Below are 72,089 nucleotides of genomic sequence, written 5' to 3' on the forward strand. Positions count from 1 at the left end.
GAATTGTAATTTTGTATCCTCTACACACACATTATATTTCTTAAATCAGCTATCAAAGGCAGATTTGTCTTTTCTCCAAGTTCAGTAGTTAGCCTTTTTCTTAAAGCTGAACGCTGGCTATGGAAAGGCTTTTTATCCATGGAGAACTTGAATTTAGCAGGATGTGTTACAGACTGTATGAAGCAACCCTTGTGCCACTGTTGGCCCTTCCTCCTGCTGGGGCAGTGAAACATGATATATGTTGGAAGAAGTTCATTAATGGCATACAAATGATGGAGTAATTGCTAGTGAGAATAATTCTAATGCTATGTAGAATGAAAATAAAAAAGGTTAAGTCATTTTGAAAAGAATAAAGAAGTAAATTAAATAAGAATGCATTGCAAATGCAGTAGATTCTAATCTTTCATATCTAACATTATTGTTTTAGGAAATCATTTTCTTTCACCAAGAATACAATACTAATTGCATAAAAATCATGTACATATAAATAGTAGTATCTGGTTTTTCCAGGAAAAAAATCCAAGTGTGAATTCTATAGTAGTCAAGTTTCTTATTTTAATTGTAATTAAAGTCTTGGTCATCTCATTTATTAGCTCTCTAATTTACATATGAAAATCAAAGAAACAATTTCAGAAAACCATTACAGTTTATAAATGTAAGGTGCCATTATTGAGCAAATATATTCCTCTATGAGTGGATTTGTCCCATCTCCCATCAACTAATGATGCAGATATATACACTTGTTGAATTTTATTAGTAAGTAATACACTCTTACAAACACTAATTCTCTTCTCCATGTCCATGTTGATTTTGTGTATACATGTGAGTTGGTTAGAATGTGTCTGCCTTATCTCTCACATTCAACAGAAAGATGAGCTAGAGGTCACATTTATATGAATGATTGACTCAGACAATTAGCAGATCATTTTAAGTAACTTGTTAAAATCACAAATATTTTACTACCTAAAATTAAGTTCTATGGTCACACATTTCTGTAATGAAAGTGTTTTTTGTATTATTAATATATACCTTCAGGAGAAAATAAATTTTACCATTTACTCTTCCTTCTCTGACCACCTCTGTACTTTCTTTTTCTCAGCCTAGCCTGACAATATCTAAGATGCTGGGATAATTTTAGTAGAGTAGGAGCATATATTATACAAACATAAACACAATATTTATTTATTTATTTATTTATTTATTTTTTACCTAAAGTATAATAATAATAATAATAATAATAATAATAATAATTAAAGAAAAAAATTAAAAATAAAAAATAAAAAAAAAAAAGAAAAGGTGAGGTTTATGCTGACACCCTAATGAAGAGAAGTTATCTAGCTGAAGAGTGGCAAAGGAAAATGGATCCATGTGTTTGGTTTCAGATTTCATAAAGACATCAGAGAAAAAAATATATATATTTATTTTAAATGTAAAAGTATCTAACTTAAGAACTCACAAAAACTTTGTTTTGCACAATTTAACTTCAGATTTTAGTTGCTCATACAAAACATATGGTCGGTTTATGATATAACCTAAGTTTAATTTTAATTGCCAAGGTTCAGTATACATTTATACATCTTGAGGCATTTAGGTAGTGTGTTTTAGGTTTTAGGAATTCTTGCATTTGAGAAAACTGAGTCAACACATTTGCATCACTTTGTGTACCATTACCTGTAAGGTTCTCGAAAGTACTCAAGAATCAATCTTGCTAATGTCTCTAAGAAGAGAAATGGATATTCTCTTTAAGGGTGAAGGATACATGAATGCAGACTGAAATAGCTTCCCTCAATTAAGTCTTTATTGCATCAGAAATTGAGCTACATACCAATCTTATTTTAAAAACTCTTGCATAATTGAGGTTTTTCAATTTCAGATAAAGTATTTTGAATCTGTCTTAATTATGATATTGAAAATACAGTACTGAATAAACAGCTCAGGTGGGATACAAAGCATCATAACAAAAAAATACAATACAAAGAGATTTGCCTATTATAGGGTGTATGTGACTTAGATTTGGAGAGTAAAAAGCATCTTGCAGTTGAAAAGGGTTGCTTTGTTAAGTTCATTTTTTTAAGTATACAGTGGGTACAGACTTATTATTGACATAACTTGGCTTTTTAGCAATGTGAGATACTCAGTGTGACTTGATAAACCATCAGAGGACAACAAAGGGCATATATTAGTAACACCTCACTGGCTATAGCATAGAAAATTTCACAGTAGACCACAGTAAGGAAGTATTCAAAATTATCTGTAGAAAATAATTGTGGGTGCTCTATATTAGAAAAGCTGGCAATGTAGAACATACGTGTGGACAGATTTATGAGCTCGTAATGAGTTAGAATAGGCAGTTGTTAGCAATTGGATATTTGAGAAAGTGGGGTAGGATAGAGATGTTAACACCTATGTCCTGGGTGTGATTTGATAAGCTGAGAGAATAGTAATGCAATTTACTGATAGAAAAAGTGAACCTCGTTGAGTGGATTGCATTTTGGAAACATATGGGACACCAAATAAAAAATTGTAATGGGAAGTTGGATACATATGTCCAGAATTTGGAATCATCTAAAAGCATACATATGTTACTACGGAAGTAACAATGAAAAACAGTCATAGAAAGTAATGTCCTAGAATGGAAACATTTTTGGAAAAGTTAATGTTATCATGGCAGACAACATTAATTTATCCAAAAGCAATCTGTAGCCTCTAAGTAGTTAGACTATCAGGATGTAAGAAAAAGAGCTTTTTTTCTTTTTTATTTTTTATTACTATCATTTGTGTGTGTGTGTGTGTGTGCATGTATGTGTAAAAGGAATTCTCGCTGTCTCACCCAGGCAGGAGTGCAGGAGCGGAATCTCAGCTCACTGAAACCTCTGCCTCCTGGGTTCAAGCAATTCTCTGCATCAGCCTCCTGAGTAGCTGGGATTACAAGTGCTTGCCACCATGCCTGGCTAATTTTTGTGTTTTTAGAAGAGATGGGGTTTCACAATCGTGGCCAGACTGGTTTCGAGAAAAATTATAATTTTAAAGAACTATGTTAATGCTAAACACAAATCTTTAGCATTCTTCTAGAATTCTTAGTTGTGTCATCTGCCATAAAATAAGCTAAAGAATTGCACCAGAATTAGTTGCCCAACTCTGCCAAGAGATTCAAAGTTTTATTGTTATAGGTTTCTAGAAACAATCAGACTATATACCTGGAAACTCTATACACACATGCCCACACACAAACACAAAATTTTCACTCAATAGACCTTATAATAAGCACACTGAAAACCTGATAATAAAATAATTATAAAGCTGTAGAACACAATAATTAAAGGCAAAAGATAATTTTAAATTTTAAACAACAAAAATATTAGATTTTAGCAATTAAAATTTTCTAATTGTTCTTTGGTACACCATCGTAGATTTCAAGGAGATAATTAATGTTGTATGAATGACACTGAGTTCCCTATCAATGGAATTTAATTTATACCATTTTAAAAATTGTTTGTAGTCATATATTGTTTATTAAGTAACTTCTTGTATTTGCTCTACAGTAAGGCTAGATCATATCTTAGCCTCATCTCATCCAAGGAGGTGTTTACAGTAAAGGTATACATGTTGACATAATGTGGAAAATATTTGATGTGGATTAATGTGGGTTTCATGTATAAATTTATTATTCTCTTTATTAAGATAAGCTTGAAATGTTTTGTCTAACGAACATTTAGTCTATTCAATAGGCAGTATTCAACAGATATATATCAGCATCTGCTGAGTACCAACACTGTTCATGCAGCAGATAACAATATAGGCAAAGATAATATTAATCCAAATGTCACATGAAAACTTTTGATACTATTAATAATGTGGCAAATGACATGATTTTCACTTTATTATAATTTTTAAGAGAATAAGATAATGAAATGTGTATTGTTTAAGTGTTAGAAGAAGCCTATCCATGTTATTCTTTACCTGAAATTAGATTATAAAAATTACTTTTTTCAAAATAAATATATATCATAAATGTTCCTATGGCAAAAAGAAAAAAAAACCTGGCCTCTGACTTGGAATATAATATCATTTTATTAATTAAGATACATGGTAGAGAGAAAAAAACTATTTTATTTATCTGTCATTGTGATGACAAAACAGACAGGTCTTCTTTTTGTGATTTTTAATATTGACTCCTAAGAACACAAAACAGTTGGCAGTGTAAATATATTGCAATTTAGCCAGCTGTGAAAGAAAATGACTGATCATTAGTAAATCAGGCAATTTTTATTTTTGTTGTTGAAAATTGTTTTACTCATCGTGTGTGTTCTTTTACTGTCAGAATTGAAATCAATTTTGTACTGCCAATTAATATCACTGTTTTATTATCATGAGATTCTTGCTTTACATTCTAAAATGTTGTCTCTGAAAAATGAGTAAAAATCAAGTAAGTTTTATTTTTTCTTTAAAAAGGTAGTCATAAAATGCTACTCATATTTAGTAAAAATAATGAGGTGAGTGGGACATGGTGGTGCATTTGTCTAATCCCAAGTAGTTGGAAGGCTGAGGCAGGAGTGTTCCTTGAACCCTGGAGTATGAAGACTCATTGAGCTGTGAGATATCATCTTGTCCCTGTAGTCCAGCCTGGGCCATGGAGCATAATCCTAAGTATAGAATAAAAAATAGAACTATGAAAAGTAATATAACATTACAGTTTTTAATTCACTTGTAGTAATGCATGGATAGTATACTTAACCAAAATATTTTAAATTGGTAATACACCAAAAGGTCAGATGTTTGGGTCAGATTGCTAACTAGCTCCTCAACTGGCTAAATCTGTAATAATTTGTGAAGTATTTGTTCTAACTGTAATTGATTTTTTATTTGTTAAATGGATTTACTAATGCTACCCGCTTAGGAAACTAACTGATATTAATTAGATTACCTCAAAAACTTGTTCTGAATGACACATATTAGGCAGTAAAATATTAGCTACTACATATTGTAAATTATTTTCATCTGCTTATTTTTAAAGCTCATAATGCACATGATAAAATTCCAGAAGACCGAGAATGGCTGTTAGATACAATAGAACACTCTAAGAGTCAGTATCAAAAATGAGTATATCAGTGCATAAAATGTATGGTAGTTTTATTTGGCAGTCATTTCATTGTTTATCATACTGTTTTTTCTTAGAATTTTGTAGAAGCCTGTGTCAGAATTAAGAACTCTTTTAGAAAAGAATAATCACGGATGATTGAAATTAACATTTTAAGCTGATACTGAAAATTATTCTGAATTCTACTACATTTATATTTGTATTTTCTTTCCAAGGCTAATGGAAGTCTTAAAAAGGAAATGGATACTTCCCTGCCAGGGGAGACACCATGATCATGAAGGTGGCTTTCCCAAGGAAAGGTGGATCTATTGCACTCTAGATGTGTTGACCCATGAGATTTCCCCAAATGTGGGAAACTCGACTGCATAATTTGTGGAAGTGAAGGACTGTGTTTGTGCTTTCACGTGGGAAAAAAAGAAAATTGAGTCATTTCGTGTATATAGAAAATTGAAAGAAAACAATAAACTGGAAAGAATTAAATATGCCTACAAAAATTGTTGTCTGCCAGTACAAAACAATAAAACATCAAATTGTTATTTATTAGAAAAATCAAATAGTGCTAGGATGACACTTGCAAATGCTTGAGAACTTTGTCTAGATGAGGTGGCTGAGGGAAGCCTCCAAAGGGCAGCAGATATATCTGGGAAAAAAGAGAAGTAATTTTTAAATTCATAAGCCAATGTTTATGTATTAATATTGCCCTTAAAAATATTTATTTTGTGAAATTATTAGCATTGGTTTGTTTGTTCTTAAAAAGTAGTTTCCTTTTGGAAGCAACTTGTGTGAAATGGCCTAAAAATTATGTAGCTAAAATAATTCAGAATTTTTCCCTAAATTATAAGTCATTTGCAGGAATTGTAAAGATGTTATAGCTGTCAGCTTTCTTGCATTCCTTAAAAGTTTATTCTAACGAAGAAAATAAAATATAAGGTATAAAGTTACTTTTATAATCAAATTGTTAATATTTAAATATTTAGAATTTGGAGCCAGTTGACCATGATGCTTTAGATGGGCATAAGACCTCTCCAACAGAAGATGCTCCATTATATCCTCATTCAACAGGCTCTATGTATCAGCAGGTTAAATAATAATAAAAATAATTTTATTTTTCAAAACTCATTTTGATGATTTACTTATATGATCTTCAATTATTATTTTATAACATATTTTGTAACTTATCTGCTGTGACTGCAAATTAAAAAAAAAATTTCTAGGACAGCTTTAGCAAGATGATCGGAGGAAGAATAGTTTAAGTGGGATCATCTTTTATTTTACCCTTGTGATATTTTCTTTGTAATTAGGTGCTACCTTGTCCTAGTTCATAAAAATGTGTGGTATTTCAATGAGTATAAAGTAATTTATTTAGCCTTTCTCAAAATCCAGTGGCAGTAAAACTTAACAATTTTGCCAGCTTTAATATGAAATTTACTATAAAGAACAAATACTGACCAAAAATATAAATAAAATCCATTTATGAGCACTTCTATGTTAAAACAAATATTTGTGTTAAAATATTCTGGGAAGATTAGCCACAATGAGAGTAATGCAGATTTCTTTTCTCTTTTCTCTTTTCTTCCCTCTTTTCTCTTTTCTTCCCTTCCTTCCCTTTCCATTTCTTTTCCTTCCTACCTTCCTCCCTTTCTTTATTTCTTTCCTTTCCTTCTCCCTTTCTTCTTTTCTTTTATTTGTTCTTTTGATAGTTTCACTCTTGTTGCCTAGGCTGAAGTGCAATGATTGTGATCTTGGCTCACTACAACTTCCACCTCCTGAGTTCAAGCGATTCTCCTGTATCATCCTCTGAAGTAGCTGGGATTACAGGCATGCATCTGGCTAATTTTGTATTTTTGGTAGAGACAGTGTTTCACTGTGTTAGTTAGGGTGGTCTGGATCTCCTGAGTTCACAATCCACCCACCTCCGCCTCGGTCTCTCACTTGTAATCCTGGGATTACAAGTGGTGGGTCATTGCACCCGGCCAGGTTAATCATTTAAAGTAACATTCAGCATGACTTCTCATCAAGTTCATGTAGCCAAGGGATGGAATTACCTAAATTACAACAGTTGCCCAGAATAACAGCTGTATTGCTCAGAAACCTTAGTTTTTAACACCAGAAAAAATACAAAATGGGGAAAAATGTAAAAAACAAGAAGATTTTAATTATACACGTTCTTCACAATTAATGTTTGATAGTTTAATTTCTTGTTGAGATAAAGAATATGGATATATTTTAATAGAAATTCTAAAATATTAAAACCAATATGCACAATTTTCATATGTCACAATGTGTGAAGCATAGTAGATTATATTTTTGTGCTTGGGGCACTTTTGTGGTAGAATTTATTAAATGATGCTTCTAAAATTTGGTTTCATCTAATCCCAGTGAAGTGCATATTATCTGAATCCACAGTACCTTGAATCACCATTGTGCCAAGATTTCTGACTGCTTTGCTAGCCAGTCACAATTTTCCTTGAAAGCAGTAAGTCTCCTAGTTTATTTCTATATTATTTTAAAGCTTTTGTTGTTAGATGTAGGGTTTACTGAGGATATAAGCGCCTTCTGATTCTAAATATTTCATATAATTTTTTATTTGATGTAATATCTCAACACCCATTGTTGGAAACAATAGGATATGAAGTGTGTTGCATAGCTTGAGGAACAGCAATTTGTTTGTTCAAATTGGTTAGAATATACTATGTTTTTATCTTTTTATAGTACATAAGCAGTAGCATCAACTACTGTGAATGCAACATGCAGTCTACCTTAGTCGAGACCTATAAATACACCATCAGGGCTACTGATATTTGTACATTGTAATCCAACTATGTTATGGCCCTTCCTAGTTGGCCTATTGTTATTTGCCGTCTGTTTCTCTTGTGGCCTAGACTTAGATTTTGGAATTTCTGTTCCTTAGAGGGTGTAAGAGAAATATGTGTAGATTAATCTTATCTCTGTATTACTGCTGCATCTCTATAAGTTTGCTACCTCAAGTGAATGCATCATGTTGTCCTGGTTCTAATCACCTCCCAATCATCCTGGAGAGGATTCTTCAAATGGAAATCAACATGTCCTTCTTTAATGCACCCCTTAAATTATTACTGACATATTTGTGTAAACAGCTTTCCACATCTAAACTTCTATTTATTTTGAAATCTATAACAAATTATTCATACCTATATTCTCCCTCCTATACAACCAAACTTTAGAAACTATTCCTTCTAACTGTATTTTTTACCCATCAACTGACTCACTTATTTGTTTGCTCAATATCTTTCACAGCCTATAATAATCTGTCATTCTATTTTCTACCTCCATGAGATCAACTTTGTTATTTCTCACATATAAATAAAAAGATGCGATCTTTGTCTTTTATATTTCCTGGCTAATTTCACTTAATGTAATGTCCTTTGTATGAAGCCTTTTTCTGAGTAATGTTTAGTCAATGTGTTGAGGTTTTCATGAAACTGAAATAATCACTTACATGAAATTTACCTTAACTGTGACCAAAATTCCTTGGGTACATAGGACTGTAGTTTGGAAACAGCTAAATGAACAAAGATGTCTTGAAGCTGTCTTAGGACACTAATATTGTACTCTTTTCTATCTCTTGTCTTACTTAACTTTGGTTTGTCTTCAAATAAATAAAACAATTCTAGTAAATTATCTTGGGTACCAACATTAAAGATCAAAAGAAATCAGTAATGCACTGATTTAACTTTATAAATACAAGGAAAGAAGTTACAACAAATACCAAAAGTTACTGAATAAGATGATATACTGATTATGCTCCTAATTTTCAAAACACTTAATTTATTTTTAAGTTTTATGATTATTGCTTATTTCAAACATGGACTGTTATAACTGAGTTCACAGAGAAGTTATTATTAAAGAGCAATAAAATAATAATATACACTGGACGTAATACAGTAAAGTTTGCTCAAGTAGGCAGGAGTAAAGACAAGTGAGTCCTCTGCCATGAGTAACTTTGGGGGAATAAGTACAGTTTGGGGAGTAAGTTAATTAGTCTTTCTAGGATTCAGAATCTTCTTTTGAGAATAATGCATTTTCCAAATTACATAAGATTATTTACATGATTAAATCAGAATTATTAACACTCAATAAATATGCCTATTAACCGTAGTTGTGGAAGGAAGGGGAGCATAGACAGAAGCTCCAAAAGTCAAAATATGTCTGTAGCCATATAGCAAAATACTCTTTGTTTACAAGTATCTAAGAAATGTCTGTATGCTTTTAATTGTGTCTTAGGCTTGTGACAAAGAAAGAAACAATATCCACATCCTGCCCTGGAGAAGCTGATTGCATAGAAAAAGAAACAAGGCAGACATATGTGCCACAGTATGTTGCTGAGACAACATAAAGCCAAAGCAACCAAGTACAAAGGTGAGATATCTAATTTGCAATTTTATATTCTGTCTGTTTCATTTGCTTCTTGCTGGTATGATTAACCATCACTATATGTGTTAAATTCCACACCCTAGGGGGCATACGGGCTATAGTATCGGAACTTACATTACAATTTTTCTTCCAATAGTGGCTGTTAAGGAAGTATTGGTGAACATCCCATATGAAGACTCTACTAATAGTAAATCTACCATGACTGTGATGTTTGGATGACATAATTTACTGGATCTAGCAAAGAGAAAGAAAGTGTGTGTTTTGTAATCCTATATATGATAAGTGCTGAGAAGCTAGTAGCTAAAAGACAAACTATTTCTGCCCACTGAAAGGAAAAAAAGAAGAAATTGTAGAACCATTTACTACAGTTAAAATATTCTAATTTTTAAATTTAGTTTCTATCAATATCTGTACAGAAAGGTAAAAAAAAATAACAATAATAAAGATCTTGAGTATAAACATTACCAAAATTTAGGTATCCCATATTCTCTTATTTGGAGATGTATCCTAAATAGGTGACCTACCACTATGATCTAACTTTTTTACCGCTTTATATTCAGATGAATACCTTTCATGGGCAGTTTCATGATAATTCTTAACTAATATTTTTTACAAGTTCACATAACATAATTTGAAGAAGAAATTTGTTTCTTTAGCAGAAAAAGCTCTCACTTGAGAAAAATATAGAGAGAATTTTAGAAAAAGCACAGATTATGAAAGAGATAACATAAATATATCAGTCATAGTATCTCAGAGATTTTAGCCATATTATGAAGAAGATCTTCCCGCATAATTCTTTTAAAGTACAGTAATTTCTGAGAGAAAAACAGTAGCTGCTATCAGAATCTTCAAAGTAATAATAATTTATAATTAGAATTTACCTAACTGTTCTGCTTCTCATCTTTGAAAACTCATTGTCTATATTTTCACCTATGCATTCAATTGCAAGAATACTGTTCCTGGTGGAAACTATATATATATATATATATATATATATATACACACACACATAAATTATATATATATTATATATAGTTTATACTATATAAAAACTATATATAATATATAATTATATAATACTATATATAGATTTATATATAATATATGGATTTATATAACAATATATTATATAATTATATATTATAAAATATATATAATGTATATATAGTATATTATATGTGGCTGTTGGATCACAGAATTCATGTGACAAGTAGCACCAGTATTTTTGAGTCCCACAAGTTTTCCGGTGGGTGAGCTCTAACAGAGAGCAGATATTCCCACTCAAAGGTGCTCACAACCTGAGATAAGAAGAAAAAATAATGCTTGTAGTATGAAAATAATTCTATCCACTTGTCTGTTCATCAAGTGACAAATTAATATCAACAACAATTCATTTATCAATACAGCCATCTTTGAAGGAGTATTTTAAATTTTGATATTAACAGCAAATCCAGTAACTATACAGATTTTTAACTACAGATCCCTTAGGTCCATATTTTAATGGCATTATCTGTTTGTTTTTTTAAAAAAAATTGTTTGTTTAAAAAAAATCTTTTGAATATATACATTTTCTATTGTCAATGCAACTGTAGATAAATTAACAAAAAAAAGTGTTTTTATGGAGGAAACTCTTCTTTCTACATAGATCCCACAAGACAAATAAAGATCTGACCTTTTAAGCAGTGAGTTTAGCTAGAAAATTCTGCAATGTGCTAGAAAATACACTCACACAGATAAAAACATAAACAAATATAACTTCACATTTTCCAATTAAAGATCTGTACAGAATGTGTTGTGAATTGTATTCTTAAACCTCAGTTTTCTCTTGAAATGAACTAAATTTTGTTATCATTTGTTAATTTACTTATATGACTTCCCACCCTGAGTTTCAGTTCTGTGTAAGATTTGAACATTACTACTTACTTTGTTGGACAGAGGTGGATATTTAGAAGTAATACAGTGCACTCAAAATTTTTCTTCTCACATTATGATTTTTAAAGCCATACCTCTCTTAGAATTTAAATAAAATAACATTAAGCAACTTCAAGGCTTGGTTTATTAAAATATTTCTCATGAACACATTTTAAATACAAACATTTTGTACCATTAAATTTGGCTTCTTTTTACACTAAGATTTCAGTGTTTTTTAACATATTATTCAATAAAACTCAGTTTAGTTATCAACACCAAGTATAGGGGAACACTTAAGAAATACATAAATTTTTAATTTAATATTGTCTGACATAAATTATTTTAAATATATAGCAAATAAAATGTTAAATTAGTTGATCAAAAACAAACTAAAAAAAGAGTTAATTTTTTTTCTAAATGAAAATACACTTTCAAAGTCAACTCCTATTAATGATCAAAAACATCTTTATAATTTAAAAACTCCCTAGGTATTCCTTTGTCTATATAATATATTGCATTCAAATTCAGGAGTTTGAGATCAGCCTAGCCAACATGGCAAAACTCAGTCTGTACTAAAAATGTCAAAAAAAAAAAAAAACTGCCATTTAAGCTGGCAGGTGCCTGAGGTCCCAGCTACTCAGGAGGCTGACTCAGGAGAATTGCTTGAACCCGAGAGGCAGAGGTTGCAGTGAACTGAGATCCTGCCACTCCAGGTTGAGCAACAGAGAAAGATTTAATCACACCTCACTCACATGCCAAAAATAAAAAATAAATAAATAAGAAAAGATCAAATTAACTGTGAATACATCAGGTATTGTTTATGTCAGTTCACCTGAGCAAAGACAAAAATCCATGTACTGATGGAACTTATATTTTCACTTTAGTGGAAAGTAGTGACAATATCTAATGATTTTATTTTTATGTAAGAAAGATAAGGATTTTGGGTTCATTTATAAGCAGGTGAATAGCATAAGCTCAAAGGAGATTGGAGCAAACTTCTTGAAACAAAAAGGAGCGCAAAACCTCTGAAGTCACAGTGTATACTGAGGCTCTGAACAAGAAAGAGGATGGTAGAAGAAGATATGCAAAAGACAATAATAAGAAAATAATATATGGTTTTTGTGACATTATAAAGACCATGCTTTTAGCTTAGGAAAAAGGGAAGCTGGTATTGAATGTTCATAGGTAGAGTTACTTTTTAAAGTAAGGGCAACATTCTATACTTAAATAATAGTGATGGTTTCATAACATTGGGAATATCCTGCAAATCACTGAACGTGTACTTTAAAATGGTTAATTTTATAGTATCTGAGATATAATTCACCTAGTTGTAATAGTAGTGATGGTGTAATACTTGTAATAGTGGAAGGTAGGAGATCAGTAAAGAGGCTGAGTTAATCAGATGAGAAATGTGGATAACCTGTATCTGGGTGACAGCAAGAAAAATAGGGAAAAGTGGTTAGATTCTGGACCTGTTTTAAAAGGAAAACATGCAGAATTTGAGGATTAATAGAAATGAGGAGATGTAAAGAAAAGCATCAAGGATGACCTTACAGTTTTAGGCCTGTGCAACAGGATGTAATTACTGTCAGGTGAAACGGGATACACTTGGGGGAAGTTGTTTGGAAGGAGCACCAGAATTCAGTGTATAGCCTTGAGATCAAATTGCCTTTTAAACATGAGTATGTGCAATAGAGCCATATATGATTTGGTCTTTGGTAAGAGACTGGCAGGAGATTACCATTTGGGACTCATAGTACCATTCAGAAATCCATCGTACAGGAAGAGATAACTGGGAGATTGAGAGCAAATTTATCAGGAATAGTTCAAGGAAGAGGGTGAATAAGAAGTAACTTATATTTGGCCAGGCCTGGTGGCTTGCATCTCCAATGCTAGCACTTTGGGAGCTTGAGGCAGACAGATGGCTTGATCCTAGAAACTCAAGTCCAGGCTGGGATGCATGGGAGAGACACCATTTCTACCAAAATTAGCTAGTCTGTGTGCCTGTAGTCACAGTCACCCAGGAGGCTGATGTGGAAATATCACCTGAGCATGGGAGTTTGAGGCTGCAGTGAGTTCTTGATGGCACCACTGCACTCCAGCTTGGACAACAGAGACAGACCCTGTCTCAGTAAACAAACAAAAAACAAAGACAAGAAATTAAAATATATATATATATATATATATATAATATTTGGCGAAAAAAAATGGTGATTATTTTAATTATAGTATATTTGGTAAACTGTTGGGGATGAGTGCCTGACTGGTAAGGTAAGTCTAATTTTCAAGTGAGAGCACATTATCAATAGAAAAAAAATTCACCTGAAATTCAATATAACATTTTAAATTTAGCAATTAGGGTGTCACTGATGGTCTTTGAGAAAAGACTGTGACTTCATTGTTGTGGGATAAAACGTGAGACAGAACATGAACTGATGGAAAGAAAATATCTAATAGAAATTCTCTGTTGAAATTAAAAGCAGAGAAAAGTGTCAGTACCAAAAGAGACAGTTTCTGTTGTGGATCGTAAAATATGGAGTTTTTATATATGTGTGATAAGAAAATCAGGGCAGTGAAGAAGAGAATAAAAGAAATTATGTGAAAGAGGAAAGGATCAATCACATTGATGGGTTGGGTCCAGGAGGATGTATTTTAAAATGTGATAAAGCTTTTTGTCTTTGAATAAACACGTGCATATAGTTAAAGGTGTGATTTAGATCAGAATAATAAACAACAGAAGTTGAGGAATTTAATACTCTACAGTAAAAAACTTAACAAATTGAAGGAAACGATGTTTATGATAAGTTATGAGAATAAAAGCAATGCAAGGAAAGTTCAGGAAATGAACTTCTTATCAAATAAAAATAAAATAGGTAATTTCTTGATTCTTCCCTCCCACTTTTTTAAACTACTACTTCTATTTTTCCCATTGATATATTTTAACAAATGACCAACATCTTCTGGGGAAATATTATGTTCTGTCTCTGCTAATTTGCATTATATTCTTACACATTTCATGTCTTTTTATTATATTAATAGAATTTTTAGTCAGAAAAGTTTTCTGTCTAAATTCCATTCCAATATTTACTTGATTTAAAAGTAAGTCAAGTAGTTTACTTTTAAAAGTACTGTTGCCTTTTATCTTCCTTTCTATTCACTTTTGTTGAATATTGCTTCCCACCCATAATGACTAATTGATCTTCACAATGTATCATTAATTTCTCTTATAGTTTGTCTAGAAAGAACCTAATATGAGCTTCTTCATACCCTGCCCCAACAAAATAGAATTTACACCTTCTATAACCATGCGAAGTCTGGATTTCCTTTCTATTTAAAGTGAAGCTTTACTTGATTAATAACTTCATAGCATCAAGCCAAGCAACAGTATTTTACATGCAAAATGACCAACACCTAACAATAAGCGGAATTTAAAGGGCCCACTGTTTTTAGTCCTTTCCAAATTAGAAATATCTGCTAGATAGTTTTCTTAGTGTCATCACGGTTGGACTTGGCTTAGACCTTGTACGGTTTTGTTTTAGTCAATGTCAGCGGCAGACACTGGCTGCAGAGCACAAAAAGAAAACTTATGAGAAATATATCCCTTTCTTCTTACTACTTGAAGACAGGACAATAATCTTGATGTTAAGAGGTAGTTAAGTCCTCATAGTACTTTTGTTGTCTATTTCCTTGAAACAATGTTTGCTGAGGAAATAGTATGTCAAGTTATTTGACATATTGACTAAATTATGTCAAATGCTTTAATTGACTGCATTACGTCAAATGGTGATTCAATATTTCCTAAATCAGATATATATATTTTTATTGTGATTAGTGATCCATATTTACCTTTTTACATTTTCCATGAATAGTGAATTATACGGAATCTTGTTTGCTTCTATTTGGATTTGATACGGAACTATACTGGATTCACTGAAAAGAAGAGTTTGAATTAGCAGCATGCTAAGAATGGACACCGTGTTTGAAGAGACTGATAAAGAAATTACAAGAGGAGTTTCATGTTTGGAAGAAAAAATGGTCCTTGGGCACACACACCATATGAGCTTTACTTTCAGTATTCTCTGCACAACTGTTCGGTGCTATGGTGAGGCCTCTATGCATTGTATATATTTGAAATTAATTGAAAAGCCATTGACAGATTCTGATGTCATTTGCCATGAACTTTATTACTGTGTAAGTACTTTTGGATCAAATTACCCTAAAGTTTTTCAAAAAAGACTTTAGAAGAAATAAAGTTGCATTACTTTTTTTGGCACGTTCTTCCTTTAGGATCTACAGTGAGGTAAGGACACAAATCTCTCTCATTCTGTTTCCAACAAGTAAATAGAATACAAATAGTTCACTAACAAGATTAAGGATCAGGTAATCATTGTTCCTCTAAGTGAAATGCATCCCTGTTTAGTTTTATTTAGTTTTCACAATTTTGAAAGTTTTCCTATTCAATTTTTATCAGTCATAAGATAATGATAGTTTTTAAAAAATGAAGATGGGATTTAGTTAGTGGTTTTTTCTGCTCCCTTTAATATTATTCTCATTCAACCTAACGGGCATTCTAAATAGTAATGAGGGATATGAATATAACCTTAAATTAAGGAATGAGGGTAGAGTGAGAGAGAAGAGAGTATGGCTCAAAAATAATCTCACAAGTTTTATTTGTCAACTCCTGTGATTTAACATGTTAGTAGTAGATTTTCTACTCATCCTTAAATTCAGAGCTGTGACGTAGAATATAAAAATGTAGCTAAACAATTCATTTCCATATGACTTCTGTCTGCTACTATACTGATTTTCACGAGTTCTATAAATTTTGTAAGAACTAATTTCATTCAGATCTGCATTTAGGCTTCCAAGATAGTAAAATGTATAAAAAATATATACATTTTATAGAATTAGGATTCATTGGGGATAAGTATTACCTTTCTTTAAAAGGTAAGAGCAGAAGTTTATAAACACATGCAAAAATGTGCAATCTCACAATTTAATCTATTCAAATAAAAATTAGTAATAGCTAGACCATTAGTGACACTAGCAGGGCAATAAACCCTCCTGCAAAGCCAAAGCATTAATACCAGCGATAATACATTAAGTGGTTTTGGGCCATAATCTGGAGAAAATTTAAGTTTAATTGACTGAATCTCCTGAAAGAGAAGGACTTAGGCATAAACAAAAAAAAAATGAACAATACATTAGCCAGAAAACTCAACAAATAAATAAGACACCTGAAAATATTAGAACCAATAAATCTCCATGTAGTAAAAACACACCTAGTTTTGTTGCTGTAGTTGTCATTGTTTAGAGACAGTGTCTGTCACCCAGGCTGGGGGGCAATGGTGTGATCTCACCTCCCTGCAACCTCCAACTCCCAGGTTCAAGGGATTCTCCTGCCTGAGCCTCCCAAATAGCTGGGACTACAGGCACACACCACCAAGCCCAGCTCATTTTTTTGTTTTTAGTAGAGATGGCGTTTCACTATATTGGCCTGGATAGTCTCAAGCTCCTGACCTCGTGTTCCACCGAACTTGGCCTCCCAAAGTGTTGAGATTACAGGCATGTGCAATCATGCCTGGCAAGAGTTTTCTTTGTTACAATGTTTATTTAAGAAACTTTATACATTTCTTAAATTTCTTGCAATAGGCTGAATATGGTGGCTCACACCTCTAGTCCCAGCACATTTAAAGGCCAAGGCATACAGATCATCTGAGGGTGGCAGTTTGAGGCCAGCTTAGATGACATGGTGAAACCACCCCTACTACAAATACAAAAGTAGCTGGGAGTGGTGGTATGCCCCTGTAATCCCAGATAATTAGGAGGTTGAGGCAGTAGAATCACTTGAACCTGGAAGGTAGAGGTTGCAATTCTGTGATGATGAGAAATGTTGAAATATTTATATATATTATGTGTGTGTATATATGTATATACACACAGCCACAGAACACACACACACACTACACCTGTTAGCTGTGTATATGTATTCTTTGGTAAACAGAAGATACATATTTTTAATTGGGTTATTATTTTCTTGTTCTTTTGAATCTGTTTTTATTTCCTTGTACATTTTGATTAACCCCTCATCTAATGGACAGTTTGCAAATATTTGCTCTCATTATATTAGTCTGGTGATTTATTTTATTTTATTATTTTTTCTGTAAAGAATTTTTCTTGTATGATGTAACCTCACTTTTCTGTTTGTGCATTTTTTTTTGTTTGCGTTGTTGAAGTCTTATCCAAAAAATATTCTTGCCCAGACCAAGGTCATTAAATGTGTTTTGTGATTTATTCTACTAGTTTCACAGCTTGGTGTTGTCATTACATCTTTAATTTTAAATATTTTTAAATATATATTCTTATAGGTCAGGTCTCACTATATTACCTAGTGTAGAGCTCAGTGGCGTAAGTGTTTCATGCTATAGCTTTGAAGAGTTAGGCTCAGGTGATCCTCCCTGCTGGGACCCCTGAGTAGCTAAAATTATAGGGACACTCCACTGCACTAGGCTTTTTAATCCATTTGAGTTAATTTTTGTATTTGGTGAGAGATAGGGTTCTAATTATGTTCTTCTGCATATAGCTGTCTTGTTTTCCCAGCACCACTTATTGAAGAGACTGACATTTCCTCATTTTCTTTTCTTGGCACCTCTGCAGAATATCAGTTGGCTATACATGTGTAGATTTATTTTTGCTCGGTGTGTTCTATTGTATTGGTTTATAACATTGTGACATCCCCAGTTCTGTGGATTCAATCCTCAACCCCATTGACATCTTCAGGATAGCTCTGGCTATTCACAATTTTTGTGGTTTCATATTTACTTAGGATTTGTTTTCAATTTCTGTGAAAAATGCCATTGGTGTTTTGATAGAGACTGCATTCAACTTGTGCACTTCTTTGCATCATATAAACATTTTAACCACATTATTTTGCCAATCAATGAACATAAATATCTTTCCATTTATGCATGTCATTTTAACATTTTATTAGTGTTTCATAGGTTTCAGAAAGCAGATTTTTTTTTATCTCTTTGGTTAAATTTACCCCCTTTTATCCCCCATACCTATTATGAATGACACTGTGTTCTTAAACTTTTGGGTTTTTTTTGTTGTTGTTGTTATTTTGCTGTTAGTGTATGGAAATGCTGTGCAATTTTATATGTTGATTTTGTAAACTGAAATTTTACTGACCTTCTCTATTAGTTCTGACTACTTTTTACTTGTGTTTTTAAGCATTTCCGTAGTATTTCATTAGTATATATGTACAATTTCACTCCTTTCTTTCTAATTTGGGTAGCTTTTCTTACTTTCTCTTGTCTAATTGTTCTGGCTAAGGACTTTTATTATTACATTAATAGAAGTAGTGAAAATGAACATCCTTGTCTTCCTTCAGATCTTCAGAGAAATGCTTTAAACTTTTAATTCCCTTTGAGTGTGATATTAGCTAAAGGTTTGTATACATGGCGTTATCTGGTTATTTGCATCTATGTCTTTTGTTGTGTTGAGTTACAGTTGTTCCACGCAAAATTTGTTAAGAAATTTTATTGTGAAAATGTTGAATTTTGTCAAAAAGTTTTTTAACTTATTGAAATGACCACACAGATCTCGTTCTTTATTTTGTTGATATGATGTATGACATTTAATGATTCCAGTATATTAAACCATTCCTTCATCCCTGTAATGTCACTTGATCATGGTGAATGATTTTCCAAATGGTCATTATAAGTCATTTTCCCAGTATTTTATTGAGGATTTTTACAGTATGTTTAACAGATATATTAGCCCATAGTTTTCTCTTTTTTCTTGTATCCTTGTCTGGTTTTGTAATCAGCATAATGCCATCCCAATGGAATGAGTTGGAACAGTTCCCATATCTTCCTTTTTGTTTTATGTTTTGACTAGGTTAAAAAAAAGTGGCAGTAGTTTCTTTTTTGTGGCAGATAGAATGCAGCAGTGAATACATCAGGTCCTGGGCTTTTCTTTAATAGGTGACCTTTTATTGCTGATTTGATTTCTTAGCATTAATTTGTTTCTGGGTATCAATGATGGTATCTGTTTTATGACCCTGATTTCCTTTATTAGGGGCTTTGTTGTCTTTTTTGTTTGTTTTTTGTTTTTTGTTTTTTTACTTTTGAGTTTAGATTTTTGTTTTTCTAACTCCTTCATTGAAACATCAAGTTGTGTATTTGATATCTTCTTGTAGTTGAAGGCATTTATTGCCATAACTTCCCTCTTAAAACTGCTTTGGTTGAACCTCATAGGTTTTGGTGTGTTGTGTTTCTATTTTAGCCTCAAGAAATATGGTGATTTCTCTTTAATGTCTTCACTGACTCATTGGTTATTCAGAAGCATGTTGTTTAATTTTGATGTAATTATGAATTAGTGATTTCAGAAGAGATACTTGATATGACTTTGATCTTTCCAAATTCATTAAGATGTGATTTTTTACCTAATGTATGACATATCCTGGAAGATGTCTCATGTATGCAGTGGAGAAGGATGTTGATTCTATTGCTTTTGGATGGATAGTTCAGTAACTGTTTTTAGCATTTTTCCTACACGGCATTTTCATCCAATGTTTACTTATTAATTCTGTCTGCATTATCTATTCATTGCTGAAAGTAAGGTGCTGAAGTTTTCTAGTATTATCTTGCATTTTTTTCTTCCTTTGGATCTATTAACATTTGTATTATATATATGCATATATTACTTGTACAGATATATTCCTGTTACAATATGTTTTTTTTCTGCTGGTTAATTCTGTATCCTCTCTTTGTCTTTGATGTTTGGTGGTTTGATTATATTAAGTCATAGGGATATTTTTATTGAAGTTGAATGTGATTGTAAGCCTTTGATATTCCTATAGCAGAATATTTATATTTTATTTAAGTTTGAAAAGGCTTCTGTTATTATTTCTCTAAATAAGCTTTCTACTCTTTTTTTATACATTTTTTTGAGATGGAGTTTGCTCTTTTCTCTCAGGTTGCAGTGCAATGGTGTGATTGTGGCTCACTGCAACACCCACTTTCTGGATTCCAGTGATTCTCCTGAGTTCCAGTGATTCTCCTGACTCAGCTTTCTGAGTGGCTGGGATTACAGATGTCCAACAATACACACGGCTTATTTTTGTATTATAATAGATAAACTGTTTCACCATATTGTCCAGGCTACTCTCAAGCTCCTGACAACATATGATCCACCTGCCTTGGCCTGCCAAAGTGCTAAGGATACAGTCATGAGCCATCACACTCAGCTCTACCACACTCTTAAATGCCAGTGTCTGATACATTTGCTCTTTGGATGTTATCCCATTAATCTCATGAATCTTATTTATGTTTTCTCCCCTGACTGTATATTTTGAATTGACTTGTCTTTGAGTTTTGCTGCTTGACCACTTCTATTGTCACTTCTGTCAATTGTATTTTTTATTTTGTTGTGTTTTTTCTTCAAGATTTCTGTTTGTTTTTTACTCCCATTTTTTAATCTCTTGTGTAAGTTCTCCGTGTAAATTCTCTGCGTAAAATCTCTTATGTAAATTCTCTGATAAATTTCAGAATTCTTTGTGTTTTGCTGGAGTTCACTGCATTGTCTTAAAACAACTATTTTGAATTCCTTGTCAGGCCATGTGTCCATGCCCATCTCTTTTGGGTCAGTCACCACCACTGCTTTATTTTAACCACTTGATGCCATCATGTTTCTCTCATCGATCCTAATGCTTGTGACTGCATCAATATCTGTGCAGTGATGTATGTGACTAATTCAGTGTTTGTAGTTTGTCTTTGTTTGGAAGCTTTCTTCCACAGTAAGACTGTCCAGAGATTCAGGGCAATGAGAAGAAGGAAATTAAGGTCTTTAAGCCTACTATAGCTTCAGCCCTGGTAGCATGAGGGGAAACATTAATGAGCAGACATTCATGGCAGGAGTAATTTGACCGACAATGTTGACTCAGTGCCAGGTTGCACCTGCATCACACAGTTAAGCACTGGGTGCACTCAAGGCCTGTAGCTTCCATGGTCTGCCCTCTGAACTTTATTCAGTGCCTGAGGTTACTCTAGTCAATCAGCAGGAATATTGACTGGAACTCAGCTCCATTCAGCTGAGGTCATAGTTTCTAATCTGTTGCCGGGGTTGGTCTACATGATTACCCCTGAGTTTCAACCTCCCAAAATGCTGGGGTAAGGGGACAGGCAAATAAAAGTACTATGCGTACTTCCTTTGCCCAAGCAAGCCTCCCACCTCCGCCTCCTGAATAGTTAACACTACAGGAATGTGCCACCATGCCTGGCTAAAATTTTGGTGTTTTGTGGTTGTTTTTGTTGGGCTCAAGTGATCTACTCACCTCAGTCTGCTAAAGTGCTAGGGTTACAGGTATGAGTCACTGCACCCAGCTAAAATTTACTTTCTGAAATTTAACTTTTAGGTCATTTCCTTTTACTCAGTCTTATTCCTCATAAATGCAGTTAAGAATGTTATTGCTTTAAAGTTTCTCTTTGGGTATTCCTGAAGGAATAAATGGACTCTATAGTAATTTTCTAAATGGTGTTAGAAAATGAATAATTACTTTAGTTGAGTAAAGTCTATTTGGCCTTTTTTTGTTTTCTCTCTTCATTTCATTGTGTATAAAGATTGTATTATTTTAACCCTCCTGTATATGTGAAATGAATTTTTACTCTTTCAACTGAATGTAGTAGAAGATTGTTTAAACTGATTATTCAACTACTATATAATTTTGGTTTTCTTCTTTGTGCATATTAGTCTAATTATTGGGATAACAATGTCAAAATTAAATTAATTTTCTTCTTAAAATTTTCTGATAAAATTACCTTAATACACGCAAACAAAAATGTGCCCACACATATCACTTAATTTCTAAAACTTTTAATTTTTCTGCTTCTCTAGTACCTTGTATTCCATCACTCAGCAAAATCTGGCAGCTCCACTTCCAGAATTTACTTGAACTGCACAGCTTATTTCTGATTTCCTGTTTTCACCATAGTCTAAAACACAGTTTATATTGCATTTGCCTCCTGTTTTACACTGTAATTTCCTACTTTACAGTCTAACTTTCTATAAAAAAGAAACTACTTTTTCAAGATCTAATTCAGGTAATTCTATTTGTTCTTAATTGAGACTTCTTTCTAGGTGCTGTCACACCTTATAGCATCAGACATGAATGTCTCCATCCAATTTCATGTGTTCCAGTTATTTTATTTTGAGGGAATGTGTATATACATTTATAAATTTGGGTATGTATGTGTTCACTTATTATTTGTTTTTCCCAGGTGTAATATATGTTTTGCATGCAGATATTTACTAAATCCCAGATAATGGAAAAATAACAAATCTTTTTTTTTTTCTTTCTTGTAAGTAAATTATTTTCTGAAGGAGGTGGGTTGGGAGAAATATATCTTAACATGGCAAGTTTAAAAGAGAAAGTGGCCATTGCTAATGAAAATTATTCTCTAACATTTTCATGTTTATCTTTAATAGCATTGCTGATGATTGCTGATGACATATTCCCTCTCCTCAGTTGTGTAGGTGTCATTCACTGCAATATACTGGCCATCCACACTGGCAACGACTTTGCTGCCATTAAGCTACAGGTGATAAAATTCATCTATGTCATGATATGGCATTCCTTGGTGATTATCTCACATGTAGTGACTCTGGCATTTTTCCCTGCATCTCTGAAACAGGGGAGCTTACACTTTCTATTAATCATATATTTTGTATTATTGTTGACACCATGGCTGGAGTTTTGGAAAAGTGGAGCTCATCTTCCTCCCAACACAGAAAATAATTCCAGTTTGGTGTGTAACTATGGGTGCTTATCTTAATCATGCTAGTTATATGCTGCCATCAATTCTCCTGCTGGTTAGCGGTGAAACTGCAGCTGTCAAATGAGGAATTTATTGATAAGAGACAGAGGTGGGCCATAAAATGTACACTACAGCTTTCAGTTTTTAGAAAATGTGATAATAATATTGATATTTAGGTTCTTTGGAGGGAACATTTTACTGAAGTCTTGTTACTCAATAATTGCCGTGTAGCTCATCGTAACCTGCATATTGGCTTTATGCTCATCTTCTGTCAGTATTTGCAATCAAGGTGGTCAGGCAAAGTATTGCCAGGAGATGCTGAAAATCATCCAGAAGCACAGTGATATTGTGTAAGCATCTGGAGAAAATTCAATTAAAAGTTTAACAGTAAGCAGCTGAGGAATTACTATCACTCATGGAGAAGGGTTGGATATTTTCAATAAATGAGTATGCAATATCCATATATACTTTCACAGAACAAAGAGTAAAGAGGGTGAGTTTTACTTTATAAAGATACTCATAAAATATTATAAACAACAAAATCTTGGAAGTAGTTTCTAATAAAATTGATTTTTCTAATGTGACTATGCATTAGTAATTTTTATTTTCTTAAATATAATTCTACAACTTTTTAAACAAATCAAAAATTGATCTGACTCCAAAAACTAAGCAGAAAAAATAACCATAATACACTTTTCACCTAGTACATTTTTGTAACCTATACCTTTAATTTAGTAAGTGTTTGTAATATAGCATATACATTATCAGTGAACATTTTCTTTTCACCCGTTTCCCTCTGCAGTGCAGAAACATTTTAGTTTGATGTAATGTGATCCAATTGTTTTTTGTTGTGTTTTTATAGTCTGTGCTTTTGGGGTCATAGAATTGAGTTTTCAGAAACACAATTAAATTAAAAATAAGAATTACCACATAATCCAGCTACTTTACTTCCAAATATGTACACAAAGGATATAAAATTAGCATGCCAATGATATACCTGCACTTCTATATTCATCTCAGCGTTATTCATTACAGCCAAGATATGGTAACAACCCAAGTGCTCATCAACACATCAACAGATAAAGGGTGGCACATATACACAATGAGATATACTATAGAGCCTTAAAAAAAGGAGGATGATCTTTTATTTATTTGTGACCAAATGAATGGAATTGGAAGATATTATGCTCAATGTAATAAGAGAGGCACAGAAAGACAAGTATAGAATGATCACAATTATATGTAAAATCTAAAAAAGTTGAACTCATTCAAACTGTGAATATGTCAGATGTGGTGGTTCATGCCTGTCACTACAGCACTATGGAAGGATGAGGTGGTTGGATCACTTCAGGTCAGAAGTTTGAGGCCATAGTTGTGTCACTGTACTCCAGTCTAGGCAATGCAGCAAGGCCCTGACTCTCTACAAACACAAAAAATTAGTCAGAGATTGGAGTGTGGGGTGGTGATGGGAGTGGATTGAGAAAGAAGAGGTGTTCATCAAAGGGTAACAAATTTCAGTGAGACAGGAAGAATTTCTGGTTATCCTTTGCATCGAATGGTGATCACAGTTAATAAATATCAACTTCAAAATTGTTTAATAAATAAAAGGACAGGCATGATGGCTCATGTCTGAAATCCCAGCACTTTGGGTGGCCATGGAGGGAGGATCAGTAGAGGTCAGGAGTTCAAGACCAGCCTGGCCAACATGATGAAACATTGTCTCTACTGAAAATAAAAGAATTAGCCAGCTTTGGTGGCATGCTTATCTCACCCCAGCTACTCGAGTAGCTGAAGCAAGACAATAACTTGAACTTGGGAAGTGGCAGTTGAAATGAGCTGAGTTTGCACCAGTGCACTCAAGTCTGGGCAACAGAAGCAAAACTCTATCTCAAAAATACAGATTGTTTAAAACGTAGAGTTTATATAGTCTTACCACAAAGAAAGAAATGGTATGTATGTGAGGTAATGGATATGGTAACTATTACAATATGATTATTTTGCAATATATACATGCATTATAAAAGCACTTTTTGTCCCATAAATATTTATATTTGTTTATTTAAAATACAAATTTTAATAGAATGAATTACAGTTAAAATAAACTTGGCTTAATATACATAGACAGTAATATATGCTAAAGTTCTCTTCTATTTTGAATATTTGGCTTCTATTATTTCTTGAGGAAACAATCACGATGAGAATGGATGAAGAACACTAAAGCTTAACGTTGTATGATTTACATTATTTTGTTGTGGTTGGTCTTTCTCCTTTTTTTCTTTCTACCAAAGCAATGGTGACAACTTTCTTATTCACACTTTCTTCTGAGTTTCTTTCTCCTGAGAAATCACCAGCAAAAATAAAACTTGTGTAGATTTGTGTATATATTTTACTGCCGCTTGTTATGACTCTGTTTGCCTTTGCTTTGGATTTCCCAGCTTCTTAAAACACTGATTTGCTTATTATTTTTTGTCTCTTTGTACCATTACTTCTTCACTCTACCTGCAGGGTCATTTCTTTTTATTTTAGTTTAGTTTAATTTTTTTGAGAGAGAGTCTCTGGCACAATCTTGGTTCAGTGCAACCTTAGCCTCTTGGATTCAGGTGATTCTCCTGCCTCAGTCTCCTGAGTATCTGATATTATAGGCATGCACTACCACGCTTGGCTAGTTTTAGAATTTTTAATTGTAATGGGGTTTCACCGTGTTTCCAAGGCTGATATTGAACTGACCTCAAATGATCTGCCCCCACAGCCTCCCAAAGTGCTGCAATTACAGGTGTGAGATGCCACACCCGGTTTGATCATTTTCTTTATTAGATCTACATGCTGCTTCTCTTAGTCCTACATATGCCACTATCAACTCATTTATTTATTTTATGTGATAGGAAGACTCATGGAAAGAGTTGGTCCTGAAAAGGATTAATTTTATTTTTCTTAACTCTCCTTTCTTAAGGCATTTACCCTGTTTTTAGAATCATATTTTATACTTGTCACTAAATCCCATATATCACTTGTCTCTTGCATATTACACCAACAGTCATTTGTATCTGTAAAACTGATTCACACCAGTATTCTTGAAATACTATTTTGCTTTGGATTACACGACTCAACTTTCATCTGATTTCTCTATTTAATTGTCAGTGTGTTTTGCTTCATTTTATCTAATAGACGTCTGTTCCTTAGATCATTAATGGAACTACATAGAATACCTGTTTCTCCTTCCCTTTCTCCTTCCCCTTTTCCCTTCCCTTTTTCTTTCCTTTCCTTTTCTTTTATTAAGAAAGTGTTCTGTTACCCAATCTGGAGTGCAATAGTGAGAACTTGACTGACTACAGCCTCAAATTGCTGGGCTTAAGCAATTTTCCTCCATTGATCTCCTCAGTAGCTGAGACTACAGATGCACACCACCACCCCTGGCATTTTATTGATGTTGTTTTGAGACAAAAGCCTCTTAAGTTTTAAAGCTGTAGTTCTAAGGAATTCAATCAGTGATATGATCTCTGAATTTCTATACATTGTGCTTTTCTTTTTTTTTTTCTTATGAGTGCCCCAAAATTAAGACAGCTAAATTTAAAACTTCCCCTGAACTTCTTTACACTTTCTACATGCCTCTCTCCCATCATTTTTTGTCCAAAAGTACATCACCTATATAACATAAAAACTGGGGATATTCCAAATACAATTATTTTCCCTCATCTCATTCATATTTTATCTTTAACAACTTATTTCTTATCTACCACCTACAAATTTTTTTTCTGGTTGCTGTTTATGCATTAAAGGTGAGGTCATCATTTATTGTTCCCTAAATGATAGTATCAACATCTTAATTTACATCCTTCTTCTGTGTTACCCTGTTCAATTTATTTTTCATTGAGGGTCTAGAATTATTCTACTTTTCAACGAGTAAAATACATCTCTTTTCTTTTCCTTTCTGTTCTTGTTCCTTTCTGCTTTACTATTAACTGTTACTTTATGAAGTGAGGAGCCATTTCAGTGTTATTTACTATTATATCCACCATTTTAGGAGCGATTTCAGTGTTATTTGCTATTATATCCACCATTTTAAGCTAGAATTCTGAGCTATAATAATGTCTCTCTAAGTGTTTAATATTATAATAAATAATACAACTTTGTAATTTCAATATTAAATTTTTGAATACTGTCTATATAGTATTTATGAAACAATATTTTAGTTGACTTGCAGATAAGCTTATGCTATTTTTTCACTCACTCCTTCCATTTCTATCCTTCCTAGCTATAAGACATTTAGAGGTGTGAACTTGACATATTCTTCTCTATACTTGAGAGCCTGTTGAAGTGATGTGAATAAAGAAATGTACACTGACCATTTAATTCATGTTAATAAATATAAATGTTTAAAATTTAAAATTTATTTAAATGTTTTTATTACTGAAATGTATTATTACAGTTATTATATATATTTTTTTATTATTCAAAACTCACTATGGGAAACAAACATGGAAAAATCTCAAGTAATTCATTATTTATCATTCCTTTTATTATAGAGGTCACAAGCCTTCTCCTTACTGGTTAGGACCATATTTCCACAACAGTCGTAACATTTCACTTTTCATTTTCCAGGGAAATCTCAGGAGTGTCTTTTGAACTCTATATTGATATGCCTACAACTGCCCAGTGTAATTCTGTCTTCTTAGGAAGGTATGACTCTGCAAGATGAATATGATAATGTCTTAAAATATCACACTTACATTTAATTGTACAAAACACCACTAATGTAATAATAATATATGAGCTGCACATTATGTAGTCTATATAGAGAGTTAATTTTTACACTCAAATACTTTAGTTAGAGACTGTGAGATTAAACTGGCCCAAGATGGAACTGAATTATCTGTAACAACTACCATGCTGTGGTGAAATGAAGTAACTGAACTCTTAATAATTTGGAAAACAATAAAGTCATATCACTTAAAATTTGCTAACAGAAACATATATTTCTTAACTGTTTCTTATTACATGAAAGACAGAATGGCTTTCATGATAATGATGGAAGCAGTGTCAAATAAAATCTTACAAGACAGTCTGGACATGATGGCTCCATGACTGTAATCTCAGCACTATGGGAGGCTGAGGCAGGTGAATTACTTGAAGTCAAGTGTTTGAGATGAACGTGGCCAACATGGTGAAACCACCTCTCTACTAAAAATAAGAACATTATCTAGGCATGGGGGTGCATGCCTGTAATCCCAGCTACTCAGGAAGCTGAGAGAAGAGAATCCCTTGAACCTGGAAGGCAGAAGCTGCAGGGAGCTGAGATCGCACCACTGCCCTCTGGCCTGGGTGAGAGAGTGACTCCATCTCAAAAAAAGACCTCTCTGAACATTGAAAAGCAAGGTAGATTTCATGAAGTTTCTATTTTATGTTGTTATTAAAGTTAACTGGGTTTAAAGTGAAGAGATATAAGGAAGAGAAAACAACCTCAGACTTGATTTTTGGAGCTCTGGAATCTAATAACGTAACTCAGGGGTGCGTTTAATGAAGAAAGACAGGACCTCTAAGTTTGGGTAAGACAGTATGTGGCATTGTAACTGACCATCATCACCCATTCTATGGCTTCATGGCAACTGTGAGGAATATTAAATTCTAGATGCAGATTTTGATGCACGTGTGGAAATACGGAGCTTTTCTCAAATAATTGTGGTTGTGTGATTTAAAATGTCTGAGGCTCCCTTAGAGATTATTAGCTCGGAGGCTTTTCTTTAGCCCACCTCAGAGCTTTCTTGGGGACAGAAGTTGACTCCCAGGAGGCATTTGTGGAAAGGAAATATACTAGTTGGAGCCACTAGTAGGAAGGAGTAAGAGTCAGATCAAGCAGTACACAAACAAAATACCTGGAAAGAAGAGGCTGGTGAAGAAAATTGATGTGGAAAATCAGCTTTGAAAAACTCTCACAGTTTGCTGCTGTTTATTTTGGATTGGGTTTTAAATAGTCACAGAACTTGCCCTGTGGCCCACATTGGAGTCCTGTGGCATGATCATGGCCTACTGCAGCGGCAACCTCCTTGGGTTCAAATGATCTTGCCACCTCAGCCTCCTGAGCATCTCACCTCTCTGGAATCCACCAATCCTCCCCCCTCAGCATTTCACAGTACAGGCATGGGCCTCCAAAACTAGCTTATTTTTGTATTTTTTTATACAGAAGAGATCTTGTCATGTTGTCAAGACTGGTCTCATACTTCTGGCCTCAAGTGATTTGTTCTCCTAAGCCTTCCAAATTGGTGGGATTACAGATATAAACCACCATACCCAGACTCCTACTGGTATATTTAGAAGGATATAAGAATGTCCATTTTGGATGCATGCATGGAGAAGACCCCAAAACTTTTCACTTTTCGCTGACTTTGGAATAAACACTAGAGTTCCTGAAGGAGTCCATATGCAAATTCTGGACAATTTTTCCTTTCTTTCTTTTCCTCTTCTTCTTTTCCCTCCTTGGATTGTTTTTTTTGTTTTTTTTTTTAAGTGTGTCAAGGACAGCAGATGATGAAAAGGATGACAGAACACAGATTAAATGTTCATACATGACAAATAATACAGACTGCAAAACTAGCTTTAAAGAGTTGTGAAACAAGTACACAACCCACAAACTAAGCAATTGTGGAGGTCAAGAATTTGTTATCTGAATATGATGAATAATATTCAAAGTGTTCAACATTCAACAATAAAATAAAAGACATTCAAAGATAAACGCAAAAAAAGCACATTCGAAGAAAACATAATTAAAAGAAACTATTTCAGAAAGCCCAGGCATGGTACTAACTAGGGAAATCTTTCAATTCTCTTCAATTTAATGTTCTCAAAGACCTAAAGGAACCCAGTAGAACAGTGATTTAAAATTGACAATACCAATAAAGACATTTACATTATTTAAAAAAATGAAATCAATAATCTGTAACTAGAAAGATTGAGTAGCTTGTGAGGGCATGCAAAAAGTGTAATGAGGCAACTTGAAGATTGATTGTTTGATATTATTCAGTGTATGAAACAAAAAGAGAAACAAGAATAATGAAAAAAACTAAGGTTGCCATGGAATTCCATCAAGAATATGAACATATTCATAATGGGAGTTCCACTGAAAAAAGAGAAATATGGGGGGAAAAAATATTTGAATGAACCATAGCTGAAACTTCACAAATGTGTTGATAGATGGAAATCTACTGATTCAAGTATCTCCATAGAAAAAAAAAATACTCCAGGAAGAATAAACTCAAAGATATCCACAATGAAACACATGAACTGAAATTGACAGAAGACAAATAAATAGAGAACTTTAAAAGAAGCAAGACAGAAGTAACTGATCACATGCAAGTTATGATTCATGACATTAGCAGCCAATTTCTCATTATAAATTATGGAGGAAATAGGTCATGGTGATGAGATCTTCAAAGTGCTGAAATAAAAAAAATAAGTCAATCATAAACTCAATATCTGTCCAATCAAAATTTAAATTTTTGAGCAAGTAAGGCATTTCTAAGCAAACAGAATTAAAGAGAGTACATTCCTACTAGAACAGCCTTACAAAACATGATAAAAACATACAAGGCATGAAAGTAAAGTAGTATCTCATGTGAAAATAAAGAAATAAAGAACATCAATAAAGTAATTACACCAGGAAATAGAAAAGCCAATATTATTGTATACGGGGTTCTTGTGACTTTATTTTTCTACTGTATTTAAATGACAAGAGGAAAGTCACAGTATCTTACAACTGTAATCCCAACCAACGATGGGGATTTCTTGAGCCCAGGAGTTTGAGACCAGTCAGGGCAACAAAGTGTGACCCTGTCTCTACAGAAAATCAACAAAAATAGCCAGCTGTGGTGGCATACACTTCTGTCCCAGGTACATGAGGAGTCGAAGTGGAAGTATCCCTTGAGCCCAGGAGCTGGAGGCTGTAGTGAACCATGTTTATCCTATGTGACTGAAACCCTGTCTCAATGAAGTAAAATAAAATTCAATAATAACATAAAGAAATGACAGAGAATAAAACAATAATTACATATCTGTGTTGTTGGTAGAAAAATATGTAATATTTTTGTATAAAAATTTTTGTTATACAAAATTTGTATAACAAAAATCGTACAAAATTTGTATATGAAATTTTGTATAACAAACAATTTTTGACAAAAAATAGAAAGGTAGGGAGAGCAATATGAGAAAATGATTTTTGTGTAATGTCAATAGTCAGTTATTGTAATTCACACTATATTATTATAAATTTAAGATATTAATTATAATATCATTAATAGACCATAAGAAAATAACTGTTCAAATATACTGAAGAGAAATGAAGGAGTCAAAATGGTACCTTAGAAAAACAAATGCAAATATAAGCAGTTTTGGAGGAAAGAAATACAACAACACCAATAACAAAACTTTTAGAAAAAAAGGACAAAAATAGGAAAATAAATTCTTGTCAGAAATTAATTTCCATCCAAATAAACTCCAGTTAAACATCAAAGACTGGCAGAATAACTTTTTAAATATTCTAAAATTGAGGGAAAATATAAAGCAAACTGTAACCAAAATAGAGGTAGAATTACTAGACAAATATCAAAATTGTTTAATTGACCAAGAAGGTATAACACTTACATATATACCTATTAACAGATCCTCAGGATATATGAAACAATAATAAATTGATTTCAGGAGCTAGACAGTCCTTCAATAATAGTAATAGTGGGAGATTTCAACACCTCACTTTCAACAATGTATGAAATGACCAAATCCAAATTCAATAAGAAAACAAAGGTCTTGAAAAGCAGCATAAACCAAATAAGTCTATGTGACACATACAAAACACTCCACTCCACAAGCTGACTACACATTCTTCTAAAGTGCATGTTTGTTATTCTCTGTGCTATCCCCAGAATAGACTTTATGGTAGGCCACAAAGGAAGTCTATTATATTTAATATTACTGAAATCACATATAATGTTTTCTCCAACCACAATGTAATAAAACTAAAGACCATTTTCTTTTTTTTTCTTTTATTTCTTTTTTTCTTTCTTTCTTTAAAATAAATAAATAAATAAATAAATAAATAAGTTGGAGTCTCACTCTGTCACCCAGGCTGGAATTCAGTGGTGTGATCTCGACTCACCACAATCTTTCATGTTCAAGCAATTCTCCTGCCTCATACTCCTGAGTAGCTGGGACTATAGGCACACACCATCATGCTAGGCTAATTTTTGTAGTTTTAGTGGAGATGGAGTTTCACTGTATTGATGAGGCTAGCCTCAAACTCCTGACCTCAGGGGATCCACCCACTTCAGCCTCTCAAAGTGCTCAGATTATATGCATGACCACCATGCCTGACTGAGACTCATTTTCTAAAACCTGAAAAATATATATTATTTGGAAATTAATAAATACACTCTTCAACAACCTATGGTTAACTGAAGAATCTGCAAGGAATTGAATAATTTTCACAAATGAAAGAAAAATTAAAACATACTAAAGCTTCTGAAATGCAGCTAAATCAAAGTTGAGAAATATATATGTGTAAACATATAGATATATAAGAAGAAATGTAAAATTTATAACATAAATGTACACACAAGGAAGCAGAAAAAATGTAAACTAGAGGACAGTACTTTTGTAAAAAATATGGCATAGTAAAGGAAGCTGCCATCAATTGCCCCCAACCCTAACCCCTCAAGAACACCCACAGAAAAACCAAAACCAAGTATGCAGTGCCGAGATTATCACCATCAATAACGCAGAGCTCAAAACTGAGAATGAGGCTGTTTCTAGGGTGACAGAGAAGTGAAGAAACCAGGCAGAGGGCAAAAATTTGGCCTTTTATATTCATGACACTAGTCCTCTACTCTGCTGACAAATAAGTGTTAAAAAATAGAAAAAGAAAAACTCTTCTGACTCTTGGTTACTACATTGAATAAAATAAAGTTGAAGTGGATGGACAGCTTCCCCATCACTTTGGATTTCCTGGCAGCAAAGCTATTCGTGCCTTAGCCCAAGGAAGCCTTGTGAGCACCTGAAAAGTGAAAAATAACCTGGGGACAACAAGGGATGAAGTAGCAAGACAGGACTACCATCTCCAGCCTGGATAGCTCAGTCACAGGAGATGCCAAACCTGAATGCCTCTACAGCATTACCATAAGGTATGAGGTATATCGTATAATTTACTTGATGACAAACCTGTAGAGAGCCTTCTCACAGGCTTAGGATATCCCCTTCAAAATCTCTCAGACAGGAGACTGTCAGTGTTTCAAAGTTTGTTAGAGCTGAGATAAACCTGAGCTTAAGGCACCATCTACTGCCAAACAGAGGAACTGACCTAGCCAAAATCAAGTAAACCATGTCCCACCATACTTTTGTCTTAAAGAAAACCCAAAGCAATTATATACAACAAAATGCAAAATAAGACAGAGAAAACAATAAACTAAATAACTAGTCCTTCAATAAAAAGATATATATGTATAACCACAAGAAATAATACCAAACAGGTAATTATAACATCCCTAAATGGACAAAGCATAAACCATTGACCAACGCTAATTAATAAGAATGGCTATCAGTGGTTATCGGATCAAGAATTCAAAATATCAGTTTCCAGGAAACTCAGATCTCTAAAACAACACAGAAAAGGAACTGATACAATTCTGAAAGAAACTTTTAAAAATGGACTGAAAGTATTTAAAAATAAAAAGAGTCCCAGAACTGAGAAATATACTGGTTGAAGTGGAAAATTCAGAAGGCTTTCAACAGCAGAAGAGAACAAACAGAATGAAGAATCAGTGAGCTCTAAAATGAGTTAGGACCAGGTGTGCAGGCTCAGGCCTGTAATCACAGCATTTTGGGAGGCTGAGACTGGTTGATCAGTTGAGGTTGGCAGTTCAAGACCAGTCAGGACACCATGGTGAAACCCTATCACTACTAAGAATACAAAAAATTCTCTGGGCATAGTGGTGCACACCTGTAATCCCAGCTATTCAGGAGGCTAAGAGAGGAGAATCACTCGAACCTGGGAGGCAGACATTGCAGTGAGTCAGTGTTGTGCCATTGAACTCCAGCCTGGGCAACAGAGAAAGACTTTGTCCACAAAAAAAAAAAAAAAAAAAGTAAAATAAAAAAGAAAAGAAATGAAAATTAACATAGGTTATTAAGAAATGAACAAAGAACAAAACAGAAAAACAATCAAAAAGAATGAACGACATTTACCAGATATACAAAATTCTCTTGAATAAGCAAATCTAATATTTAGCAATATTCATGAAAGAGTTCAGCAAATGGAAGGTATATACAGCATATTCAAATGAATAATAACAACTTTCAAAAATTTGAGAGATATAAATATATAGGTTCAGAAAGATCAGAGACTACAAAAAAGATTAATACACCATAAAACTACCCCACAACAAACAAGAATCAAGCACTCACTCTCAGTCACCACTGCAAGCTCACCCACCTTGTTCTTCTACCACTCTACTATCCCACTCCTCCGCCCATCGCAATAGAAAAAGATATAGCCATGCTGGTCATTGACAATGGCTCTGGTGTGTGCAAAGCTGGCTTTGCTGGGGACGACGCTCTCCGAGCCATGTTTCCCTCCATTGTGGGGCACCCCCAGCACCAGGGAGTGATGGTGGACATGGGCCAGAAGGACATCTATGTGGGCAATGAAGCCCACAGCAAGCACAGCATCCTGACCCTAGAGTACCCCATCGAAAATGGCATCATCACCAATTGGGACAACATGGAAAAGATCTGGCACCATTTCTACAATGAGCTGCATGGGGCCCCAGAGGAGCAGCCAGTGCTGCTGACCAAGGAACCCCTGAACCCCAAGGCCAACAGAGAGAACATGACTCAGATTATGTTTGAGACCTTCAACACCCCAGCCATGTACGTGGCCATCAGGGATGTGCTGTGCCTCTATGCCTTTGGGCACAGCACTGGCATTGCCATGGACACCGGAGACAGGGTCACCCACACGGTGACCATCTAGGAGAGCTACTCCCTTCCCCATGCCATCCTACTTCTGGAGCTGGCTGGTTGGGACTTGACTGAGTAACTCATGAAGATCCTCAAAGAGCAAGGCTACAGCTTCACCATCGCAGCCGAGCGGGAAATCATGTGCGACATCAAGGAGAAGCTGTGCTAGGTCTACCTGGACTTCAAGCAGGAGATGGCCACTGCCACATCCTCCACTTCTCTGGAGAAGAGCTACAAACTGCTCGCTGGCCAGATCATCACCATTGGCAATGAGCGGTTCTGGTGTCCAGAGGTGCTGTTACAACCTTCCTTCCTGGGTATGGAATCTTGCGGCAACCACTAGACCACCTTCAACTCCATCATGAAGTGTGACGTGGACATCCGCAAAGACCTGTACACCAACACGGTACTATCCGGCGGCACCAACATGTACCCAGGCATTGCTGACAAGGTGCAGATGGTGATCACTGCCCTGGCTCCTAGCATCATGAAGATTAAGATCATTGCACCCCTAGAGAGCAAGTACTCAGTGTGGATTGGCGGCTCCATCCTGGCCTCACTGTCCACCTTCCAGCAGATGAGTATTAGCAAGCAGGAGTATGATGATTCAGGCCCCTCCATCGTCCACCACAAATGCTTCTAAATGAACTGAGCAGATGTGTAGAATTTGCTGCATGGGTTAATACAGAAGTATAAATTTGCCCTTGGCAAATGCATACACCTCATGCTAGCCTCATGAAACTGGAATAAGTGTTTGAAAAGAAATTGTCCTTGAAGCTTTTATCTGGTATCAGCACTGGATTGTAGAACTTGTTGCCGGTTTTGACCTTGTATTCAAGTCAACTGTTCCCCTTGGTATTTGTTTAATACTGTGTACATATCTTTGAGTTCAAACTTTAGTGCATGTGGCTTGGTCACTTCATGACTGCTGAGGTAAGAACGTGCTTGTGGAAGACAAGTCTGTGGCTTGGTGAGTCTGCGTGGCCAGTAGTCTCTGATCTGTGCAGGGTATTAATGTGTCAGGACTGAGTGTTCTGGGATTTCTCTAGAGGCTGGCAAGGGCTCCTGAAACAGTTGCTTCCATCCTGCCTGTCTGTCAGGGTTGGAAAGTCCAAGTCATAGGACCCAGTTTCCTTTCTTAGCTGATGTTTTCTGCCAGAACACCGTGGGCTGTCACTTGCCTTGAGTTGGAAGCAGTTTGCATTTACACCTGTAAATGTATTCATCCTTTTAATTTATGTAAGGGTTTTTGTATGAAATTCTCAATTCTTTAAAGAGATGACAACAAATTTTTGTTTTCAACGGTTGTGTGAGAACATTAGGCCTCAGCAACACATCATTGTGTAAGGAAAAATAAAAGTGTTGCCAAAAAAAAAGAATCAAGCTCTCAAAGTCTGAGAAATAAAGAAAATTCTAAAAGCACTAAGGGAAAATAAACAAAAAAAAAATAGAGGAACTTGAAATCATTCGGCAAAAGACTTGTCAACAATAGGCTTTTAAGGAATACACAGCATTAAAAGATATAAATTGTGATGTCAAAAATGTAATTGGAAGAGAGGGTAAATGTCTAGAGTTTTTATGTGACAAATGTTTTCAGCTTAAGCTAGTTGATTATTAACTAAGATGTTTTCTCTGAGCCTTTGATGACCATCAAAAGCTATAGCAGCAACACTAACAATAAAAACAAAGCAGTCAAAGCTTATCACTACTGAAAATAATTAAATGTTAAATATTTAAAAGCAGACATGGGAGGAAGAAAGGAAAAAATGATGTATGACTCAATCAGAAACAACTAACAAGATAACAGTAGTAAGAACTTACCTATCAATGATTATCTTGAATGTAAATGAATTGAAACCAGGTATCTGAGGCTCAGGACAGGCCCAAGTAGTGTTGTGGCTGCCTGTCTGCATTTCAAGGTCACTGTATGGTAGGGTCAGTTCTTTGGCTAGAGAAAAGGCTTTTGTGTCACCAGAGGAGGGCTTATTGAGTTGATTTGAGAGACAATACAAGCACCAAGATTTGGAATGTCACAGGTTTGTGTTTGGGAAACCAGCCCAACACCCAGTGGGTACCCTGAGTCTGGAGGAGAAAAAGGAATTAGAAAGAGACACAATAAACATTTAAAATGTGTGTCCAGGAGACCAGCACATTGAAAGCTTGCTCAAGGCCCATTGCTCCTGGATTTCACCCAATTTATTGGTTTACAAGTTTTTGTTCTCAGGGCAGCTGGGAGGGGGAGGAAGGGATGAGGAAAAGGATTAATCAGTGAAGGAGAAATCCTGAGCCATTCAATAAGATGTTTGGCACTGGCAGTTTCTGTGCATTTCCTTAAGCAAAAGTGTGTGTCAAACTTACTTAAGATCTGTAACTTATCAGGACTGAAATGGGTGGGAGCTGGTTTCAGAAGGAGCCAAGATGTTTGGTTGTACTCCACTGCTTCAAGGGAGTGTTATCTCCCTGAGCAACATGTGGAATGCTGTTGAGCATTTATGCACTCGGGGCATAAATACGTGAGGGCAATAAGGAGACTTTTCTCCTCAGAGGCTGCCCATGGCTCCCCATGGGTTTCTTACACAGGGTAGACCAACTCAACTGGCACCCCAGAAACTCTCTTTTCCACAGTTAGTAATTATCAGTTTTTGTTTTGGACCAAAGACAGGACAAGAGATAAACAAATAATATTGGTTTCGCCCTGTGGTGACAGCATTTTCCAGCCAGCAGGCCTGTTTTACCTTCTGGAAAGAAGGCTGGGCCTCAGAGTCCCACAAAACTTCTTCTTCCATCTGTTCTCTTTTAGAGGGACATGAATAAAATGGGCCTCCACAGTCCAAAGACAGCACTCAATGACTTGGGCTTGGACTTTTCTGGAGACAACACAATTTGAATGCCACTGACTGCCAGGTACTCTCATCCCATGGGCCATGAGACCATTTCTCCTGTTCAGTTCCCCTCTACTCTTTATTGGGGACTAGGGCATGGAATGGCTGTAGGGATGACTAGCCCTGTCTCTGGGACAAGGACAGACCCCAGCGAAGGGGAAGCCACCAGCTAGGAGCCAAGGTCTGGGGCCAGGTTTGAGGAGAAGTTTCCTCTGACCCTACGCTTACTCCTGCAGCCTGACTCATCACCTGAATTTATGTCTATTTTGGAGAATGGAGAAAACATACTTAGGAAAAGACACTTGCAGGCTTGTCACCTAAAGACAAACCCAGTGTACTTCTGGTGTGTTTATTTTTAGCATTTTGTTTGTTTCTCTTTTATCATGTTTCTGCTACATATCAGTGCTTCTTTGAGCACACTCCCTGCACTCTGTGCTCTTCCTTTGATGAGGAGGATCCTTTAAGATAAGAAAAGTGCAGGCTGGCCAGCTGTCGATCTGGTCTACATTTGAGGCTGGCCTATGTCTTGTCTGGCCTTCAAACCATCTGCACTTTTTCTCCTCCTTTCCACATACCATTAGGATATTATCATGGCACCTCTTTTACCTGCTTATATTTAGATCCTCCACAGCCCAGGTTTGTGACCCTGGTCGGGTTCATGTGACTTCTCACTTCTAAAATAGGGATGGTGCCAGGACCTGCCATGGGGATTGTCGCAGAGATTAAGTGGGGGTGGTTATCAAAAGCCTAAGAGTACCATTGAGACACAGTGCACATTCATTAAATACTAAATCTTTATTATCAAGTGCTGCCTAACTGTTCTTTAGGATCAACCATCATTTATTTGCATAACTATCAAGCTCTTGTTAATCATTTTCCCATTTTCAACACTGGAGAACAATACTTCATTGAAGTCATTGTAAATAAAGTGTTAACATATTAACAGTTTCAAGTAATAGGCTTTAAGTGCCTCAAGAGTGCCAGGTCAATCAGAGCCTGACCCAAGTCTTTGCAGCCACAGAGAAAATGGAAAAGGCATTGCCATTTGTGATATCATGGGACCCACAGCCACAGGTGGCCAAATTGAAACAGGAAACCATATTCCTCAGCTTGGCTTCAGTTTCTTTCCAAGTCTTACTGCTCTGACCTGAGAGAGCCTCTTCCCACCAAAATATGGTGTTCTTTGTGTCTCCCAGGCCACTGCAACGTAGTGAGATATACCAGTAGGGGTCCAAACATGAGGTTGCCACCCTCCCTCTCATCTTTCTTGCTCCTTTCCTCTGCCCTCTGGCTGCTTACAGTAACATGCTGGACCACTCTATGGCTGTACCTGAGTGGTGGCTGATGCCACTAGCACTGGCATTCTCTAAGGAAATTTCCTTCCAGACTGTGAAGTTGGTCTACACTTAGGAGCTGGACTTCATGATGCACACTGCAGACACCTCTGTGGTTGTGTCTACTGATACCCTTGGTGATGCCTACATGTGGATCTGCTTTGGACAGATCTTGAGTTTTTGAGCTGCATCTGGTGATTACTTGGGTCTTGTTTCAGGGAGTGGAAGTGTGGGTAGAGACAGGATTTTCTGCTGGAATCTGTGGTGTTTAATTAGACTTGGAACCAGTACAGCTGGAACAGAGACTCTTCCTTGAGTCTCTGACACCACATATTATTTCGCATATATTTTATTTTGAAAATAAAAATATATGCACATGACTGAAAAATACAGAGGTGAGGCAAGAGTTACACAGAAGGAGCTGCTACCATGTACACCTCACCCTAGTCCCCTGAACAACCCGTTAACAACCAGGTACCACAGAGGAAGACTGAGTTTCTTAGACTCCCACCTTTTCTCCACCCTCAGCCAATGATAGGAATATCTTGATTTTAGTTTCTTTCTTACTTATCATTGAAGTTGCAAGTAACTGTAGAGTATAAATAGTTAGATATATATTTTGTTGATCAAATACAATAGAATCTTGTGACTTTCCTCTTGCAGGAAGTATATTAGCACTGTCAATTCACATATATGTCTTGGTATTCTATGGGTATATACAAATTTTTTCTTTAGCTTTCTATTTTCATAGAGTTTCTGTTGCCTTTTCTTTTCTCTTTCTATTTAAAATTAAATTGTCTCCTTTTATCACATCCTTAACATCTTCCCTCATTTCTAACCTCCCATCTGAAAAGTCACTGCTGGATGCCTTCCTTTTTCCTGTTCCCACCCAACCAACAGCTCTCTAGGCCTGGGATGGAGCTGTCATTCCAAGGGCTTTCATAACTGCCTCCCTCGGTTTTTACATGTCAAACGCTATTTCACTACTGCAACTCAGGGACTCATCTGCCAGAGAGCTAACCACATTTCTTATGTGTTTTTCTTTAATTGTCTATGGTTTTGAAATATTTTTTAAGTTCTGTCTTCCAATTTTGAGAGTTACACATTTTAAGAGAATTTCAAGCTGTCTTTCCTGGTCTCTGAATTTTCATATTAACTTCCTAAATTTTGTTACTTTCTATGGATGCAATATTTTATACTTCTTTGAGACTATAGGGAGCATTCATTCTGAACTTTCCTTGATCAGAGGTCATGGGGCCAGAAGGAAAAAGGAACTTAAAGACTCATTTCTCTCGAGGTGAGTTGTCTGTTTGATCATATTTGTCCTGTTTTTTTTTTTTTTTTCTTTTTTTGCATTTTTTAAAACTGTTGAACACTTATGTTTGCCTGTGCAATTAGTAATAAGGCTGAAATGGGGATGGTGACAGGCTCATTTCACATTGGGACAATAGGAACTGGGCTTCAAACCAGGGGTCTACACATGGGAAGGATGATTTCCTCTGGGAATCCCTAAGCTTCCTTGTTTCCTCTGCAGAAATGTTCACCTTCAGTTGTCCTGCTGCTGCCTTGGTACGGCGATGCTCTTCCTCCACTTGCAACCTGACTGCACAACTGTGGACATTGTGCTCATGGTTTTTCACTTTTCTTTGTCTTGAAAAGAGAGAAAGCAACCCATTTCTCTACTGTGATGGAACCAGAATGTTCGTATTAGAACTTGAACATTATTTGCTCTACATCAGAGGGCAGGCAAGCTTCTGCAGGAAAGAGGAAATACCAGAAAATAGACATGAGGACAGGAGGTCACTTTGACCTATAAAGGTCCTCAGGGACAGCTTGGTACTGTGTTAGATGGTCACTCTTCTGTGCAGAAGGAAGGACTGTGTGAGGCTTTCCCTCAGGCCTGTTCTGTGTCTGAGCTCAGGACCAACTTAATTCTCATTGTACAACCTCATAGATTAGGAAAAGAAAAGAATCTTGCCTTCTCAGGCCTCCTGCCCATCCATATTCTAAGCTGCAGATAGTGATTCCTTATTTAAAAACAGCTTCGTTGAAGTGTGATTGGCATATGGTAAACTGCACATGTGCAGACAGAAGAACCGATGATTTTCTCCATTTGAGTATTTCATTCACTGTAAGGCCAGAAGTGCGATGAAGGTGATGAAAACGTACCTTCCTCCCGGCGATAACGATCTCTCCTTGGCCTATCTAGGACCACAGATCTGCTTCTTTCACTAAAATTTCGCGGGTATTTTATAGAATTACATGTAAATACAGTATGTATTTGGGTCTTTGTGCGTCGTTCTGATCTGGCTTCTTTTATTCAGCGGAACCACTTTCAGAGTCACTCTGTTCTGATTGCATCAACAGTCCATTCCTTTTCATGCTGACCCACATGCCATGGTGTGGATGTGCCACAGCCTGTTCACCCTTATTCTGTGTGTGGGCATTTGGGGGGCCCCTGGTTTGGGAATATTGCATATAAGGATGTTGTGAATATTTATTTATGTATGTAGCCTGTAAACTTGCCTTCATTTCTCATCGTTCATTCCTAGGAGGGCAGTGGCCACATCATGTCATGGTAGATCTGCATCGACCTTGCTAAGGAACCACTGGCCCTTATGCTAAGTGTCTGGTCCATTCCCTACTTTCCGTCTTGCTCCATCTGATTTAGTCATACTAACCTCTTGTTTCTTTCACCCTCCAGGGCAATAACTTCTTAACATACCACACTTCCTTTACAATTGGAATCACCAGCTCCTTCTCCATGTGCTGGTTTTGATTCCCTCACTAAAGTTTGCCTTCTGTGACCCATGTGTAACACATTGCCCTCGAAACATCCTATGTATGAGAGGGTTTTGGGATAAGAGACTGTTCCTGATGAGTTTCAAGTACCTGCAGTGCCTCTGAATGGAAGAAAGATGACTGGCTGTGTCTTGTCACCCATTGTCCCTGGAGCTCACCTTGGTTGATAGAAAGAAGACTAGGTGTGGCCTGGACATATGTTCAAGTGACTCACAAACTTTTCTAAATGACAACGGGAGACCTGGCCAGGGGCTGGACCTGAAGTTACTTGGAAGCTGTGTGATTGAAAGTGAGTCACTCAATCACCTGATCCTGGCTTTTATCTCTACATGTGGGATGAACCATACCTGGCAGAGTTACTTTGAGTTCACTTGAGCAAGTCACCTGCATGTGGTGGTGCTCAGAAAATGTTAATTTCCCTTTATTTACGTGGAACAATGCATGGATATCATATGCTGAGGTCTGAATTATAATAGAGCAAAATGCAGAAGACCTTCTAAACCCTGAGGAGACATCACTGATCACTGGGTGTCTGGATAGGCAGCATAGAAAAAGTGACCTGGAGCTGGAAATGGCCAGTGGGTCTGCTACAGATATTTAAACAGGTATGAGTGGGACAGGAGAGGGATTACCACCTTATACCCACTAGAATTTCTTTTTTTTTTTTTTTTTTTTGAAAAAGGGAGAGTTGGAGAGTTTCTGCAGAAAATGGTACCCTTGTGCATTGATGGTGGGAATGTGAAATGGCGGTGATGGTTGAACAATAACATAAACATACTTAATGCCACTTACTTGTACATGTACAAATATTTAGATTGGTAAATTTTATGTCACATTTCTTTTAACGCATACAATAAAGGCTTCCTGAGACCTGGTCCTGAAATAGTTCCATGTGGAACAAAGGAAGACCCTTCTTTCCTAGAGTGAGTAGGAGCTTTTTATTTTTCTGAAACAGAGTCTTGCTCTGTGGCCCAGGCTGGAGTGCAGTGGTGTGGTATCTGCTCACTGCAGAGCTTTGACTGTGGCCCCAACCAGCTAGTGAGACTCACATTAATTCAGTAAAGACTAATTGACCAAGGCTCAAGTTGACACCACTAAAGGGTAATTGACAGTGTGGACTTCCCAATTAGAAAGCAATTTAGCACAGTACTAAGTCAAAGATTAAACTTGGGACCACATGAGTAAGCATGCTAGTTAGATAAACACCCACATTCGTTTGTTTCTACCCTAACTTACTTGACGAAAGGGAAAAGGCCATTTTCAGCCAAGTTAATTCCTGGAGCTTATGCCAACCCCCTAGCCTTGCAAGAAAGTTTGCATCTGCTAATTTTCCCCAACATCTTGACTGAATCCCCACAGATATCAAAGCAACAACAGGAGTTTCTAGAGTACAAATTTATTTCTGTCAAAATTGAAGAAATAATTGATTTCAATTTCTGTACATACTTTGCAATGCTTAATACTTGATACAGATTAGAAACCTGGAGGTTTACCTTCTTAAATCTGCTTTTTCAAAAGTGAACCAAAATGTGAAATCACATGTTTTTGGTTTCTTCATTTTCCTTCACCTTTTGCAACATGGCACTCCTTTTGATTGACATTGAAAGACAGAGATCAATTTATTAAATCATTTCTCACTGTTCTTTTCCCTTTTGCTTTGAGACATTACAAGTGAAACTTCTGGTAATTTCAACAGTGCACACTATAAATAAGGGGAAAAGCTTGTGGGCATCTGGCAATATGGTTGAAAAGTAACAACTCTGTTCTGCAGCTCCAAGTGAGATGAACACAAAAGACAGGTGATTTCTGCATTTCTACCTAAGTTACCTGGTTCCTCTCACTGGAAGTGGTTAGATATTGAGTTCCAGCCACAAAAGGCAAGCAGAAGTACGGTGAGTGTTACCTAACTCAGGAAGTGCAAGAAGCTGAAAACTTACTCCCTTAACAAAGGAAAGCCATCAGGGGCTGTGCTATCAAGACCATAACCTGCAGTTTTGAATGGTTTTAACAATGCACAGAACAGGAGATTCCCTAGTGTGCCTGCATAACCAGAGACCTGAGTTTTCAAGCACACAACTAGGTGACTGCTTTCACAAATGCTGAGCTAGCTGCAAAATAATTTTTATACCACAGTGGCACCTGGAACACCAGTGACACAGAACCATTCACCCCCCTGGAAAGCGGCTGAAGCCAGGGAGCTAAGTGGTCTCACTGAGCAGGCCCCACTCCCATGGACAACAGCAAGCTGAGATCCACTGACTTCAAGTTCTCACTACCCACATAGAAGCCTGAAGTCAACCTAGAAAGATCAAGCTTGGTTGGGAGAGGGTCGACCACCATTACTGAGACCTGAGCATAAGGATTTCCCCTCAGAATGTTAAGAAAACTGCCAGGAAGTTTGGACTGCAAGGAACTGACAGATGCGTGCAAAGCAGCTGTGGCCACATTCGCTCTCTAGATTCCTCCTAACTGGATAGGGCATCTCTGAAAGAAATGCAGCAGTCTGAGTCAGGGGCTTATATATAAAACTCCCATCTCCCTGGGACAGAACACGTGGAAAAAGGGATGGCTGTGAGTGCAACTTTAGCAGACTTAAATATTCTTGCCTTCTTGCTCTGAAGAGAGCAGTGTATCTCCCAGGACAGTGCTCAAGCTCTGCTGAGGGACAGGCTGGCTTTTCAAGTGTGTCCCTGACCAATGTGCTTCCTGACTAGGAGATCCCTTCCAGCAGGGGTCAACAGACACTTCATACAGAAGAGCTGTGGCTGGTACCAGCCAGGTATCACTCTGGGACAAATCTTCCAATCATTGCTGTTGTGCAACTTCATATGGTGATACCCAGGCAAACAGCATCTAAAGTAGACCAGCAAACTGCAGCAGACCTGCAGAAGAGAGGCCTGACTGTTAGAAGAAAAACTAACCAACAGGAAACAGTAACATCAACATCAACATTAACAAAAAGGACACTCACACAAAATCCCAATCCAAAGACATTCAGGATCAAGGACCATATGTAGATAAATCCATGAAAAATGAGGAATAGCCGGCACAAAAGAGCTGAAAATTCAAAAAACTAGAATGACTCTTCTCCTCCAAATGATTGCAACTCCTCTCCAGCAAGGGCACAAAAGTGGATGGAGAATGAGGTTGATGAGTTGGCAGAAGTAGGCTTCAGAAAATCAGTAATAATAAAATTCTCTGAGCTAAAGGAGTATGTTCTAAACCAATGCAAGGAAGGTAAGAACCTTGATAAAATGTTACAGGAGCTGCTAACTAAAATAACCAGTTAAGAGAAGAACATATGTGACCTCATAGTGCTGAAAAACACAGTGCAAGAAACATTGTGAAGCAAAAACAACTATTAATAGCTGAATCAATGAAGAGGAAAAAACAGTATCAGAGATTCAAGATCAACCCAATGAAATAAAGCATGAAGACAAGATTAGAGAAAAATGAAAGAAAAGCAACAAACAAAGGCTCCAAGAAATATGGGACTATGTCAAAAGACCAAACCTATAATTGATTGGTGTACCTGAAAGTGATGGGTAAAAATGGAACCAAGTTTGAAAACACACTTTAAGGCATTATCCAGGAGAACTTCCCAAATGGAACAAGACAGGCCAACATTCAAGTTCAGGAAACATGGATAACACCACTAACATAATCCTCAAGAACATCAATAGACAAATAACTTTCAGATTCTCCAAGGTTGAACAAAAGAAAAATGTTAAGGACAGCCATAGAGACAGGTCAGGTTACCTGCAAAGATAAATCCATCAGACTAACAGAGGATCTCTCTGCAGAAACCCTACAAGCCAAAAGAGAGTGGAGTACAATATAAAACAACCGTTTAAAAAAAGCAATTTCAACCTATAATTTTATATTGAGTGAAACTAAGCTTTATAAGAAAATAAAAATAAAATTGTTACAGACAGCAAAATGTATATGGTTTTGTCACCACCATGTCTGCCTTCGAAGAGCTCCTGAAGAAAGCACTAAATACTGAAAGAAAATACTGGTACTCACCTGGTGCAGTGGCTCACGCCTGTAATCCCAGCACTTTGGGAGGCAGAGGTGGGCGGATCATGAGGTCAGGAGATGGAGACCATCCTGGCTAACACAGTGAAACCCCATCACTACTAAAAATACAAAAAAAATTGCCGGCCATGTTGGTGGGTGCCTGTAGTCCCAGCTACTCAGACTCAGGAGGCTGAGGCAGAATGTTAGGAGCACAGGAGGTGGAGCTTGCACTGAGCCGAGAGCATGCCACTGCACTCCAGCCTGGCCAACAGAGTGAGACTCTGTCTCAAAAAACAAAAAACAAAAAAAAGAAAACTGGTACTCACCATTGAAAAAAATAGCAAAATATAAAGAACAACAAAACTATGAAGAAAGTGTATCAACTAATGTGTAAAACAACCAGATAAAATTGCCATGCCAGGGTCAAATTGACACATAAGAATATTAACTTTAAATGTAAATGAAATGAATTTGCCAATTAAAGTACCAAGACTGGCAAATTGGATAAAGAATCAAGACTCTTCGTTGTGCTATATTCAGGAGAACCATCTCATGGGTGAAGACACACATAGGCTCAAAATAAAGGGATGGAAGAATATTTACCAAGCAAATGGAAAGTTAAAAAAAAAAAAGGCAGGGGTTGAAATTGTAGTCTATCCTAAGACAAACTTCAAGCCAACATAGATCATAAAAGACAAAGAAGGGAATTGCATAATGGTAAAGGAATCAATGCAAAAAGCAGAGCTAATGATCCTAAATATATATGAACCTAATACAGGAGCAGTTAGATTAAAAAGCAAGTTCTTAGGGACTTACACAGACTTAGACTCACGCACAATTCTAACAGGAGACTTCAACACCCCACTATCAATATTACACAGATAAATGAGACAGAATTTTAACAAGAATACTCAGGAAGGGAACTCAGCCTTGACCAAGCAGAGCTAACAGACATCTACAGAAGTCCCCACTCCAAATCAACAGAATATACCTTCTTCTCATCACCACATAGCACTTATTGTAAAATTGACCACATAATTGGAGGTAAAACACTCCTCAGCAAATGCAAAAGAATGGAAATCAAAATAAACTGTCTCTCACACCAGAGTGGAATAAAATTAGAACTCAGATTAAGAAACTTTTTCAAAACTGCACAATTACACGGGAACTGTAAAACCTGCTCCTGCTTGACCACTGGGTAAATAACAAAATTAAGAAAGAAAGAAAGAAGTTGTTGAAATCAATGAGAACAAGACACAACCTACTACAATCTCTAGAACACAGTTAAAACAGCGTTAAGAGAGAAATTTATAGCACTAAATGCCCACATCAAAAGTGGGAAAGATCTAAAATCAACACCCTAAAATCACAATGAAAAAAACTAGAGGGACAGACATAGTGGTTCATGCCTGATATTTCAGCACATTGGGAAGTTGTGCCAGGCAGGTCACCTGAGCTCAAGAGTTCAAGACCAGCTTAGTCAACCAACGTTGTGAAACTCCATGTCCACAGAAAATACAAAAAAAAAAAAAAAAAAAATTAGCCCGGCTTGGGGGCACACACCTGTAATCTAGGATTCTCGGTAAGCTGAGTTGAGATAATTTCTTGAACCCAAAAGATAAAAGCCACAGTGAGCTGAGGTAGCACGACTCCACTCCAGTGTGTGTGGCAGAGCAAGACACCTTCTCAAAAAAAAAAAAAAAAAAAAAAAAAGAAGAAAGAGAGAAAAAGAGCTGAAGAAGCAAAAACAAACAAATCCAAAAGATGAGACAAAAAAAGATATATCTGAGTTCAGAACATAACTGAAGGTGATAGAGACAGGAAAATCCTTCAAAAAATTCGTGAATCCAGGAGCATTTTTTGTTGTATTTTGTAGAAATTAACAAAACAGATACACTGCTAACCAGACTAATAAAGAAAAAAAGGAGAAGAATAAATTAGACATAGTAAAAAAGGATAATGGGGATGTAACCACTGATCCCGCATAAATGCAAACTACCATCAGAGAATACTGTAAACACCTCTATGTAAATAAAGCAAAAAATCTAGAAGAAATAAATAAACTCCTGGACACACACAATTCTACAAGACTAAACCAGGAAAAATTAGAATCCCTGAAGAGACCAACAGATACTAAAGTTGAGGCAGTACTTAATAGCCTACCAACCAAAAAATGTCCAGAGCAGACAGATTCACAGCCGACTTCTACCAGAAGTACAAAGAAAAGCTGGTGCCATGTCCTTCTGAAACTATTCCAAACAATATAAAAAGAGGGACTCTTCTTGAACTTATTTTATGAGGCCAGCATCATCTTAATACCAAAACCTGTCAGAGACAAAAAAAAAAAAATAAAGGCAAATATCCCCTATGAACATCAATGTGAATATTCACAATAAAATACTGGCAAACTGAATCCAGCAACACATCAAAAAACTTATCCATCACAATCAGATCAGCTCCAACCAGCAAGGCTGGTTTCAACATACACAAATTAAAAGTAATTTCTCACATAAAAAGAACCAATGACAAAAACCACATAATTTTCTCTATTGATGCAGAAAAGGCCTTTGTAAAATTCAATATCCCTTCCTACTAAAAACACTCAATATACTAGGTATTGATGGAATGTATCACAAACTAAAGAGAACTATTTGTGACAAACCCATAGGCAATATTATACTGAATGGGCAAAAGCTGGAAATATTTCCTTTGAAAACACAAAACACAAGGCACAAGACAAGGATGGCTTCTCTCACCACTCCTATTCAACATCAGATTGAAAGTTCTGCCCAGGGCAGTTGGGAAGAGAAACAAATAAAGGATATTCAGATAAAAATAAAATAAGTCAAATTTACCCTGTTTTTAGAGGGCATAGTTGTATATTTAGAATACTCCATTATCTCACCTCTAAAACTCCTTAACAATAGACAAGGGACATGTCTTTTGTATGAGTTTGCTTAAGCTTATAAGCAACTTCAGCAATCTCAGGCTACAAAATCAATGTGCAAAAATCACAAGCATTTCTATAAATGAATAATTGACAAACAGAGACTCAAATCGTGAATGAATTCATATTCACAATTGCTCCAAAGAAAATAAAATAACTAAGAATAAAAATTACAAGGAACATGAAGGACTTCTTTATGGAGAACTACAAACCACTGTCCAAAGAAATAAGAGAGGACAACAAAATTTGGAAAAAAAAATATCATGTTCACGGATAAGAATAAATATCATGAAAATGACCATACTGCTTAAAGTAATTCACACATCTACAATGATCTGATCTTTGACAAGCCTGACAAAAACAAGCAACTGGGGAAGAATTCCCTGATATGCGAAAACTGGCTCAGCATATGCAGAAACCTGAAACTAGATCCCTTTCTCACACCACATAATTAACTCAAGATGAATTAACAGACTTAAACATAAAACCTAAAACCCTAAACACCCTAGAAGAAAATCAAGACAATACCATTCAGGATATAGGCATGGGCAAAGCCTTCATGACAAAAAGACCAAAAAAAAATTGCAACACAATCCAAAATTGACAAATGGGATGTAATTAATCTAAAGAGCTTCTTCACAGCAAAAGAAAATATCATCAGAGTGAACAGGTGACATACAAAATGTGAGAACATTTTTTCAACCTATCTATCTGAAACAGGTCTGCTATTCAAAACCTATAAGAAATTTTTAAAAATATACAACAAAATAAAAAAAAACCCATCAAAAAGTGGGCAAAGGATATGAAGAAACCATTCTGAAAAGAAGACATTTAATCAGCCAACAAACACGTATAAAAAAAGTTCAACATCACTGGTCATTAGAGAAATGCACATCAAAAGCACAATGAGATACCATCTCACACCAGTCAGAATGGTGACCATTAAAAAGTCAGGAAACAACAGATGCTGGTGAAGATGTAGAGAAAAAGGAATGCTCTATACTGCTGGGTGGGAGTGTAAATTAGTTCAATCATTGGGGAAGACAGTGTGGTAATTCTTCAATGATCTATAACCAGAAATACCATTTGACCCAGAAATCCCATTATGTGGTATACTGCCAGAGGATTTTAAATCATTCTACATAAGGAAACATGCACACGTATGTTTATTGCAGCACTATTCAGACCCAAAAAAGATATGGAACAAACCCAAATGCCCATCAATTATGGACTGGATAAAGAAAATGTGGAACATATATACCATGGGATACTGTGCAGTCATGAGTAAGTTCGTGTCCTTTTCAGGGACATGAATGAAGCTGGAAACAATCATTCTCAGCAAGCTAACACCGGAACAGAAAAGCAAACACAACCTGTCCTCACTCATAAATGGGAATGGAACAATGAGGACACAATGGGGCCTCTCAGGGAGTAGGGGGTAAGTGGAAGGAGATCATTAGGACAAATACCCAATGCATGCAGGACTTAAAACTTAGATGATGGGTTGATGGGTGCAGCAAACCACCGTGTCACATGTACACCAATGTAACAAATCTGCCTGATCTGCACATGTATCCTAGAAGTTAAACTGTAATAAAAAAGAAAGTCAGGTTAAATGATGGACTAAATAGAATCCATGAATTTATGATTACTCCCTATTTGGTTTTTACTTAATAATTTTTCTCTGCTTTGTGTCTCCAGGAAAGCAAAATAAAAATATATTGTACCAAACATTTTAAAAGAATTTACTAAAAAGCAGTTGGAGCCAATTGTTTTATCTCTTTATGAAGACAAGTGTAGATTAAAAACCAACTCTCCTAATGCTTGTCAGTGCTTCAAGGTGCTTATGATGAAAATGAAACTTCCAACCTAAGGATACTTAGCAGCCTCCAGAGCTTTCAGGAAAGTGGAGAAACAAAATATCCAACTTCAGGCTCTTTCTGGGAGAGCATGCCCCTTTCCTTGGGGACTCTTGGACCCTGGAGGAAGGGCAGAAGTGGGGTAGGTGGGAGCGGCCTTTGGAGCCACTGCTGCTCCCCATGGATAACTTGGAGTCTCAGCCTTCAGCAGAAATAGCAGGCTTTCCGCAAGCAGTGTTTGGTTTGCCTGCCTGTTTTCCATCTCTGTATCTTCCTTAGTGAGGTATCTACTCAGGTTTTTACCTTGGAATTGGGTTGCTTATCTTTTTGACTTTTAGAGTTTCCTCATATATTGTACATTCAAGTCACTTTTCAGATGAGTTTGCTAAATTTTTCTATCTGTGGCTAGCTTTTTGGTTCTCTTTACCGCATTTTTTTTTTTAAGTGGCGTCGCATTTTGTCACCAAGGCTGTAGTGCAATGACCCGATCTAGCCTCACTGCAATACCCACTTCCTAAGTTCAAAGGATTCTCCTTGCTCATACTCCTGAGCAGCTAGGATTACCGGCGCACACCAGAAATCCCAGTTAAATTTTTGTATTTTTAGTGCAGACGTGATTTCACCATGTATATGATGCTGATCTGGAACTCCTGTCCTCAGGTGATCTGTCCGCTTTGACCTTCGAAAGTGCTGAGATTACAGGCTTGAACTGCCATGCCCAATGGTAACAGAGTGTTTTACAGAGTAGACATTTCAACTTCCAATAAAGTTCATATTATCCATTCTTTTTCTTTCATGGACTTGCTAATAACTCATTACCAAACCCACACCCATGAAGATATTTTCTAATTACAACTTTGTGTTGAAAAAATTCAATGTATGGGTACTTTTGACTAATTTTTTAACTGTAAAATTTTTGTCTATGTTCATTTGTTTCCATATAGTTTCCAGCAGTTTTCTTGCCACTTGTGAAATAGCTTTATCTCTTCCAAAGAATATGCTTTGCGTTTTTGACAAAATCAGTTGACTTGGGACGGTTTTGGGGCTATTTATTCTCTTCCACTTATCTGCTTGTCTATTAAATTATGAATGCCAGATTCTTCTTTATTACGTTAGCTTTAGTGTAAGTATTCCTATCCAGATGTGTAAGTCCTTTAGCTTTGTTTTTCTTCAGTCTTATTTCATCTATTCTACATCTACGAAGAGTTTTTTGATATATTTACCTGGAATTTGATTGGGATAGGGCTGCCATAATCATAAATGTACTTCTCCAGAACGAGAAACATCTGTTTATTGATTGATTGATTGATTGAAAAAGAGTTGTGTCACCCATGTTGGAGTGCAGTGCTGCTATTTCAACTCACTGAGATTCTCCCGCTTCAATGACTCAAGTAGCTGGGACTACAGGCGTTGTATTTTTGGTAGAGATGGATTTCACCCTGTTCCCCAGGCTGGTCTCCAACTCTTAGGCTCAAGTGATCTGCCTGTGGCAGCCTCCCAAAGTGCTGGGATTACAGGCATCTGCCAACATGCCAGGCCTCTCTGCATTTACTAATATTTCTTTTGATTTCTCTCAAAGACTGCTCATGGTTTACTGAATGAATTTTGCATATTTAGTTACATTTGTACTTAATGGATTCAATTTTATGGGTAGTATTTTAAGTGGTGTTTTAATATTTCAAATTCCAATGATTTCTATTCATTATTGCTGATATACAAAAAATCAATTGAGTTTTATCTATTGACCCTCTTCTTTGCTTCTTTTTATCTCCATTCAGTTACGGGAAGGTTGGCTCTATTTCACTTTCCCTTCCTGAGATTACCGCCTGGATTAACCCACCACGAATTTCAGAGATTTTCCCGGGCTACCACCAGAGGGTGGACAGAGCCTACGCACTGAGCCCGCAGAGCCCCCAAACGAACTTTCTGAGGAGCAGGGGGTCCTCACAGTGCCTCGGACAGCGCTTCCTTCTCCTCAGGACACACCAGAGACAGGCCGTGGTTGCAGGGTACCTGGGGACACCGGTGGAACTTTCATGGTGAAGACTAAGCCTACTTCATCTCAGGACCCGCCCGAGTGGTCGCGACTTTGGCACACCCGGGGTCACGTCCACCATGAAGATGAAGCCTCTTTCTCTTCTGGACATGTCCAGGAGTGGCCGTTGCTACAAGACTTCTGGTGCTATGACCAGGTGACAACACAGACGTCTCCTCAGGACCTTCCCGGCAGAGGACATAGCATTCATACATCCGGGGGCCAGGTGAGGAAAACACACCTTGTCTGCAGCACACAGAACTAAGGAGGGGCACTGCCCTGAGCCTTAATTCCCAGCCCTAGCCTCCAATTCTGACTATACGAAGGTGTCCCTTGAGTGAGTCAGTGACCACACATTGTCACAGCTACCAAATTGTGGTTTGCAGATCATCTGAGCTTGTTTCTGGGGGAGATTCTGGTACAGAGAAAGGAGAGGTGCTGAGTGGAACCACTATGACTGGCTGAGGACAGGGGAGAAATCACAACCTCCAACAACACTTTTTTTCATGCTTTAATGACTCATTTTTCTTAGAGAACTAAAGTAGTTCAAACAATATAGAAAAATTTTAAAGTAGGTATATGAGAACTTGAAGTATTATTTAAGTTTAAATATGTGATATATGAATGGTTAGCAACATTTTTTCTTTTCCTGAGACAGTCATAGTTTAGTTGAGAGTGGATTTCTAATGTTGATGAAAATGTCCACTTTATGAAGATTGAAATCCTACAGTAGGTGAGATGTACTAACAATATCAAATTTTGATACTATACCATAAATTAATTGAAGAATTCTGAGCCAAATATGAGTGACAAATGGTTCATGACACAACCCTACTCAGGAAATCCTGAGAACACGTGCCCCAGGTGATGTGTACACAGCCTATATTTATGCATTTTAGGGAGACAGGAGACATCAATCAAACATATGTAAGAAGTACGTTGGTTTGGTCAAGAAAGGATGGGACACTTCGAAATAGCGATGGTGTGGGGCTGCACTTTCAAGTTACAGGTAGATTTCAATGTGTTTTCATTGGCAGTTGTCTGAAAGAGTTAAGTTATTACCTAAAATACTAAAATCAACAGATGGGAATGATTGGGTTACAATGAATAGTAAGTGCTGTAGAGACCAAAGTTCCAAAGTTCTATCATGATGATGAAGACTCCATGTAGCAGGCTTGGGAGAATAAAGTAAATATTCCTTATCAGACTTAAGGTATGTGTTGCTGTTAATGATGGTCAACTTTTTCTAAAGTTCAAAAGGGAGGAGTGTGGAATGAATCATGTGTGTCCCTCTTTCTTGTCGGGAACTGAACCACTTTCAGAATGCCCTTGGTCAAAAGGAGGGGTCCATTCAGATGACTGTGGTGGGTGGGGGGAAGTGAGAGTTATTTTTTTTTTACAAGTCTTTCACTTCTATTTACAAAAGTGTAACCTATTAAATTGTTATATATTATAATTAGTCTAACAGAAAAAAGAGATTTCTTAAATTAAAAAAAAAAATCAAACACTAAAAAACCTAAGCCACCACACCTTGCCAGATTTTTTATTCATTCTGTTTTTAAAGTTGTCAGGGATGATTTCCTTGTAAGTCATATACTTGACTCGTTGACCATCTGGGTATACTTCTGTTGCTTCCTCAAATATTGTACCTAGTAACCTCCCAAAATTGTTTTTAAGTAAATTTCTTAAATTGTAGCAGTAAACAAAATGAAAAGACAATCCCAAAATTGTTTTTAAGTAAAGTTCTTAAATTGTAGCAGTAAACAAAATGAAAAGACAATGTTAAACAATACTGAGTTTATCACAGGACATAAAATTTTCAACTTATTCCTTTTCTTCTTTTTTTTTTTTTTTTTTTTTTTTTGAGACATGGTCTCATTCTTTTTCTCAGCCTGGAGTACAGAATTGCCATCATGGCTCCCTGCAGCTCCTAACTGCCAAGATCAACTGATCCTCCACCTTAGACTCAGCTATCACCTCTGGCTAACTTTCTGTATTTTTTGGTAGAGACAAAGTTTGCCATGTTGCCTGGACATGTCTCAAATGTCTGGACTCAAGTGATCTGCAGGCCTTGGCCTCAAAAAATGCTGAGATTATAGGCATTAATAAAATGTTTATGTTAGAGTTAGATAAAAATCAATCTTTAGGCTAAGTTATGAACATGTATATAATGCAATTTTTATTTATGCCTAATTTTCATCATTTTCTGTGTCAACATAAGTCATTTTAAAGTCACATTCAAGGGATGAGGCAAAATCACCTATGAATTGGCATGTTTGTTTATTTCTCTGTTTGTGAAAATGTCTTTAGATTTTTCACAATGCAAAAGAATTTCAACTCTGTTATGCAAAACACAGAAGAGAATCTTCCTTGCAATTAATTTTATAGTTACCTTGCATACAGGGAATGTGCTATCTATAAAAAATACTAACTGAACTACAGATCTTAAACACTAAAAAAAATTAAGTTTATTATAAATTATGTTATCCTATCAATCAATTGTATTTATATACAATCTTGAAAGTTTACAGCCATCAACTGTTCTATGGCAGTTTCAGGTGAAATGGGAATTTAGAAATTTCTGTGCAGCTGTAGGTGTAGTGAAACAATTAGGTAAAATATGTCCATGCTTTTGGCAGCACTTGTGAATGGATAACTCCAAATTAACCTCAGTGCTTTTCTTCTCAGCAAAATGACCTGAGCCACTCAACATGACTTTCATTGTTGCTGATGTTCACTCATGTTCTCTTTACCATAAATTTATGACTCTGTAGATATCCATTTGACACTGTGGCATTAGGGCTTTCAAAACCACTGTAGATTTTCTACTCTTCATCCATTATGTACTTAAGTGATTCTGCTTCGATTCCCCCAGAATTTGAGTTAGTCCCCCAGACAGTGCAGTACAGGTCCCAATATAGCAGTAGAGACTCCACTCCAAGGTCGTCCTTCACAATTAGCTGCATGATCCTGTGCATTCCAGGGAAGCTGGATGACGCAGAGCTTGTTGCTTTTACAAATAAAATTATTGTGTTAAGTTCAGTTTCATATGGTTTATTTCTAGTGTACAGAAATAGATTTTAGTGTATTGATATTTTATACTGTATGTTTGCTTAATTTGTTTACTAGATTTTATTACTTCTTGTTTTCTTATGATTTTCTGTATATGAGATCATGAGATCCATGAGCAGATAATTTTACTTTTATTTTTCCACATATGAATAACTTCATATATATTTTTCTTTTCCAATTATTTTGGATGGAACATCTACTACTGTATCAAATACAATGATGAAAGTGAGCATCAGTGCTGTGCTCCTCACCTTAAAGATTTTGTTCCCAACAATTCAGATGCTGATTGTTACAGGTTTTGCATAAAGACATTTTATCATGTGAAAGAAATTTGAAGCACGGTATATTGGATGTTGTTATTATTAAATATGTTGACTAACTTTAGGTATTTTCTGTAACAATTGAGATAAACATGTAGTGTTTTCCCATCATTTAGTTTACATGGTATATTGAAAAGGGATGGCTTCAGAATGTTAAAAAACAAACAAACAAACACATAAACAAAACCCGTAATTATTTTTCTTTTTTTATTTTGTTATTATTATACTTTAAGTTTTAGGGTACGTGTGCACAATTTGCAGGTTAGTTACATATGTATACATGTGCCGTGCTGGTGTGTTGTACCCATTAACTCATCATTTAGCATTAGGTACATCTCCTAATGCTATCCCTCCCCCCTACCCCCACCCCACAATAGTCCCCAGTGTGTGATGTTCCCCTTCCTGTGTCCATGTGTTCTCATTGTTCAATTCCCACCTATGAGTGAGAATATGTGGTGTTTGGTTTTTTGTCCTTGCGATAGTTTACTGAGAATGATGATTTCCAATTTCATCCATGTCCCTACAAAGGACAGGAAATCATCATTTTTTATGGCTGCATAGTATTCCGTGGTGTATATATGCCACATTTTCTTAATCCAGTCTAATGTTATTGGGGATTTGTGTTGGTTCTAAGTCTTTGCTAGTGTGAATAGTGCCACAATAAACATATGTGTGCATGTGTCTTTATAGTAGCTTGATTTATAATCCTTTGGGTTTATAACCAGTAATGGGACGGCTAGATCAAATGGTATTTCTAGTTCTAGATTCCTGAGGAATCACCACACTGACTTCCACAATGGTTGAAGTAGTTTACAGTCCCTCCAACAGGGTAAAAGTCTTCCTATTTCTCCTCATCCTTTCCAGCACCTGTTGTTTCCTGACTTTTTAATGATTGTCATTCTAACTGGTGTGAGATGGTATCTCATTGTGGTTTTGATTTGCATTTCTTTGATGGGCAGTGATGATGGGCATTTTTTCATGTGTTTTTTGGTGGCATAAATGTCTTCTTTTGAGAAGTGTCTGTTCATGTCCTTCACCCACTTTTTTATGTGGTTATTTGTTTTTTTCTTGTAAATTTGTTTGAGTTCATTGTAGATTCTGGATATTAGCCCTTTGTCAGATGAGTAGGTTGTGAAAATTTTCTCCCATTTTGTAGGTTGCCTGTTCACTTTGATGGTATTTTCTTTTGCTGTGCAGAAGCTCCTTAGTTTAATTAGATCCCATTTGTCAATTATAGCTTTTATTGCCACTGCTTTTGGTGTTTTAGACATGAAGTCCTTGCTCATGCCTATGTTCTGACTGGTAATGCCTAGGATTTCTTTGGGGGGTTTTTATGGTTTTAGGTATAACACTTAAGTCTTTAATCCATCTTGAATTAATTTTTGTATAAGGTGTATGGAAGGGATCCAGTTTCAGCTTTCTACACAGGGCTAGCCAGTTTTCCCAGCGCTATTTATTAAATAGGGAATCCTTTCCTCATTGCTTGTTTTTCTCAGGTTTGTCAAAGATCTGATAGTTGTAGATATGCGGCATTATTTCTGAGGGCTCTCTTCTGTTCCATTGATCTATATCGTTTTGGTACCAGTACCATGCTGTTTTGGTTACTGTAGCCTTGTAGTATAGTTTGAAGTCAGGTAGCATGAAGCCTCCAGCTTTGTTGTTTTGGCTTAGGATTGACTTGGTGATGCAGGCTCTTTTTTGGTTCCATATGAATTTAAACTAATTTTTTCCAATTCTCTGAAGAAAGTCATTGGTAGCTTGATGGGGATGGCATCGAATCTATAAATTACCCTGGACTGTATGACAATTTTCACAATATTGATTCTTCCTACCCGTGAGCATAGAATGTTCTTCCATTTGTTTTTATGCTCTTTTATTTCATTGAGCAGTGGTTTGTAGTTCTCCTTGAAGAGGTCCTTCACATCTCTTGTAAGTTGGGTTCCTAGGTATTTTATTCTCTTTGAAGCAATTATGAATGGGAGTTCACTCATGATTTGGCTGTGTGTTTCTCTGTTTTTGGTGTATAAGAATGCTTGTGATTTTTGTATGTTGATTTTGTATCCTGAGACATTGCTGAAGTTGCTTATCAGCTTACGGATATTTTAGGCTGAGACAATGGGGTTTTCTAGATATAGTATCATGTCATCTGCAAACAGGGACAATTTGACTTCCTGTTTTCCTAATTGAATAACATTTATGTCCTTCTCCTGCCTAATTGCCCTGGCCAGAACTTCCAATGCTATTTGGTATTGGAGTGGTGAGAGAGGGCATCCCTGTCTTGTGCCAGTTTTCAAAGGGAATGCTTCCACTTTTTGCCCATTCAGTATGATATTGGCTGTGGGTTTGTCATAGATAGCTCTTATTATTTTGAGATATGTCCTATCAATACCTAATTTATTGAGAGTTTTTAGCATGAAGGGTTGTTGAATTTTGTCAAAGGCCTTTTCTGCATCTATTGAGATAATCATGTGGTTTTTGTCTTTGGTTCTGTTTATATGCTGGATTATATTTATTGATTTGCATATATAGAACCAGCCTTGCATCCCAGGGATGAAGCCCACTTGATCATGGAGGATAAGCTTTCTGATGTGCTGCTGGATTCGGTTTGCCAGTATTTTATTGAGGATTTATGCATCAATGTTCATCAAGGATTTTGAGCTAAAATTCTCTCTTTTGGTTGTGGCTCTGCCCTGCTTTGATATCAGGATGATGCTGGCCTCATAAAATGAGTTAGGCAGGATTCCCTCTTTTTCTATTGATTGGAATATTTTCAGAAGGAATAGTATCAGTTCCTCGTTGTACCTCTGGTAGAAATTGGCTGTGAATCCGTCTGGTTCTGGCTTTTTTTGGTTGGTAAGGTATTGATTATTGCCACAATTTCAGAGCCTGTTATTGGTGTATTCCGAGATTCACCTTCTTCCTGGTTTAGTCTTGGGATGGTGTATGTGTTGAGGAATTTATCCATTTCTTCTAGATTTTCAGTTTATTTATGTAGAGGTGTTTGTAGTATTCTCTGATAGTAGTTTGTATTTCTCTGGGATCAGTGGTAACGTCCCCTTTATCATTTTTTATTGTATCCATTTGATTCTTCTCTCTTTCCTTCTTTATTAGTCTTCCTAGCAGTCTATCAATTTTGTTAGTGGTCTATATTTTCAAAAAGCCAGCTCCTGGATTCATTGGTTTTTTGAAGTGTTTTTTTGTGTCTCTATTTCCTTCAGTTATGTTCTGATTTTAGTTATTTCTTGCCTTCTTCTAGCTTTTGAATATGTTTGCTCTTGCTTTTCTAGTTCTTTCAATTGTGATGTTATGGGGTCAATTTTGGATCTTTCCTGCTTTCTTTTGTGGGCATTTAGTGCTATAAATTTCCCTCTATACACAGCTTTGAATGTGTCCCAGAGATTTTGGTATGTTGTGTCTTTTTTCTCATTGGTTTCAAAGAACATCTTTATTTCTACCTTCATTTCGTTATGTAACCAATAGTCATTTAGGAGCATGTTGTTCAGTTTCCATGTACTGGAGCAGTTTTGAGTGAGTTTCTTAATACTGAGTTCTAGTTTGATTTCACTGTGGTCTGAGAGACAGTTTGTTATCATTTCTGTTCTTTTACATTTGCTGAGGAGAGCTTTATTTCCAACTATGTGGTCAATTTCAGAATAGGTGTGTGGTGGTGCTGATAAAAATGTATATTCTGTTGATTTGTGGTCGACAGTTCTGTAGACATCCTTTAGGTCAGCTTGGTGCAGAGCTGAGTTTATTTCCAGGGTATCCTTGTTAACTTTCTGTCTCATTGATCTGTCTAATGTTGATGATGGGGTGTTAAAGTCTCCCTTTATTATTGTGTGGGAGTCTAAGTCTCTTTGTAGGTCACTCAGGACTTGCTTTATGAATCTGGATGCTCCTGTATTCAGTGCATATATATTTAGGATAGTTACCTCTTCTTGTTGAATTGATAATTTTACCAGTATGTAATGGCCTTCTTTGTCTTTTTTGATCTATGTTTGTCTAAAGTCTGTTTTATTGGAAACTAGGATTGCAACCGTTGCCTTTTTTTTTGTTTTCCATTTGCTTGGTAGATCTTCCTCCATCCTTTTTTTTTGAACCTATGTGTTTCTTTGCACATGAGATGGGTTTCCTGAATACAGCCCACTGATGGGTCTTGAGTCTTTATCCAATTTGCCAGACTGTGTCTTTTAATTGGAGCATTTAGTCCATTTACATTTAAAGTAAATATTGTTATGTTTGAATTTGATCCTGTCATTGTGATATTAGCTGGTTATTTTGCTCATTAGTTGATGCAGTTTCTTCCTAACCTTGATGGTCTTTACAATTTGGCATGATTTTGCAGTGGCTGGTACTGGCTGTTCCTTTCCATGTTTAGTCCTTCCTTCAGGAGCTCTTTTAGGGCAGGCCTTCCCTAAAATGCTGATGAAATCTCTCAGCATTTGCTTGTCTGTAAAGCATTTTATTTCTCCTTCACTTATGAAGCCTAATTTGACTGGATATGAAATTCTTCATTGAAAATTCTTTTCTTTAAGAATGTTGAATATTGGCCCCCACTCTCTTCTGGCTTGTAGAGTTTCCACCAAGAGATCCACTGTTTGTCTGATGGGCTTCCTTTTGTGGGTAACCTGACCTTTCTCTCTGGCTGTGCTTAACATTTTTTCCTTCATTTCAACTTTGGTGAATCTGACAATTATTTGTCTTGGAGTTGCTCTTCTTGAGGAGTATCTTTGAGGAGTATCTTGAGGAGCATTCTCTGTATTTCCTGAATCTGAATGTTGGCCTGCCTTGCTAGATTGGGGAAGTTCTCCTGGATAATATCCTGCAGAATGTTTTCCAACTTGGTTCCATTCTCCCTATCACGTTCAGGTTCACCAATCAGACATAGATTTGGTCTATTCACATAGTCCCATATTTCTTGGAGGCTTTGTTGTTTCTTTTCATTCTTTTTGCTCTAAAATTTCCTTCTCACTTTATTTCATTCATTTCATCTTCCATCACTGATACCCTTTCTTCCAGTTGATTGCATCGGCTCCTGAGGCTTCTGCATTCTTCACATAGTTTTTGAGCCTTGGCTTTCAGCTCCATCAGCTCCTTTAAGCACTTCTCTGTATTGGTTATTCCAGTTATACATTCGTCTAAATTTTTTTCAAAGTTTTTAGCTTCTTTGCCTTTGGTTTGAATTTCCTCCTGTAGCTCAGATTAGTTTGATCATCTGAAGCCTTCCTCTCTCAACTCATCAAAGTCATTCTACATCAGCTTTGTTCCATTGCTGGTGAGGAACTGCATTCCTTTCAAAGAGGAGAGCCACTCTGCTTTTTAGAGTTTCTAGTTTTTCTGCTCTCTTTTTTCCCCATCTTTTTGGTTTTATCTAGTTTTGGTCTTTGATGATGGTTATGTACATATGGGTTTTTGATGTGGATGTCCTTTCTGTTTGTTAGTTTTCTTTCCAGCTGACAGAACCCTCAGCTGTAGGTCTGTTGGAGTTGCTGGAGATCCACTCCAAACCCTGTTTGCCTGGGTACCAGCAGCAGTGGCTGCAGAACAGCAGATTGTCGTGGACCATGAATGCTGCTGTCTGATCATTCTTCTGGAAGTTTTTTCTCAGAGGAGTACCTGGCCGTGTGTGGTGTCATTCTTCCCCTACTGGGGAGTGCCTCCCAGTTAGGCTGCTTGTGGGTCAGGGGTCAGGGACCCACTTGAGGGAGCAGTCTGCCCATTCTCAGATCTCCAGCTGCATGCTGGGAGAACCACTGTTCTCTTCAAAGCTGTCAGACAGGGACATTTAAGTCTGCAGATGTTACTGCTGTCTTTTTGTTTGTCTGTGTCCTGCCCCCAGAGGTGAAGCCTTCAGAGGCAGACAGGCCCCCTTGAACTGTAGTAGGTTACACCCAGTTGCAGCTTCCCAGCCACTTTGTTTATCTAAGCAAGCCTGGGAAATGGCAGGCACCACTCCCCCAGCCTCGTTCCTGCCTTGCAGTTGGATATCAGACGGCTGTGATACCAATCAGCAAGCCTCTGTGGGTGTAGGACTCTCTGAGCCAGGTGTGGGATAGAGTCTCTTGATGTACTGTTTTTTAAGCCCATCAGAGTAGTGCTGTATTAGGGTTGGAGTGACCCAATTTTCCAGGTGCCGTCTGTCACCAGTTTCTTTGACTAGGAAAGGGAACTCCCTGACCCTTTGCATTTCCTGTGTTAGGCAATGCCTTGCCCTGCTTTGGCTCACTCATGGTGCACTGCACCCACTCTCCTGTGCCCACTCTCTGGCACTCCCTAGTGAGATGAACCCGGTACCTCAGATGGAAATGCAGAAATCACTTGTCTTCTGCATCACTCACACTGGGAGCTGTAGATTGGAGCTGTTCCTATTTGGCCATCTTGGCTGCCAGTCAGCATTCTTAAAGAAAAGAATTTTCAACCCAGAATTTCATATCCAGTCAAACTAAGCTTCACAAGTGAAGGAGAAATACAATCCTTTACAGACAAGCAAATGCTGAGAGATTGTGTTACCACCAGGCTTGCCTTAAAAGAGCTCCTGAAGAAAGCACTAAACATGGAAAGGAACAATCAGTAAGAGCCACTGCAAAAACATGCCAAACTGTGAAGACCATCAATGCTATGAAAAGACTGCATCAACTAACGTGAAAAATAGCCAGCTAACATTTTAATGACAGCATCAAATTCGCACTTAACAGTATTACCTTCAATATAAATGGGCTAAATGTCCCAATTAAAAGACAGACTGGCAAATTTGATAAAGTGTCAAGGCCCATCAGGGTTCTGTATTGAGGAGACCCATCTCACATGCAAAGACACAGATTGGCTCAAAATAAAGGGATGGAGGAAGACCTACCAAGCAAATGAAAAACAAACAACAACAAAAAAAGCAGGGTTTGCAATCCTAGTCTCTGATAAAACAGACCTTAATCTACAAAGATTAAATGATACAAAGAAGGCCATTCCATAATGGTAAAAAGATCAATTCAACAAGAAGAGCTAACTATCCTAAATATATATGCACCCAATACAGAAGCACTGATATTTGTAAGGCAAGTTCTTAGAGACCTAAGAAGAGACTTAGAATCCAACACAATAATAATGGGAGACTTTAAGACTCCACTGTCACCATTACACAGATCAACTAGACTGAACGTTAACAAGTATTACCAGTACTTGAACTCAGCTATGGACCAAGTGGACCTAATCGACATCTGCAGAACTCTCCACCCCAAATCAACATAATATACATTCTTTTCAGCACCACATCACACTTTTTCCAAAATTGACTACATACTTGGAAGTAAAGCATTCCTCAGCAAATGTAAAAGAACAGAAATTATAACAAACTGTCTCTCAGACAACAATGCAATCAAATTAGAACTCAGGATTAAGAAACTCACTCAAAACCACAAAACTACATGGAAAATGAAAAACCTGCTCCTGAGTGACTACTGGGTAAGTAATGAAACGAAGGCAGAGAGAAAGATGTTCTTTGAAACCAATGAGAACAAAGACAAAACATACCTGAATCTCTGGAACACATTTAAAGCAGGGTGTAGAGGGAAATTTATAGAACCAAATGCCCACAAAAGAAAGCAGGAAAGATCGAAAATTGACAGCCTAACATCACAATTAAAAGAACTAGAGAATCAAGAACAAACACATTCAAGAGCTAGCAGAAGATGAGAAATAACTGAGAACAGAGCATAAATGAAGGAGATAGAGACATAAAGAAAAAAACCCGTCAAAAAATAAATGAATCCAGTAGCTGGTATTTTGGAAAGATCAACAAAATTGATAGACCGCTAACAAGGCTAATAAAGAAGAAAAGAGAGAAGAAGCAAATAGATGCAATAGATTTTCCCAAGGCTAAACCAGGGAGATGTTAAATCCTTGAATAGATCAATAACAGGATCTAAAATAGAGGCAATAATTAGTAGCCTACCAACCAAAAAAAGTCCAGGACCAGGCGGATTCACAGCTGAATTCTACCAGAGTTACAAAGAGGAGCTGACACCATTCCTTCTGAAACTATTCCAATCATTAGAAAAGGAGGGAATCCTCCATAACTCATTTTATGAGGCCAGTATCATCATGATACCAAAACCTGGCAGAGACACAACAAAAAAAGAGAATTTTAGACCAATATCCCTGATGAACATTGAAGCAATAATCTTCAATAAAATACTGGCAACCTGAATCCAGCAGCACATCAAAAAGCTTATCCTTTATAATCCAGTTGGCTTCATCCCTGGGATGCAAGGCTCGTTCAACATATGCAAAACAATAAACGTAATCCATCATATAATCAGAACCAAGACAAAAACCACATGATTGTCTCAATATATGCAGAGCAGATCTTTGACAAATTTCACAGCATTTCATGCTAAAAACTCTCAATAAACTAGGTATTGATGGGACGTATCTCAAAATAATAAGAGCCATTTATGACAAACCCACAGCTAATATCATATTGAATGGGCAAAAACTGGAGTGTTCACTTTGAAAACTGGCACAAGACAGGGATGCCCTCTTACCACTCCTATTCAGCATAGTGTTGGAAGTTCTGGCCAGGGCAATCAGGCAGGAGAAACAAATAAAAGGTATTCAATTAGGAAAAGAGGAAGCCAAATTGTCCCTGTTTGCAGATCACATGATTGTGTACTTAGAAAACTCCATTGTTTCATCCCAAAATCTCCTTAAGCTCATAAGAAACTTCAGCAAAATCTCAGGATACAAAATCAATGTGCAAAAATCACAAGCATTCCTATACACCTGTAACAGACAAACAGGCAAATCATGAGTGAACTCCCATTCACAATTGCTTCAAAGAGGACAAAATACTTAGGAATCCAACTTATAAAGGATGTGAAGGGCCTCCTCATAGAGAACAACAAAGCACTGCTCAACGAAATGAAAGAGGACACAAACAAATGGAAGAACATTTCATGCTCATGGTTCAGCAAGTTGGAAACAATCTCCTTGGAGAATCTGCAAAGGGATTTTTGTAAGCCCGTTGAGGCCTTTTGGGAAAAAATGAATATCCCTAGACAAAAACAAGAAAGAAGCTACCTGTGTAACTACTTTGTGATGTGTGTATTCAACCCACAAAGTTAAAACTTTATGAGGATTCAGCTGGTTGGAAATGCTCTTTGTGGAGAATCTGCAAATGGACATTTGTCAGTCCATTGAGGCCTAAGGGGAAAATCAGAATATCTCCAGAAAAACTAGAAAGAAGCTCTATGTGAAACTGCTGTGTGATGTTTGAATTAATCTCACAGGGTTAAAATTTTCTTTTGATTCAGCAGTTTGGAAACACGCATTTTGAGGAATCTGCTAAGGGACATTTGAGATCCTGTTCAGGCCTATGGGGAAAAGTCAAATATCCCGAAATAAAAACGGGAAAGAATCTCTATATGAAACTGCTTTGTGATGTGTGAATTTATCTCACAGAGGTAAACGTTTCTTTTGTTTCAGCAAGTTGGAAACACTCTTTTTGAAGAAACTGCAAAGGGGCATTTGGAAGCCCACCATGTCTCATGGGTAGAAACTCAATATCCCGAGACAAAAACTAGAGGGAAGCTATCCTTGAAACTGCTATGTGATGTGTGGATGCATCTTGCAGAGTTAAACCTTTTTTTCTCATTCAGCAGGTTGGAAACACTCTTTCTGGAAAATTTGCAAAGGGACATTTGGGAGCCACTGAAGCCTAAGGGGAAAAACAGAATATCTCCAGACAAAAATTAGAAATAAGCTATCTTGAAACTGCATTGTGATGTGTGGATTCATCTCACAGAGTTAAAACTTTCTTATGATTGAGTAGGATGGAAACACTCTTTTTGGAAAATCTGATATTTGGGTGCCCATTAGGGCCTACAAAGAAAACAGACTATCCCCTTATAAAAACTAGAAAGAAGCTATTGTGATGAAATTGCTTTGTGATGTGAGGATTCACCTCACAGAGTTAAAATTTCTATTGATTCAGCAGGTTGGAAACACTTTTTTTGGAGACTCTGCAATGGGACATTTGTGAGCCCATTGTAGCCTATAGGGAAAAACTGAACATTCCCAAATAAAAATTAGAAAGAAGCTATTGGTGAAACTGCTTTGTAATGTGAAGATTCACCTCTTAGATTTAAACCTTTTTATTCATTTAGAATGGTGGAAACACTCTTTTTGGAGAATCTACAAAGCGACATTTGGAAGCCCAGTGAGGCTAATTGTACTAAACAGTATATTCTCAGATAAAAACGAGAAAGAAGGGATCTGTGAAACTGCTTTGTGATGTGTGGATTCAGCTCACAGGGATCTACCATTCTTTTAATTCAGCAGTTTTGAAATGCTCCTTTTGTAGAATCTGTGAAGGGACATTTTGGACCGCATTAAGACCTATGTTGAAAAACCAAATATCCCGCAATAAAAACTTGTAAGAAGCTGTCTGTGATACTGCTTTGTGATGTATGATTTCAGTGCAGAGTGTAAACCTTTATTTTCTTTCCACAGATCAGAAACACTCCTATTTTAGAATCTACCAAGGGTCATTTAGAATATACAAAGGGTCATTTTGGAGTGCAGTAAGGCCTATGGTGAAAAACAAAATATGCCTAGAAACAAACACATTTTCTGTGAAACTGCTTTGTCTCCATTCAGCTCACAGAGTTAAACTTTTCTTTTGATTCAGCAGATTGGAAACACTCTTAATGTACAATCTGTAAAGGGACACTTTGAAGGACCTTGAGACCTACAGTGAAAAACTGAATATCCTGCGATAAAAAGTATAAAGAAGCTATCTGTGGCACTGCTTTGTCATATGTGGATACAATTCACAGAGTTAAACCACTGTTTTGATTCAGCAGGTTGGAGACACTCTTTTTGTAGACTCTGGAAAGGGACAATTTGGAGCCCATTATGCCTATAGAGAAAAACAGAATATCTCATGATAAAATTTCAAAATAATCTATCTGTGAAATTGCTTTGCAATGCATGGTTTCAGCACACAGAGTTAAAATTTTATTTTTATTCAGCAGGTGCGAACACTCTTTGTGGAATATGAGAAGGGACATTTCAGAGCACAGTAATGTGTACAGTAAAAAAACAAATACCCCATGATGAAAACTAAAAAGAAACTGTGAAACTACTTTGTGATGTGTTGATTCAGCTCACAGAGTTAAACCTTTCTTTTGATGCAGCAGGTTGGAAACACTCTTTTTGTACAATCTGCTAAGGAACATTTTGGAGCACAGTAAGACATCTAGAGAAAAATCAAATATCTCACGATAAAATCTTCAAAGAAGCTACATGAGGAACTACTTTGTGATATGTGGATTCAGCTCACAAAGTTAAACCATTCTTTTCATTCAGTAGTTTGGAATCACTGTTTTGTAGAATCTGTGAAGGGACAGTTCAGAAGGCAGTAAGGTCTATAGTAGAAAATCAGATATCCCATTATAAACATTAGAAAGAAGTTATTTGTGAAACTGCTTGATAATGTGTGGATTCAGCTCACAGAATTAAACCTCTCTTTCCTTCCAGCGTGTTGGAGACATTCTTTTTGTAAAATCTGCCAGGAAAGACTTCAGAGCACAGTAAGGCCTATACTGAAAAATGAATATTCCATGAGAATAACTAAAAAGAAACTACATGTGAAACTGTTTTGTTAGGTCTGCATTCAGCTCAGAAGTTTAACCTTTCTTTGCATTCAGTAGTTTGGAAAATCTTTTTTTGTAGGATATATGAAGGGACATTTCAGAGTCTACCAGGCATATTGCAGAAACTGAATGGAACATGATAAAATTTGAAAGAGGCTATCTGTGAAACTGCTCTGTGATATACGAACTCAGCTCACAGAGTTAAACCTTTCTTTGGATTCAGCAGTATGGAAACACTTTTTTTGTAGAATTTGCTAATGAACAATTTGGAATGCACTAAGACCTATAGTGAAAAAGCTAACATATCACATTAAAAGCTAGAAAGAAGCTATCTGTGAAACTGCTTTGTTTTGTGTGGATTCAGCTCACAGAGTTAAACCTCTCCTTTGATTCAGCAGTTTGGAAACACTTTTTTTATAGATTTTGTGAAGGTATATTTTGGAGTGGAGTAAGGCCAATAGTAAAAAAACTGAATATCCCACGATAAAAACTAGAAAGAAGTTATGTGTGAAACTGCTCTGTCATGTGTGCATTCAGCTCAAATGGTTAAAACATACTTTTGAATCAACAGTTTGGAAACACTCTTTTTGTGGAATCTGTGAAGGGACATTGAGGCCTGTAGTGGAAAACCGAATGCCCTGTGATAAAAACCTGAAGAAAGCTATCTGTGAATTGGCTTTATGCTCTGTGGATTCAGCTCCCAGAGTTAAAACTTTCCTTTGGTTCAGCAGGTTGGAAACACTCTTTAAGTAAAACCTGCAAAGGGACATTTCAGAGTGCAGCGAGTCCTACATTGAAAACTGAATATCCCACTAAAAAACTAAAAGAATCTGTCTGTGAAGCTGCTTTGTGATGTGTGGATACAGCTCACACATTTAAATCTTTATTTTCATTCAGCAGTTTGGAAACACTTTTGTTGGAGAATCTGCAAAAGAACATTTTGAATCCGATTTTGCTTATAGAGAAAAACAGAATATCCCACAATAAAATCTAGAAAGAAGGTATCTGTTAAACTGCCTTGTGACATGTGGATACAGCTCACAGAGTTAAAACTTTGTTTTGATTCAGCAGTTTGGAAACAGTAGATTTTGTAGAATCTGCAAAGGGACATTTCAGAACACAGTAAGGCCTATAGTGAAAAACCGAATATCCAATAATAAAAACTAAAAAGAAACTATCTGTAAAACTACTCTGTGATGTGTGGATTCAGCTCACAAAGTTAAACCATTTTTTAATTTAGTGGTTTGGAAACAGTCTTTTTGTAGAATCGGTGAGGGGACATTTCAGAGCACAGTAAGTCCTATAGTCAAAAATTGAATATCCCATGATAAAAACTAGAAAGAAGCTATCTGCAAAAATGCTTATCAAGTTTCTATTCAGCTCACAAGGTTAAACCATTCTTTTGATTCAGCAGTTTGCAAACAATTTTTGTGTAGAATCTGTGAAGGCACATTTCGAGACCACTAGTCCTACAGTGAAAAAGTGAACATCTCACAATGAAATCCAGAAAGAACCTATGTGAGAAACTATTTTGCTATTTGAGGATTCAGTTCAAACAGTTAAACTGTTTTTTTGATTCTGCAGCTTGGAAACACTGTTTTTGTAGAATCTGTGAAGGTATACTTCAGGGTGCCAAGTCTACAATGAGAAACAGACTATTCCTAGATAAAAACTAGAATGAAGTTATCTGTGAAACTACTTCCTGATGTGTGCATTCCACTCATAGATTTAAACCTTATTTTGATTCATCAGTTAGAAAACACTCTTTTTGTAGAATCTCCAAAGAGACATTTTGGAGTGCAGTCAGCCCCATAATGATAAAGTGAATATCCCATGATAAAATCTAGAAAAAAACTGTCTTTGAAACTGCTTTGTGAATGTGCATTCAGTTCACAGAATTAAACTGTTCTTTTGATTCAGCAGTTTGGAAACACTGTTTTTGTAGGATATGTGGAGACATTTCTGAGTGTAGTAAGGTCTATAGTGAGAAACCAATTATCCCACGATAAAAATTAGAAGGAAAATAGTTTTGAGTCTGCTTTGTGATGTGTGCACTCAGTTCACAAAGTTAAACCTCTCTTTCCATTCAGAGGTTTCATTCAAACAGAGTTTGGAAAAACTCTTTTTGTATAATCTGCGAATGGACACTTTTGAGGACATTGAGGCCTATAGTGAAAATGTGAATAGCCCATGATAAAAATCAGTAAGAAGCTGTCTGTGAAACTGCTTTGTGATGTGTGGATTCAGCTCACAGACTTTAGCCTCTGTTTTGATTCAGTAGGTTAGTAACACTCTTCTTGTACAATATATGAAGGGACATTTCAGAGAAAAGTAAAACCTATAGTGAAAAACAAAAAGTCTCATGATAGAAACTGAAAAGAGCCTATCTGCAAAAATGCTTTGTGATGTGTGCATTCAGTTCACAAAGTTAAACTTACTTTTGATTCAGCAGTTTGGAAACACTCTTCTTGTAGCATCTGCTAAGGGACATTTCACAGTGCAGTAAGAAAAAACCTGAATATTCCATGTGAAAAAGAAAGAAGCTTTCTCTGAAACTGCTTTCTGAAGTCTCCATTCAGCTCACAGTGTTAAAATTTTTTTCTGATTCAGTGTTTGGAAACACTCTTTTGTAGAATCTGCAAAGAGACATTTTGGAACCCAGTAAGCCTACAGTGAAATGTACAATATCCCATGATATCCGGAAATAATCTGTTAACCTGTTTTGTGAAATGTGGATTCAGCTCACAAAGTTAAATCACTCAAATGATTTAGAAGTTTTAAATACTCTTTTTGTAGAACCAGAGAAGGGATATTTTGGAGTACAATAAGGCCTACAATGAAAAATGAAGTATCCCTAGGCAAAAACAAGAAAAAGTTATCAGTGAACTTGCTTTCTGGTGTGTACTGTCAGCTCACACAGTGAAATCTTTCTTTTCATTTTGATTTTGTATAATTTGGAATGTATTGAGTCCTGTAATAAAAAATTGAATATCACATGATAAAAACTAAAAGAAGTTACCTCTGAAACTGCTTTGGATGTCTGGATTCAGCTCACAGAAGTAAACCTTTCTTTTCATTCAGCAGTTTGGAAACACTTTTTTTAGAACGTGCAAAGGGGCATTCTGGTGGACATTGAGGCCTACAGTAAAAAACCTAGTAATCAACAATAAAAACTAGTAAAAAGCTATCTGTGAAAATGCTTTGTGATGTGTGTATTCAGCTCACAAATTTAAGTCTTTCATTTGATTTGGAACGATGGAAACTTTTTTTCTAGAATATGCGAAGGGACACTTCAGAGCACAAGAAGGCCAACAGTAAAAAACAGAAGATCGTGTGATAAAAACAAAATGAAGCTATCAGCACAACTGCTTGGTGATGTGTGCATTTAGCTGAGAGAGTTAAACCTTTCTGTTGATTTAGCAGTTTGGAAACACATTTTTTGAAAAAATCTGCAAAGGAGCATTTCAGAGACAACCAGGCTGAGAGTATCTCACCATAAAATAATAAAATCATAATAAAATAGAATATCGAACAATAAAATCTTAAAGAACCTATATGTGAATCTTCTTTTGGAATGTCTCAATTCAGCTCACAGAGTTAAATCTTTCCTTTGATTCAGATATGGAAGCATGCCTTTTGTGAAGTCTGCTAAAAGATATTTCAGGGTACAGTGAAACATTCAGTGAAAAACAGAATATCCCATGACAGAAACTAAAAAGATGTTGTCTGTGAAACTGCTTTGTGATATCTGCATTCAACTCACAGAATTAAACTTTTCTTTTGATTCAGCAGTTTGGGAACAATCTTTTTGTAAACTCTGCAAAGAAATATTTCAGAGACAACTTGGCCTGTAGTGAAAAACATAATATCTCACAATAAAATCTATAAAGAAGGTATCTGTGAAACTGCTTTGTGATGTGTGGATTCAGCTA

At 36.3% G+C, this 72,089-nt stretch overlaps 1 non-coding gene and 3 pseudogenes across 1 annotated transcript; all 4 read left to right on the forward strand.

Annotated features, from left to right (window-relative positions):
* Positions 1 to 5,341: 5,341 nt before the first annotated feature.
* On the forward strand, positions 5,342 to 5,501 carry LOC129053565 (U1 spliceosomal RNA). Its single transcript, XR_008518353.1, has one exon. It is a non-coding gene; the product is annotated as a U1 spliceosomal RNA (small nuclear RNA).
* A 17,394-nt stretch (positions 5,502 to 22,895) lies between these two features.
* On the forward strand, positions 22,896 to 23,417 carry LOC129053239 (testis-specific XK-related protein, Y-linked-like; annotated as a pseudogene).
* An 11,339-nt stretch (positions 23,418 to 34,756) lies between these two features.
* On the forward strand, positions 34,757 to 35,983 carry LOC129053240 (actin, cytoplasmic 2-like; annotated as a pseudogene).
* On the forward strand, positions 38,039 to 53,125 carry LOC129053241 (PTPN13 like Y-linked pseudogene; annotated as a pseudogene).

This window comes from Pongo abelii, chromosome Y (genome assembly GCF_028885655.2).
Source record: "Pongo abelii isolate AG06213 chromosome Y, NHGRI_mPonAbe1-v2.0_pri, whole genome shotgun sequence".
Lineage (NCBI taxonomy): Eukaryota > Metazoa > Chordata > Mammalia > Primates > Hominidae > Pongo > Pongo abelii.